The sequence below is a fragment of the Poeciliopsis prolifica genome, unplaced genomic scaffold (genome assembly GCF_027474105.1).
Source record: "Poeciliopsis prolifica strain line A6 unplaced genomic scaffold, Auburn_PproV2 SCAFFOLD041, whole genome shotgun sequence".
Classification (NCBI taxonomy): Eukaryota; Metazoa; Chordata; class Actinopteri; order Cyprinodontiformes; family Poeciliidae; genus Poeciliopsis; species Poeciliopsis prolifica.
Window position 1 is genome coordinate 3,647,486 of NW_026562416.1, and position 54,625 is coordinate 3,702,110.

General features: G+C 39.1%; 2 protein-coding genes across 6 annotated transcripts; both read left to right on the plus strand.

The window, feature by feature from the left end:
* Positions 1-4,786: 4,786 nt before the first annotated feature.
* On the plus strand, positions 4,787-42,031 carry shisa7b (shisa family member 7). 2 transcript variants are annotated; one of them, XM_055055267.1, is made up of 9 exons: positions 4,787-5,127; positions 19,348-22,280; positions 23,865-24,107; positions 25,047-25,163; positions 25,967-26,112; positions 27,128-27,196; positions 31,127-31,354; positions 36,450-36,831; positions 37,575-42,031. In XM_055055267.1, exons 2-9 carry the CDS (start codon positions 21,883-21,885, stop codon positions 38,029-38,031), a joined length of 2,040 nt encoding a protein of 679 aa, XP_054911242.1. In that variant the 5' UTR covers positions 4,787-5,127; positions 19,348-21,882; the 3' UTR covers positions 38,032-42,031. The 2 variants fall into 2 exon arrangements, with proteins under 2 accessions (XP_054911242.1, XP_054911243.1); XM_055055268.1 differs by lacking the exon at positions 27,128-27,196.
* Positions 42,032-42,894: 863 nt separating this feature from the next.
* On the plus strand, positions 42,895-52,244 carry LOC129375903 (uncharacterized). 4 transcript variants are annotated; one of them, XM_055055269.1, is made up of 4 exons: positions 42,928-43,513; positions 43,852-43,954; positions 45,699-45,783; positions 46,505-52,244. In XM_055055269.1, exon 4 carries the CDS (start codon positions 46,933-46,935, stop codon positions 51,097-51,099), a length of 4,167 nt encoding a protein of 1,388 aa, XP_054911244.1. In that variant the 5' UTR covers positions 42,928-43,513; positions 43,852-43,954; positions 45,699-45,783; positions 46,505-46,932; the 3' UTR covers positions 51,100-52,244. The 4 variants fall into 4 exon arrangements, 3 of the variants coding, with proteins under 3 accessions (XP_054911244.1, XP_054911245.1, XP_054911246.1); XR_008607682.1 differs by lacking the exon at positions 46,505-52,244 and having other exon boundaries at positions 42,895-43,513; positions 45,699-46,083; XM_055055270.1 differs by lacking the exon at positions 45,699-45,783.
* The last annotated feature ends 2,381 nt before the right edge of the window (positions 52,245-54,625 follow it).

Below are 54,625 nucleotides of genomic sequence, written 5' to 3' on the forward strand. Positions count from 1 at the left end.
GTCGCCTTGAATTTAATTTGGTTAGCAAGATACTTTGAGTGTTTCTAACTGTCTTTTGCACAGTTTTATTCAATGCATAACAACCTATAACAAGATAGATATTTGATTTTTGAAAACAGTAATAACCATGCAGTTTTACAATCAAATCAATCTTAAATAGTTTATTTAAAAAATATTTACAAGCTATGAATGGTAAAAATGAGACATTTAAAATGTAATGTATAAAATATAATGTATAACATGTTCATGTTAAGTTCCCAGCCTTATAAAATCAAAAGTATAAAAGGATGATGTTTCTTTAAATGGGTGACTCATATAAATATGAAATTATGAACAGAAATACAGCTGTCTAAAACTTTTGCAAACGCAAATGTATTCAAGTATTCCTTTCTAAAATATTCATTACGTCCCGACTTCTTCCTTGGCTGCACTCACACAACCTGAGGAGAAGCTCTGAGGGACATATTATGGTTTGCCTTTAAATAATTATTCATTTGCATAAATATGAATAAATAATAACATTTAAAAAAACTCCTCTGTGGTTCTAATTTAATACAGTTTAAAGATTTAAAAAGAACAGCACAGCATGCTGGAACAAACATCAAAATGCAGTTAAATTAGATAAAATCATTGTTATGTGTGATGATGTATGTTACATCTAAAGGAAATGTCATTCCAATAAATGCCACAACTCAATCTTACAAAATAGATTTTTCTATTTGCATGTAAAGCAGGACACAAGCCTGATGTATGTGTTTATATGATATAATGAGGGAAATTTGTTTGCAAAGGGCAACTCATTCACTCCAAGCCTTGAAAGCGCAGAAACCCACTTAACACTGACATCTGAGCGCTGAAAAGGTTGACACGTTAACAGCCACCAACATAAAACACTCTGCTGCTTTGTTCACTGCCTGCTGACCTGCAGGTCACTTATTCAATCAGTAATTTTCCATCATCACGCCTGTGAGCTGGTTGCAAAACTGACCTACCTGCTGCTGGGAAGATTTAAAAAGCTCTGCGTCTTCTTTCATTCATACAAAATCGGCTCAAACCAATTAACTAGAAATATGCAAATGGAAAAAAAGATTTATTTGCTTTTGTCTTTCAAAAAGATTTGCTTTTTTCATGCTGTTTTCAGCGTTTGCATCCGGATTACTTCTCTTTGCCGAGAAATATAAGCCAGTGCTTGAGGCAGAGTGCTGTAGAGATTTGCATATTGTATCTCCTCTCTTGTTGTTGAAGTCAGCAGCGAGCAAATAAATAAATAAAGTCCTGAGCTAGAAAGGCCGGGCAGAGAACAGGGAACAAGACTTTTGCTTATTTCCTCAACCAAAAATTCATAATTAACATGTTCGACGCAGAGGCTGCAGTTGTCAAGGTAACTGATGACACCGCATTATCACTTGGCACTGCTGCACCCTCCATCCTCCCTGTTTCCTCCCATTCATCAAGCTGCCATTGAACAGATCGTAGCAGGGAGAAAAAGGGGGAGGCAGACCCTTCCCTAAAGAGCTCCTGCTTACTCAGAAAGACAAGTTTGCACCATTTTAATCTGGTATTAACTTTATAAAGTTGTTTACTGCAACACATTATTATAGAAAACATCGAGCCCAGAATTACAACAAGGAAGTACAACAAATCTTCTTGTTATTGAAAGGTATATATCAGTAAAAACATTATGCAGTCTCACCCTGAGCATTTTATTCTAGAGGAGCAGTATTAAGTACAATAGACTTTTTGGAGCTTTACATCATGTTATAATTTTATTCCCTCATCAATTACATACCTCTCTCATTCATTGTTGAAAAATCCTTTAATCTGTCCTGGCAACCATTCAGCTGTGCAAAATGCATGGATGGCCGTAGCCCCGCCTTCAAAACACAGCTCCTCCTCTATCACTCATGATATCTGGGAATGTTCACTTCATTGTTCTTCAAACTGCAGAAATGTAATCCTTTCAATTGATTGTGGAATTGTCAATCGAGGTGCAGAATCGTCTTAAAGCATACCTTGCTGTGTTTTCCTGATAATAGTAACATTTTATAGAAGTGGTGTCATTAGGAGCAGCTAAAACTATCAGTTCGTAACACAAGCTTGATACAAAATATAAAAAAATAAGGACAAAACAAAGTGAACAATCACACAAAAGCAAATAGTATTTTAATTTTTGGTAAACTGATTTATTTTTGAAACCATGAGCCACCTGCTGGTGATTAATTTAGATGTGAGGGCTGATGACGTCTTTTTATTTTGTTTTTCCAAGTTGCAAAATGAAATCTAGCACTTTTCATACAATTAGAAAAACTCAAAGGCCTGTATTTTAACTCCTGGCTCCTCCTGCCAGAATGGTCTGGTCTGCTATGAATTGACAAAAATGACAAAGTGTGAGAGAAACGCTCATATGAGAGTGTGCAACTAAAAAGTCCCAAACAGAACAATGTGTTTCATGGCGATGCTGCCAAGTCCAGGAGGAAAAGCCTGGACTACAAATGAGACACTGCAGGCAGTACAGAGGCAGACTGCTCTGTGGGAGATAACTCCTTTGTTTATCTAGGCTTTGATTCATTCTGAAATATCCACACAAATTAAAGTCTGCTGTACTGTGGGAAAGTCCCGTCTAATTTCTTAATATTTTGCTTTAAATGAGCCAGCCATCCGGCGTTCCTTCAGTACCAAGTACTTCTTTTAGCTTCTAAATTTTTAAAAGTTTGCAAAATGAAAATTGCAGACTTCTGAAATGTTAGATTTGATGTCATTGATGTACGGAGTTGCATTGAAGGTACACCTACTGACTTGTTTTGAGTCAAGCCGAGCAATAGAGGTTTGACGAGGATGTTTAATTACTCCCCTGGAATGAATCATCACTCTTTCAAAAGACGCATCCAAATCACAAGGAACTTCCTGCTCCGCTTTCATGTCGGTATTCAGCAGGGACTGTCATCCATGCAGCTGCGAGTGAAACCCCAAACCTCTATGGGCGGTGTTATTTTTGAGAGATTGCCTTCAGTGGGTCTAATTTCAGACATTTATTGCAAAGTTATGAATGGGTCTAGATTTAAAGCAAAACTACAAAGAAAGAAAAACTAAATTAGAAGGCAGGTAAGATTGTTCTGTATATTAATCCTCGTGTCTCAAGTGAGAAACTTTAGCAGACATTGATAAAAATTACAGAATAAATTTAGTGGTTATTGATAAAAACTACATGCAGATCCACAAAATTCAAGTTGAAAGCAAAAAATAATTACTATCAAAGAAGTCAGCACATTTTCTCAGGTTAAAATACATTAGACAACATACAAATATGTTGACAGGGGGGAAGTCATTGCTCACACTAAACATTTTGATTAGAAATATGACAGAAATAAATGGTGCATAATGTCAAAAACCTCAATACTTTTTTTCTCTGTGCTACAAGGCCACAACTTTTGCAAATTCAAAGGAAACTGTTGATACAAATGAAACAGGCTGGCCATGAGCAATATGAAAAGAAATTCTGATCGGCTCTGTTGCATTCCTGGAAATGAAACTCCACTTTGCTGAATAAGAAACAGCTTCAGTGTTAATGGCAGGCAGCACTAGAGGATGATAAGAGTCTTTGAAGACCTTTTTACAAGCCGTCCTTTTCCCAGGAGTTTAAAAAACCCAATTTTAACTTGACTGTATCTGAAATACAAATATAAGTGAGTTGAGTGGATGATGGAAATGAAACAAGCTGGCCATGAGCAATATAAAAGAGAATTGGGTACATTCCTGGAACTCATGGATGTATTGCTTCATTAACAGTAACTAAATCATGTAATGATCCATTTGTCTGAGAATTAACATTTACATCCTACTAGCAAGACAGAAAGCATAGTATTTGTTAACTGTTGTGCAAACTACTGCAAGAGTGTATTCTCAACTAGATGTGCACAAATATGTGACCAGTATATTACAGTTTCAAATAAACTGTTAATATTTGATGCATGTAATGAATATTGAGAATGGAAAAGTTGAAGAAGGCGTAGTTTTTCCATGATGTTTCAGCTTAAGGGAATGTTCTACTTGATTCCTCCACCTTCAATACAATCCTACTTCCACAATAAAACAGCCCAAATGTTGACCAAAAGTAACCCAATATCTGTGTGCAGCAGTTGTTTGGACATCTAGGCCTATTAATAAAAACGATGCGCAAAAGAACAGTTTCCTTGCAGTTCATGGGTCTTTCTGCATATTCTCCCTGCTGATGCTTGGGTTCTCTCTGGGTACTCTGGCTTCTTGCCACAGTTCAAAAACATGACAATGATGTTAATTGGTCCCTCTAAATTGGTGTGAGTGTGTGAGCAAATGTTCTGACTATCTTTGTGTTTCCCGTCCTGGACCTGCCTCTCATCCAATGACCGCTGGAGATGCATCAACTTCCCCGAAGTGGACGGCTGACAGTTCGGACATAAAGTCGTCATTAACTGTAAGTGGAGGCTCTGCATGCAGCTTGTACCGGGATTTGCTTATCCAGGACTGGCTGCGCACTCATACCAGTATAGTCTATTAATAACTTAGTCCATAAGTTAATGAATACGGCTGAGCATTTCTGATCAGCACATTAGTATTTATAAAACCTGTCACAAGCGCGAGTTTACCGGGAACTTGCGCTTTCAAATACGACAGCCAATCAGATCTGATTATCGGAACTTCCCGCTTTAGGATTGGTCATTCATTCCCAGCAGTTTGGGAACGCGAACGTAGTCAAACGCCACATTAACCAATCAATGAGTTGTCCACGGAGCACAGCGGCGCTCAGAGAGAGTAACATGTTTCAGTGAGGCGGACCAGACCAGCGGCAGCAGCGACAGCAGCGACCGCGGAGCCTCGGTGCGGGTCAGACGTTCACCGCAGCGCCCCGCACTCAACTAACGTGACAGGATTACTGCGCAGACACGTCCTCCACGCTGATGTTATGCGCTTCTAACTCTGCTTTGTTTTTGTTTTCCTTGATTTGTGTTGATGCTGGAGGAGAAACGTCACTGCGGCTAACCGATTCCCTTCGCTCCAGAACCGGGAATTTACAATGAAACATGTGAGGTGACACGTTTTATTTCACCACCACGCTGGGATCACAGAGGGAACCGAGCGAAGATAACTGCGGTAAAAACAAACACATTCCCTGTTTGTCTTATTAGTTTAAGGAAATGTTATATCAGAGAAGACATCGGAGTGGAAAGTCTCAAATGTTGACTGCTTTTCAGGTGGCAAATGTCATTAAAACACTGCAGGGATAACAGTTCATTCACGGGTAAATGAATCGCAGAGGTTTTAAGTGATGGCACATTTGAACCTGTTAAGGCGCATGTGTGGCGCTGCAATGTCTGTGCGCTTCACTGCTGAGCTTCTGTTTATTAACTGAGACGATAAAAAAAAATCCCCTCCGCATTGTGGATCAGTTCTACAGAGAGCTATTGTCTCCCACTCCGCCTCTTTAAAGGGGGAAAATGGTGACTGGTGCCGCATCTCTGGGATCAGCATCCTCTGCGTAAAACGGCGGGGAGGGGGTCCGGGGGGAAGAAGCATTTCATTGCTTTCATTGTATCGATGTTTGTGCTGCAGTGTGGTAGACTGTGGTTATCACGGGGGTGTTCGCTCTCATCTGCTGCCATGCATGCATACAATACAACACTGTATCCCTCAACATAATGCATCAAAAACCCTCCCATTTTATGTCTTCTGTGATGCTCTGAATGCAGCAGCAGCAGCTTCCATACATTGACTCATCTGGCTGCTTAAAATTAGGAGCTTGTATTTTCCTTCCCCTAAAAATGTGTTTTCTGCAGTGTGGAGTTTTAGGGAAATAAAGATTAATGGAATATTTGCACAAACACTGGCACACACACTCATGACCAGCTCAAAGGGGAGCATAATTGCCTCATGAATGTTAATGCATCGTCCTGATGCAGAAACACTGCAAACTAACCCGCCCCCTACTTTACTCTCTCCTGGGCCTGACAGGAGCTGGCTAGCCTTACCTGACTTATTCTGTGCCTGTGTGAATTTGTAGGCGTGCGAATGTGTGTTTGGGTATTCATCCGTGTAGGTGTGTGTGTGTAGGTGCATGTTTGTGGATGATATCACCCTGCATATTGTTGCGGGGCCATGTGTGGTTGCGGATGTGTTTTAACTAGGATCATTAGAGCAGCACACCTACACCTGTCTCATCCAGTCACTGAAGTGAGGGTGCATTAGGAAAGTGCTTCCCATCCTCTGTAATTTAGGCTCTTAAGAGTTCACTTGTTAGGCTGCATAAACTAGTTGGTGTGAAAACTGCAGAACAGTAATAAATGGAAAATTTGTTGAAATTCACCTATGATCTCCTTTAAAAAATTACAGACATACTTTCCTATTTTTTTTTACAATGAAGCTCGCACTAATGAAAACATCCACCAATATTTGCTGAATTGTTTTTAGTGTTCCTGTTCAGGATTATACATAAACAGGCCAAAAGTCTATTAAAGGACAGACACATGAAAAAAACAACCATGAACAACAGTTCATGATCAGCAGTTAGTCTAACACGCTCTGGATGATGGGAGAAAGACAGAGCACGTAAAAATAGAAAGAATATTCAAATTCCACAGTTTGATTGTAATGCAGGAAGCAGGCAAAAAAATTGCAAGTCCCAAAAGCTAAATGGATAGTTACAAATTGTTTATTTTATTCATGTTTTTAATTGTAGCAGAACCACACAGAAAGCTAAATGAGTATTTTGGATGACATGTGAAAGTATTGATCACATCAGTAATTAAACACAGCTGGCAGTGCGTATAAACAGGCTGCGGGTCGATTTGCACCTTGACTAATTTGCAGCCCCATTTACTCATCCCGACGCTGTTTCATTTTGTACATGCAAACTAATCATTTTGTGCCCTGAATATTATGTTATTTACCTTGATAATTAAGCATTTGATTAAAATACTTTCATAGTAAAGGTTCCCAGGCTGTTGCAATAAGATCACTTTTCAAGGCTTTTATCAATGCGTTCATTGAGTAGAAGCTGATATTTAATGGCAGATCTTGAGCCAAAAGTAAGTCACTATTGATATTTTATTCTGAACAACAGATGTTTCTTTTTCTTCAAACAAAGCCAAATGAATAAAACTTGACCTAAGAAATCAAACAAAAATGGCCATGAAAAAGGTCCTCTTTGTCTAGAGGACACGCCCTTCATATGACAGCAGTTGTAAAGGACAACTATTGACATTTTTACCACCTTATTAAGAAATGTTAATGTTGTGAAATCTTCCATTAAAAATTTTAATCTGGCATCTCATTCATAACACATTCGTCTTTGCTGCCAGTTGGTGTGATGAAACAAATTAATAGCTCACTTTGTGAACTGATAAATCAGTTTCTTGATTGATCCTTAAGAGAAATAATAAAAGCAGCCATCAAATGTTCTTTCTGAGAGCCGCTGAGTCACACCAGCGTCCTGAATGAGGCCAGAGTGAAAAGCTCTGCTGGACCCAGGTGCCGCCAGAGGACATGTTCTGTTAGAGTGAGGGGTGTAGCTGCACGCGATTATGCGATTTGTGCAGCACTACAGCTGAATGATCACACTTTCAAGCTGTTTGTAAGCCTCTAGACGCCTACCTTTGGGTGAAATCAGCAAGTTCTCACCCACTCTGTGCAGGCTGCTTGGAAGGCATTCTTGGAAATGCAGGGAATCACTGACAGGAGAGTGAGCAGGTCAGAGAGTTTGTGTCGCTTATAAATTGGTGAACGATACGTTCTGCAGCTTATAAATTGGTGATATAACTATCAGACTATCAAAGTGAGATGTGCTTTAAAATGCAGTATGTTCTGGGTTCTGTTTTTCAGTTGCATTCTTTAATTTCCTAAAAAGCAGACTTGTCAGGGGTTTTAAATGGCCGTGCTTTCTTTTATGATGGGTGACTCCAGCTCTCCTATAGATTGTTTGGCCTGCAAGCTCATTCCCTGCAAGCAGGAGGAGGTGGATCGTCTGCAGCTTTCACCATTCATCATGGCTGTTTTGTGAGTCAGTGGTGATTAATCTGATTGGTGGTGTTCAGGCTCCGTGTGCCCCTGAGAGTACGCCAGGAACGGGCTTATGTGCCGAGCTAAATGGCCTCGACTGCGTTGATGCTTCCGACTTTCGGAGCGTCTCAGGTGTGCGCGTCACTGTCGGACATGTGGGAACATGGCTGGTGGTGTAGTCAGCGCAGGGCTTCCTTCAGGAACAAACATTACCATGTTGGTCAGTGACTATTCCACCTGATTCAACATCTGTGGGTGTAAGCTTCAGACTATGAATTTTAAAATAGGCAGTCTTAACCCTTCACTGTTAAACAGCAGAAGAATTTCCGGTAAAAAAAGGAACAAGATGTGACTTTGTAAAACTACATGGACAAATTATTGTCTCTTTTCATAATTCTATTTTAATCTAGTTTAAGAGTTAGTTAATTAGGTATTTTTTCCTTAAGATAAATTAGGATACTTTTTACCCAGAAATGGTAAACATCAAGAGTTTTTAATGGTTTCTAAAAAATTGGAATACATACACAGAAATGTTGACTATTGGGTGTCAGCGAGTCACTGAGCTTTCATTGTGAATATGATAGTACACTATTTATAAATCATAAAATGTTATTTTCAAGCTGTTAGAATGTCTTAGGAACCTAACAGGTAATGGTTTTATCTGGCTGGAACATTTTAGATCTGACTGACTAAATTCTGGCAGTTACTGGTACCAGCAGTCATTTTGGTGACAGTCTGGGTTTTCTAGGAATTTCTTTCTGGCAGGAGCTTTCAATATTTTAAAGTGCTTTGACAGATGTATGAGTATTTGTGAAATCTGTTTTGGGTCCATTGGTGACTCTATTGGCTTTCTTTGGGTTAAAGTTATTAGTTTGCGTTTGCTCATGATGAATAACAACCAGCTGAGAATAAATGCTTACTGAATGGGTTTTATGTTCTACATTAGGACCGGGAGTAAACGCATGCTCAACATGGGCAGCATTTGTTTTACTTGTAGGTGATGTTGAATGATGCTATTTTCTCAGGATTTACTACTCATAGTTGAGCTCTAATTACAATAAAAAAAATAAAAAATAAAATCATGACAAAATTACTGGTAAATAGTCCAACAGACAATATTAATGCATTTGAACTTTTGTGTCTAGGGATCCAAAATAATGCATCAGGTGTGAAGATCTTCAAACAGGCTAAATATCTTATCGGCATCCAAAGTGTGAATTCAATGTGCCTAAAATATAATGGACAAATAATATTGCATTAGAGTGATGAAGTTCTTGTTTGCTTTTTGGTCAAACTTAAATGTTTCAGAGCCTCAAACACATTTAGCAAACACAGTTGGACTTTTGATTTGATGATCAATTTCTCAAATGATTTGTTGTATAAGTGACTTTGTTTCTCATTTGTTCTTAAATGTCTGATGTTTGGGTCAAAACAATTTTTTTTCTGCCTTTATAGATTTTAGAGAGTTTGACCTGATCATGAAAAGAGTTTTTTTTCCTTAAATAAAATAAGTACAGACTATCTTTATCTGTTATGATATTTTTTCTGATCTGAAACACAACGAAGCAAGATGAGAAGAAATGTGATTTTTGTCTTTTATTAATGAATGCTACCACAGCAGTTGTAACAACAACCACTAATGAACAATTCTTTATGAACCCCTAGTTGCTTTTTCAAAGTTTTCCCAGCATCCTGCACGACTGTTTCTGGTCGAGACAGTTCTATGAAAGAAAATGGAGGTCAGCAGCTGATGCGTGAGGGCAAATAAATCATCCAAAATACCATCTAATTAAAAATGGCTTCAGCAGCTCGTGTCATGTAACCAGAAATTCACATCAGTCGTAAATAAGGACAGAAAGCGTATCGACACACTGGAAGTGATTTTCATGCCTTGATGCATTAGATGTAATTGGTAATAGTAAACCTTGCATGGCTGCACAAAAGTGACTCCAGTCTCAAGGTATCCAGTGTTTACTGTGTGAACTCTTCCACTCTTGACTGGTCTTTAATTTTGCAAGTCGAACGTCCCTTTCTGTGCACAATTAAGCCCTTTCATATTTCTAGAATACACATAAATGTTGACAGCAAAAGTGGGGTTCACACTCCCACTGAGGAATAGGATTATTTTTATCTACTTAACACCCTGAAACTGTAGCTCTTGAAATAAAAACAAAAACCTGGTGAAGTAGGAAAAAGGTTGAGTAAAGCAAGACTGCAGCAAATGCTGTGAGGTGAATCTGTGTCAAGAGTAACTATGCAATATGCAAATGTTTTAATTAATTACATCATTCCCGCTCAGCTTATTAATCCACATGCTCTCTTCATAACTGTGAAGCAGATCTTGGCAGCCACTATGAATGAGGACAATTGTGAGACATCTCACACACTGATTTTTTTTTTTTCACTCTTTGCTGTAAAGTCCCAAAGCTGCCACCCTGCAAAGCCACTATTTATTTAAAAAGACCATCGACTGAAAAATTAGTCAAACTAATGCGTGTGATAATTATTCCACTTTCCTAGGGAAAAAAAAGAGGTGCCATTTTTTTGGGAGACAGCTTTGGAGGGTGAAAACGAAACATCCTGTTTTGCAGTCATGTATGTGCAGCAGTGGGATGTTTGCCACACAATCCAATCTGTTGAAGATGGTGGATGAGCTTGGCAGAAAGACTGGCCTCACACATCTGCTCCTCCCTCACAGCCAACTGGGAGGCGCCGGTCCAGTGAGGAGCGTTTTCATTTTCTCATTCTGTTAGCAGTCCACAACTTCAGGCCCGAGTGCCATGACTAACCTCTTGGTAAATAATTAGAGTTGGAGCAGCAGCACTTGGTGGCCACTCAGCTTTGCTCGAGCTGCAGCACCACCAAGACAAGTCAATAAACGCTCTTAGCAAGAGCAGAGAAAGCTGCAAAGTCAGAATCTGCAGCTCAATAACAAAACATTGTTATTGGGAAAAAACAGGCTTTTGATTGGAGAAAATAATCAGGAAGAAAAATACCTGCCAATTTTTTTGTACCACAGAAGAAGCAACTCTTTGTGTTGTGTGAGAGATTATTCTCAGCTGCCTTCACACAGTTTATTTAATGCAAGTGTGTGAAACTTGACAAGTTTTTGTCAAAAAACTTTGTGAAAACATTTAAGGTTTTTACTGTGTACAGGACGGACTGTTTATTTTGCTAAATTAAATCCAGTCAAAGAGGAAATGAGAATAAATATCACAATGCTGCCACTTCCCTGCTTCATAGTTGAAATTCTGTTCTCAGGTTTTTTAGCTTCCTGAAATGTTAATAAGGTTATTAAGAGCAAAGGCTTCAGAAGTTTAGGAAGCCAAGGAAGCCAATAACTTCTTTATTTAAACGTCCTAAATAAAGATCTCTAAGGGAATAAATGCAATTTTCTATTACTTTATTCTTCTATTATCCTGGCATTTAGGGAATATAAATTATTTTGACACATCTAGATTACAATAAGCAGAAAATGCTTTTTATACAGCATAAAAACATGTGTAAAAACATGTATAATTAAAAATGTTTAATCTATTTTAATATTTAATTTATAAAATATCTTAATCATCTTCTCAAAAATGTTTATTCCTCAATTTGCTTCTAAACTTTGACATCCTGTTTGTATGAACAGTTATAAAGTGACTTGTTATATTTCTGTTTAGCTTTAAATCATTTTATAAATGAATAAATTCAGAGATTTGCCTGATTCAGATTTGTCTTCTGAAGCTATGACCTGTTCATGACATTTAATATTTACTCCTTTGTAACTGTAGTCATTCATTTTAGATTCAGTTGTTTAGATTCAAAACCACATTCAGTTTGTATCCTTGCACATTTTTTTAATGTCATATATTTGACAGAGGTTCCATTAAATTGCTGACCAGAAGTTTGAAGTGAATGAAATCATAACCTGTTTTCAGCTGCTGAGTAAGATTTCTGTAGTATCAGTTTAAGCAAATCCAAGGTTATCTTGTTTTGTGTAAATATGTATTTAGTTTGTAGAAACATTTCTACCTGCAGTTGTGTTTTGACAAATATCTGCACTTGCTTGCTCTTTCTCATGTAGAAATTAAAAATTGTGCCATTTTTTCCCATCCATTTTTTCTAAATAGCTCAGCCTCAGATTGGATGTGGAGCTCCAGTGAGCAGCTGTTTTTTTTAAACCTTTTCTTAAACCTCCCAACAAGATTAACATCTAGGTCTTCCACATGAACATTTTTTGATATCCTGCTGTGATTTATGATTATCACATCATCACTGTCTACAATATAAATAGGAGAATGTCACTCTATGCATAGAATCCTTTTGCTTTGTCCTTTTTATGAGTGGGTTTCCAAAGTAGGTTAACAGGCATCAAATAAATCTGGTGCTACCATTAATCTATTTGTCTAGGAATCCTAACTGATTCCTAGAAAAATAGATTATTTTCCTGTATAGTGTGCTGTTACTGTATTTAAAATGTGTATATTCATTCACTGTGATACCACCAGTCTTGTTATGTTTTCTTTATTTCCATTTGAACATAAACTGACTTCAGCTCAGTGCTGCATGGTGGAACAGTTTGTGGCGCTGAAGGTCTTGGATTTACATTTGTCTGCATGAAGTTTGACTTTTCTCCTTGTGCATGTGTGAGTTGTCTCCAGGTACTCTGGTTTCCTCCGACAGTCCAGACACGACTGTAATAACGGGTTATTCGTAAGAATAAGCAGGTATCGACGATGGATGGATGAGTTCAGCTCCATCATGACTCAAACAGGCAGTGAAGCGCCTTATGATGGAAAGCAACAAGTTACATTTACTCATGTAACTGTAATTAAATAAAAATGTTGCATATTTTAACATTAAAAAAAAAGTCTGAACTTTAGCTTTTACTTGACTGTATTATGTGTTCGATATTGCAGTCAGTTAGGTTTGGAATCTCATCCATGACTAAAAATGTTTTTATTGAAGAGGGAAATGTCACTTATTTCCATCCAAATATTCAGCCTGTAGTCGGTTTTGGATAATTATGCTGCAAATAGTGTCCCAATTGAATTAATACCTGATTAAAAGAACATGAACATAAGTAGTAGTTTAATAAATAATCACTTTGCAGCAATAGTAAGTAGCTATATAGATGATAAAATAAGACATTTTCAATTGTGGCTCTACGAGGTGCATTTGTTGATCTAATTGTACAAATTCCTGTTTACAGGAAGAAAACTCAGTGAAGGAATAGAAACAGATACGTCGAAATGTGTGACTGAGAATCAGTTAGGATTCCTAGAATATGTTTGTTTCTGTCTTCAGCAGCACTTTAACCACACGCTTTTATTGTGTTTTAAAGTGCCTTTTCATTATTCTTTTAATTAAATGTAGCTGGTGTTTAATTAAACTTTACTCCTTTAGCTACTGCTAACTCACTAGCTAAGCATTGCTCCAGTATCACACAGATTAAAACAAAAATTACTGAATTGTGACGACAAGAAGGAAGTGTAGTTAAACTGAGAGAAAAGCCAATTTAATGGTTTTCATATCCGCAGCCATGTTTTGTCATGTTGGAGATTGGCAACAGACCCCCGGCCCTGCAGGCAAACTGGATGAATCCATCTTGTGTTACTGGACACATTTTAGGGTTTGGCTTTCAATGTTGTGAGTGAAATCACATCCACTGTAACTCTAGTTTTACGCTCTTTTAATCCCTGTATTTTGATATATTGGACAATTATAATGCTTAGTGCACAATATGTACATTATTACAAATCCAAACAGGTAGTCTGAACAGTGCACAGACGGTTCAGGTTTGCAACAAGCAGATTGTTCTCCATGAAAAGCCGTTTTACATCACTGTGTGCAATAACAGACAGTTAATGGTGGCCTGGACCTCGTGGAATACTTCACTCTTTATGTAGTCATCTGAAAACCAGGGTACATTTATGGATTTTTATTTTGAAGCCCGTTTTGTTTCATCGTTGCATCAGTGGACAAAACAAGGGCAGTGCATTGACCTTTATGGACAGAGTTCACCGCGCTGAAGGTTCTGCAAGCTTCGCCCCACTCCATATTAGAATACAGAGCCACGCTGTTGCAAGTCCTACTGCTGCTGCTGCTGCTGCATGCCCTTATGCACTGGCTCTCTTCCCAGCATGCTTCATAGGGGGGAGGTGTCAGGAGGAGGGGGTGAATAGAGATGAGAGGAGGCAGAAAAAGGTTGAGATTGTGGGTTAAAAAAAAGCGGTCAGAGGAGGTGGCTGAAAGAAAGTGGTGTTAAAGGAGAAATTGAGTGGATGAGGACGATTCTTTAAAACGTGCTAGTTCTGAGACGATGGCTGACTGGACAGTGTTGATATGGATGTTAGACAGCACAACCACGTTGTTGTTTTTTCTTCAAATTTATGGCACATTTACAAATTAAACATAAACATAAAATGAGTAAATTCTTTCAACGTTACATTTTTTGTCCTCTGTTGTTGTTTTACATGATCTCTTTTCAGTGGTGCTAAGCTATTCCTAGTGAAACACTCCAACCCCCGCACAGGCAGGGAGGGAGGGAAGGAGTGAATGGATGGATGGAGTGAGGAAAGATAGTGTTTGTGCCATGATGGAGGGGGTCACCGCCTGTCAGGGAGCTTTTGTGTCTTTAAAACTCATGTGCAGTTGCCAGTGAAAGTCAGTCATGCATACAATATGGAGAGAGACCTACAGTGTACTGTAAACATGACACAGATGAACAACATCTATGCTTTAGTGCTTAAACTGTCCCCTAATGCACACACTGTTTTCTATTCTGGTGAATTAATTAACTCATCATTGATTGGGTAAATTTTGGGTCTGCATTTTTGTTTAAAAAAATAATCAGAGCCGTAAAACTGATTTGTACAGTAATTGTTACAATGCATTGCAAAATTGTTGATATTTGTTGAACTTTTTTGGCACTTATAATGTGACAAAACACACTATTAGTATGGTGACACCTGGTGGTGGCAGCATTATAGTGTGGGATTGTTTTTCTCTGAATGGTGTTTGGAGGATGAATGGAGCTAAATACAAAGAATCCTGGAAAAAAAACTTGAGAGGCTGCAGAACTGGGGCGTTTATTGCACCGTCATTATCTTAAAAATGTCATCATAAGACTTTTGATTAAATCTCTCAGCACTGAATTCCAATTAACAGTGTTTGAAATGTAATTATACAATTTTTTCTCATTTGTTCCATGAGTAATACTTTTCAGTAAATAATGCAGTTACTACATGCAGTTTAATGATAAAAAACACACTTCTATATGTGGTTGTTTCATGTGCTTGTCAAGAACAGTGTTTGTGTTTGTAGGGATATGATTTTCTTTTAGCTTCATAGTTGTCTACTACCTTCTGTTGGTCTATCACTTAAATTAATAATAAATAAAATGCCTCACATTTTGTGGCTTTATGTAAAAAAAGGAACAAGGTCCTGATTTACAAAAATGGCCTGTTTTACTTTAGCAACAAAAGCCTTAAAATAAAAGTAAGTCACTGACAGTAGCCATGTCCATATGCTTCGCGATCTACAAGTTGTCGTCCCTGTAAATGAGGCACAACATTACAGAGTCATCAATCTCTAAAAGCTTGCATCGCTCAGGGACGGATTACTCATACATTTAGGTTTTATAACACTCAGCGCTTAAAATAACTGCATTTTCAGCTAAACAATGACTGCAGTTTAGATAAATGAATAGAACGATATTGACATTTTGTTTGCTGATGCATTACTGGCAAATCATACAATGAACAAATTAAGAAAAATACCAAGACATTGTGTTTTTCAGAGATTTATTCTCTTAAATAAGGCAAATAGATTTGCAGCTTTGGCCACAAAAGAGGAATTAATTTATCTGAACAAAGTTATTACTGTTCAAAGTAGTGTAACAAAAGCATCTGTAAAATGCTTTATGATGTCAAGGTGTTCATTCTGTTCAGTGATTTCTAGTACACACAGCTAGGAGGGAGTCAGCAGGACAAATTCATGCATGTGTGTCACAAACACAGCAAGGCGAATGACCGAGATCAGCAGGGAGACAGGAGAAGCAGGAAGACAGAGGGATAACAGCACGGATTTACATGCAGCCACACGGGCATGTTCACCAGAAAATAGTGGAGGGAGACAGCGTGTTGGACAGACAGACTGCCAGATCAGCTGGCGGACAGAAAACAGGGTATAAATTCATCCGTGACATGAATGTGGTGCTTGATTTTTCTTTTCAGTGCTCTTTCTGTGTTAATTGTATCTTAATACCATACAGATGATGATCAATCTGTACATGATCATCATGTACAGATTCAACAGTCATAATGAACAGAAAGAAAAGGTACTTCAGCTCCATGCAGAGCATAAAAGTGTTAACTTCGATGTGTTAAATCCACACTTTTATACATGCGCTCACATATTTCCAGTTTTTATTGAATCATTTCACTTGCCGCCTAGAAAGCCAGTGGAAGTTCGGCTATTTGTCAGCGGGGGCTTCTTAATTACGACATCTGAGGAAGCGGGTCGGAAAAGCCCCTGGAGGGTCGAGACACACTGATGTGAAGCCAAGCTGTCAGGGCAGCAGAGCGCCCAGAACTTTCCAGCAGAGAGGAAGATCGGCCTATTTAGGTTATTGTGATTCAGGATATAGTTCATCTCCAACCGTAACCCCAGAACATGCTGTTCTTTTCTCTTCCCCCTTCATTTATATTTTACAACTGATCATTTATTGTCTAAGCTGTCCTTCTCTGCTGTCATGTTGAGGTTTTTCTTTTTTTGGAGCTGCCGCTCTGACTGCTACAGTATCAGCTGGAGGTATTGTTGTTGCTCCAGGAGATGAGTCTCGTCCTGATGGTGATCTCATTTTTGTTTGCTCTGAAATGTAACAGAAGGATCCAAGAGTCTTGGGCGAAAGTGAAGAAAAAAAATACTGTAAATTGTATCTGCAATTAGCAAATGACTGATACCATAAATTAAAGCTGCTTTTTTGTCAGTGTAACCTGAAAATGAATCATAAGTGAGTTAAAATTAACAGCACTCACTGCTCGGGTATGTTTTCATTTTGAGGCATGTGTTTGAGGCGGCGTATTATTCTGACTCTGGATCCAAGTATATGGGCTCTGAATTCTGTATTGGCTCTATCTGAGTTCATTAAGCTTTACAAAGTGTCACTTTTGTTCAGAGGCAAAAATCCAGCTCAATGACAGACATAAGAGTGGCGTTAATGAGAAATGTCTCTGCAGTTACGCTCAATCATTAGCAGAACCTGACACAAAAAATATGCTTGATATTTATTAGCGATGCACCAGTACAAACCTTTAGACAAATGTAAATATTAATACAGTCATGATCAAGAACAGATATTTAGAGATATACATTATATCTATTTTTTCACACTTTCAAAATAGTGAAAAAATGACAACGATGACATTGCTTCACTCTTTCACTAAAACACCCCACAGTTCTTTGGCAGAACAAAATGGATGGAAGAATGAATGAATGAATGGATGGATGGATGGATGAAGTAAGGAACAAAAACTCTAAATTCAAGTACTTTTTCCAAATTATCCAGATTCTGAAAATATACAATTCTAAGCTGCTGTAGACTATACAGGAACACCAAATCTACAAATTTATTTGCAGTATTACTTTCAAAGTATATCTATAAAGCAGCAGAATATTTAGCAGGGGCATAAAAATGTTTTTCTTAATAAGTATGTTGCAATGAAACTAGAGTTTCTTTTCTAATCCAGCAGCTGTGGCCAGATGCAAGTTTTTCAAGAGAGTTGTTTATGGAATATTAATTTAAATCCAAGGCATAAACAGTGCACTTATCTGTTTAATTATGTTACCGTAGATACATTTAACTATGTTTTCCCATCTCACATGCTATTCCGATATTCTGCATCCCTACTTTGCAGAAAGAGATTCTTTTCTTTCATAAACAGACTAATTTTAGTCAGTGTCACACTTGATGAATGTAATATTCTGACTCATTTCAAACATTTTGTAGTCACATCAATAGTATTATAAAATAATGAGATCTTTAGAGCGGTGTGATGCTGGACCACTCCCAGCCACTAAGGCCTCATTCTGTAAACAGAACACATTCACACATCTGTGATCCATTTCTTCCTCTGTCCCTCTGTCAGATGGGTCCATATGGCATCTCTCATGTCCCCTGCTACCTCTATCAAAGTCACATCTCTGCTGTCAGCTCCTGTTTTATGTGTGATGGTATGCTACATTCTGAAAAGCAGGCTGCATTTTGTATGAAGCACGCACTTGAATTATACATCTGATGATACCATCATAGCGTTGTAGTGGTATCATCATATCACTCTTTAAAGGTGGACTGCCATGTTTGCAGCCCGATGCTGACAATATTATATGAGTGTATTCTGTTAAACCGGTTTAAATAATTTGCTAAATTTAGAAAAGACAAGTTCTGATTGGTGCTTTTGATAAAATGGGTTTGACGGAGGTGATAAGTCACAGTGTGGAAATACAAGCAGAAGCAGAGCTGACTGTTTAGACAGGAGCATATATGTGGAGATGATGAGCAAAGCCAACAATCCATCTTTGAATCTGACTTTCAGCAGAAAAATATGTAATTATAATGGGAAATTTATGTAAGTCCATCCCTTAGTCTGTTACGAATCTGTGATGATGGTAGAGTAACTTATTTAATTCATGTTTGACAATTTATAAATAGAAAAGCCTTGAAAATGCTTCCCCTTTTTGTTTTTGAAAAATCAAACATTTCCCTGTGTTTGAATCTTCATCTTTTAGTGTTGATTCATGGACCCTGCGACACAATAGAGCTTTCTCTGTATTGTAGCTGCTTAAAATCAACTTCTTTTACGTGTTAGGACATTTATTTGACAGATGAAATGTCTTTTTAGTTTTTATTTTTTAGGAATGAAAAAAATAAGCCGGAACTGAAAATGACCATTAAATGAAAAAAGACTGACTGACCTTACTGTTACCGTACTTTGAGTCAACTCAACTGTCATTGTTATTTGTAAATATTTCATTGTTAATCAGTGGCTAAATATATTCCACATGTATTTATTCTGACAGTAATTTAGTTTATGCAGTCCAACAAAAAGCATAGAAATTATGTGAAAAATGTTCAGACTTCTCTGCTGAATTTGGGGATGTCATTAAAACTTGATGTATAAAGGAAATGTTTGCGAATATTGTGAATATTTATCACCGATGGATAATGACCTATTTTTCATATTTCTCCACAAGTTATTACAGACAAAATATACAAATGTAGATTTTTAAGTGTTCCCCTCCTAATCTGATGCATGTTTTCTTGTCTTGCAGTGTGAAAGCTGTGGAACCTGTGATCAAACCAGAGTGAACGACCAGATCGGGAACATCTCATTATCAAGTGGGGGAATTTTCCCAGCTCCCCTCCTCTTAACTTTCAAACTCCTGTTATACATTTCACTTTATTTTTTTCTATTTCTGCCCCTTTTTTCATGGCCAGGATGCAGGATTCAGAGCTTTTTCTTTACCTTCTTTTTCTTTTCCAACGAGACCAAAAGCAGATGCCAAACTGACTGTGTCAAAAAAAGCAAAAAAATAATATTTCATGAAACTGCATTTTCTACATAATCATACAGTATTTCGCCTCAGAAACTGATTTATTTGCCAACGTGAACCTTTAAGTCCACCATCATATTAACAACTTATTTACTCCTGACTACTTAATCTTTCAGTGTTTGCTGCTCTTAATGTGAAAACTGCGTGATTTTCCTGCCAAGACCATAATCAGTGCATTATTGGTTCAAAGTGCTTTATAAAAAGTTTGCAGAGTGACAGAGGAAGCATGTGGTGAGGAGTGATAATTCTCTGACGGAGTCTGAAGGTTTTATTTTAAATCGGAGCGCCGTTTTGACTGACGGGTAACACAAGCCACGTTTGACCAGATAAATCCAAGCCCGCCATCATCACCGCCGCTGCTATCTCAAAGGCTTAGACGCATACTGTCCTCTCAGTCTGCGCTGTGAAACACTGTTGACACTTTGCCTATCTCCTTCTTCCAGTCGCTTACATTAGAAAGGCTTCTCAGTCATTGTCGTCTCGTTTCTTCCATATGTTGAGCTTGATTACTGACGTGAAATCCCCCTTTATCAAGTCCCACTGAACTCTTCAGCATTCCTCTTTTTGTTCCTGAAAAAGCATGCAATTTAAAACCTTTCACTGTACTCATGTTTGTACGTGAAGGAAAAATAATTTTATAAGAAGGAACAAAAGGATCATAACGTGAAGCCATACCGAACACCAGCCATACAAATGAACTTTTACATTTGCAAAGCTTCTCACAGTATTTTAGATTTTTGTTTTCTAACAAAGTGATCTTCGTCATATTGGTGCACGCACACATTCAGGGAATCCATGAGGCAACAGCTCATGAAAAACACCCAAATTCTGATGTTTGGAGGAAAGAGGATCCTGTAAGTTTGTAGTTTTTGCAACTGCTTTTTCGAGAATTGTTTCAATCGGATCGTCCGCGGCATTAAATCGTGGCAGCCACAGCGACCACGCCGAGTTCCCCGTCTGCGTCCCAGTTTCCTCTGTGTTGACGGATGAATCCAGAAAGTTTCATGTCTGTTCTGTGGGCAGAACCTCGCTGCCCTGCTAGAACCGGGCCCAAGCCCTCCTTTGTTCTCTTCTGTTGGGCCAAGCTAAACTCAGAGCAGAGACACTCGAGCAAGGGAATCCAACGCACATAAATCTGCGGCTTCTTTTTTTTTTTTTTTAAAGAAAAGTCTTCAGTTTTAAGTTCTCACCAGCTTCCATTGACATTCCAGTTTAATGGACTGACCGTTTCCTTCCAGTAGCTGCTGGAAAAAACTTAATTTCTTGAAAGTCCTGATGCTGCTCAATGCTGTTCATCTGCAGTAAATTCATTCAACAACATCATAGCTCACAGTTTTTAAATCCCAGTCGTTAGACCAAACTCCTAAGCATACAGACCTTTACTGATCCATCTAAGTTACTTAATAGAGCTAATTATGGAAATTGATAGTGTCCTGTAAAAGATGTACAAACTGAAGAAACTTGTGCCAAATTCAAACTGATTTTCTTTCAGCTTTTCAAACAAAGCTGAGAACTTTGAAGCTGCCATCACTGTTGTTTACAGACACATAGCCTGGAAGAAAATTATTTTCTTTCCATGTCAAATTATTATTATTATTTTTTTATTTACAACGGACAGTAGAAGTGCCAAACTCCCGAAAGAATAGATCCAACATCAGTTCGAGCGATCTGAAGTTTACATACAGCACTAAATGTTTACAATCCACCGTTTCCATTGCAATTTGTCACGTGCCAAACCGAGCGTTCCCATTGGTCGTTTTGTTAAGAGTTTAAAGTTTTCCTCAAACTCTGCTCTTTTGTTTACAGTAAATGTGTAAATACTGCCATTTTGAAAAGTTTTGAGTTTTGGCCAAGGGGGAAAAAATGCCACTCTGTCAGCTGACAGACCGATACTAATTATTCAGAACCCAGTGCCATTCAACACAGTCATATAGTGAAGTTAAAGTTGGCTGGTTTATTAAACTGTTATATAGGCAGTTTGTACAGGGCCTAAAATCTCTGAAAACCTCAATGTTTACACAAGCTGCTTTTGGGAGGAATTTCTATCCAGAGAAATGTTTACATTCAGACGAACGAGTGAAATGCCAAACACATTCATAAAACAGCTGCTGAACTGCATCTGAACTAAAAACTGAAGTTCAAACATTTTCATCACAAAGGTTTTTATATTTCAGCCAGACGCCATCTTGGAGTTGAACTCTGACAGCTGATTTTCTTTTCTAAATCACGACTGAAGAACTTTACCCCAGAACAATGAAGTCCACGCTTTCGAAGAGGATGCTTTCCCTTTTTGTCATTCTGTTGCTTTTCTCCTGCCTGCCTGTTTCCTCCCTGACCATTACCGTGGAGCGCCGAGATGCCAACGGCGACGCCAGGACGCTTGGCAGCAGCAGTGGCACCTCTGCTGGAAAAACAGGCAGCACCTTGTTCCTCCTGACCGGCTACAAGTCAAACCCCCGTGGTGGATCCAAAGTGCCACCGAAAGAGGCTGAGATGAAGGACGATGATGATCCAGCGGCGATGGCTGAGCTCCCCCCGAAGCCCCTCCCACAGAGGATGTTTCCACGGAACGCCACGGAAAACCCACTGAAGCCTCCGCTCAGTGGGGCCCAGGTGGCCCCGCCACTGGTGGATAATGGAGAAGTTTGCAGGTATGAAAGTTATGTGATGCAGTTCTTTTTGTTAAAGTCAAATTTTACTTATGAAACCTAAATCCAAAAGATAATAAAAAGTTTAGTTTCCTGCCAAGCAAATCTAAAAGAAAAGAAAAAGCACTACAAAAGTAGTAAAATAACTACAGGATAATAGTTCCACAATTTGAAGCTGGTATTCCTTTAACTGAAAAGTCAATTGGTATCAAAAAAGGTTGTATAATAAATTGTTTTCTTACGGAAAATAAACTATAATCCCTACTTCTATTAAAATAATATTAGTTTACTATTATGTTAATATCACATTTGATTCTAATTAGTTCAATTCTGACACAGAATTGAGCAGAATTGTAGAATAAATTCTTGCTGAATTTAGCAGTAGTTTCCAATTAGCCCTAAATTCAGTCCGCTGCTTTAAATACATGCCTCTTGTTACTTGGTAACAGTTAAAATGAAATCGCAGTGTCACTTTAATAAAGCGGATGGGAATCTACGTGACAAACGTTTTTCTCAACTGGAAATACATTCAAACATTTTTTTTTTTGTAAGCATAAAAAAATTGTTTAGAAATTGTTTAGCCATCTGGCAAACAGTGCACAGGTGTGGGTGGAGCAGTTCCTTAATACTCCACAAAGTCAAACTAAGCTCTGGTCACTGTGGGACTTTGCCTGGTATATTTTTAAGATGACTTTAAGATTTAAGCTGTCTATTAAACTATGTTTTATTAAAAATAACCTGGAAGTACCTCGGTACCCTAGATTCATCTGTGAATACATGGTCGACTGTAACATACATTTAGTGCTAAATGTCTTAATCTCCAGATTTCATAAAAAGTTACACATGAATGAAAATACAGCCGGAGAGACTAAAAGCATGTTAGAAACAGACAAGAGACAAAAAACTGAGCTGTTTGCATGAAATTTCACCTGATGGATGTGTTCATGTTGTCAGCCAAATCTGAGCTCATCCCTGTTTAACAAGGTCAAAAAGGGAAAATAAAATAAAAATGAGAGAAATTGACAGGAGCAAGAAAATTAAAATCTGAAAAGTGCATTTGTTACTTTAGGTTAAGTTCAAGAAAAAGGATTATTTTATATTGCCATTTGCAGAAGTGAGGCTGCTGTTTGAGCGACTGCAGCTTCCACCGGCTCGTTTAATGTGTTCTTCTTACTGAATGCCATAAAAGCAAAGAACATCATGATTCTCCTGCAGCTCTCATCTTGATCCCACCAAAGCTCATGTTCTGCACTGAGAGGCGTCTTGCTGTTGCTACGCAACAGATAATCAGCTCTAAATCAGTTGTCTGTTGGCGAGCCGCACACTGCGACCGCATCCAGGCAGCCAGAAGCAGAACGAGCAGGAAAATATCAGACAAGATCCAAAACATACATAAGCTTTCAACTTTTCATCTGTATTGATTTGTTATTCATGACTTCTGTTATTTCCTATCTTGCCTTTTGTTCTAGTGTTGCTTTTTATTTTTTAATACACTCCAGATTTCTAGACTTAGTGAAATGCCTTCCTCTGTGATGAAACACACTCATTACAAAAGTTCAGATTTCCGTTTTATGCTTTGCTCCCCAGGGGTTACTATGACGTCATGGGGCACTTTGACAACACGTTCAACTGCTCCAAGGGCACGTATCGCTACTGCTGTGGTACCTGCCAATACCGGTTCTGCTGCGAGCACCGGAGGAGCCGACTGGACCAGGATTCCTGCAAAAACTACATTTCCCCTGTGTGGGCTGACCCTCAGGCCCCCGTCAGCGTGCCTGCCGCCAACAAGCCCGATCCCGACTTCGAGACGCTGCAGCAGCAGAGCAGCAGGTCAGGGTTGGAGTTGAAAAAAAATCCCATGATGCATGTAAATAATTAGTTAAATCAATGTACACATTTTTTTTAAAACCACCTCTAATTTCTTTGTACTTTTGTCACAACAAGACCTTCAGAAATCTAAAGATCACCTATCAATCTTTCAGATTAAGTTTTGGTAATATGAAAGATTACTTCAGCCTTTTTGAAAACCAAATATAAATATAATTTCACATTATGATTTCAACTTTCATTGCACAGTTTTTGTAATAGGTGAAAAAGTAAATAATTTGAGTCCCAAAGAGTGAGCACAGCATGATGCTCAATTTTGATATTTTTGCTGAAATTCATATTTTTGTTTGTTTTTTCCCATTATTTTTTTTGCATGGTCCTACATACAACCAAAACAACCACAATGAAACTTAAGGGTGAACCATTTCCTAACCTAAAGCGACCTTCAAGTGCAGAAAATCATTGACGTCACCCAACAGCACATTCTTTATGGGAGTAATAATGGATATAGAACTGTTTATGGACTGGTTTTAAAGTTGTTCAGCAATGAGAAACGACAGATTTGTCACAAGAACATGAAAGATCTGCTTTGGATGCACAGTCAGAGCCACATCTGGTCTGATTGTGATATTATAATCGGATATGGATCAAAATTTTAGTACAACGTCGGGAAGTGGAACAGATTGGATTGCTACTGCAATGTGAAAGCAAACTATGGCAATCCAAATATCAAGTTGAATTCAGTACTTTGATCTGTCAGCCCTTATTGTTTCTGAATGCAGAGGTTCAAACTTACTGAAATACTTTAACTGAACCTTTTCTGGGTGGAACTGCTTTGTTCAAGCCACTAAGAGCAGAATACTAGAACTCATACAATTTTCTCTTTTTCTGCCTGTGTCTCTGTACCTTTCTGCATGACTTTATGTTGGTTTTTTTCTCCAGTACGGGTTACGTGATCGGAGGGGTGATATCCTTCACGCTGGTGGTGGCTGTGGGCGTCAGGGTCGCCTTCAGCAAGGTGGCGCGTCGACCCCGCAACAGAGATGTCAACATGCCCAGGTGAGACCAACTAAAGAGCTGTCTCATAGAGACCGAAATAAAATGTGATTCATTATTTTCCAGTAACAGAATTTAAAGTAAACAGTTGCCAAACTGAACCTTTATTTTTTTTCTTCAAATTAAAAAAAGAGATTTGAATTTCAGTCTCATTCTGGGCTCATTTTGCTCTTCGACACCCACCAGAGTTAACACAGGCTGGGTGATTTGTGGTAGCAATTACTGAGGCGATGGATCAGGGAATTGTTGTTTACTATTATCGCGTTTCATTTAATTAAAGTCTGCCCTAAAGGAAAGTTAACAGTGAGGAAGAAATGGCTATAAATTGCTATGGACAAAAAATGCACTCTGTTTATCAAGCTGCTGACCTCCAGCAGTCGGGGGGTTTCCTCTTAATGTTCTTATAGTTTTCATTCAGTTTTCTGGGACTGGGTCATGTGTTACTGCTCTCTTAGTCTCACCATCAAATATCCACTTGGGGGTCTTTAAGGTTTAGATAATTTTGTGCTCCTTCATCAGCATCTCCAGACAGGCATGCTGCTCCTTACATATAGAGTTTAATTATTATTCAAGTTTATGTTTGATATCTGAACTTTTGACTTAATTTTAATGTTAATGTACAAAGTGAAAGAGAACTGACACTTTTACTCCCACAATTTAATAGTTTCAAGTGATACTTTATGTGCTTAACATCATCAATTTTTTTTTTAAAACAAGACATTAAAGATAAAAATGTATTTTTTGAATGATGGCATCTTTTCACCTTTTTCTACACCGATCCACTCATCTTTCCTGCACTGAGTCAGATCCTTGGTGGACATTTTGCGTCACCAATCGAGCCCCGTGCAGCAGGGAGACAGGAACAACGCCGCTGTGCTGACCGCCACCACATCCGACGGCCGCACATCTAAAAGCCTGTACACCCCCGTCCTGCAGTTGAAAGACAACCGCAGTAAGTGACAGAGCGGCTCGAGTCGAAGCCAACGCATTCGCATGTTTGTGGAGGTGAAAACATAAAGTGACATTGTCACATTCAGGTTACACGAGCCTTTGGATCCGGCTTGCTCACTGTGTCCCGAGTGATAGGGAGGGTAATTATCACTGCTGTTCTCCTGGTTTTCAAATCTCACTTCAAACTCAGTAGCAGTAACACAATTCGCACTTGAGGTGGAAAACATTTTGCTGGGACTGAGATGCTGTCAGACGCCGCAATTTTACAGAAAAGGAAATGGATAAATTAGCTTTTCATCCAAAATGACACAGATAAGGGAGTTACTGAAATATTTTTAGCTACAAATGGTTTTTAATTATCTTTGTATTTTACTATTGTACAATATTTGCAATTACAAGAACTTTGCAAAGAACTGTATACATTTCTGAGCTACACATTTCTTACAGAAGAAATCGACATATTATTTGAACTATAACCATGAAAATCCTATCTTATTCACATTTTGACTCTGTCATTTTCTGTGACGATTAATAAAATGTTGAGAAAAATGCACAACTTATAGAATTGAATAGAGTGGAGGAAAGAGAAAGCTCAAAGTTGCTGAGAAAATTAATGAATTAACCAATATTCTCCCTTTGCTTTTCATTTTCTTCCTCTGATTTTCTTTCATTCTCTCCACGATTTGGATTGTTCTGCAGAAAATACTGATGAGATAATTGTCAAACCTTCTGTTAGAAGCTAAACTAAGCTCCTAAGTAATTTTGTAGGTATATTTTGCTAACTTAGCAGTTGAATTAAGTTTGGTGCAAAATTCCAACCTTAAAACAATTGAAACAGACAGAAATATAATTCCTGGCGGGAATGCTGTTTTCTCCTTCCTGTCCATTTCTCCTCTCTCTGCTGTCTCTACCGCTGTCCCTCTCTGTCTCTTTACTGACACAAATGCTTACGCGACACACGCTCTCTGTCTCTCAAGTGGTCGTCCATCAGTTTGTTGGCTCTGCTCTCTCTGCAGCTGGGAACTTGCACCACCCTTTTAACCAGCAGGGGTCTGCCTCCAGCCCCAAACACTCTGCTACCATTGGTAAGCCTCGAGGTTAGCAGCGCGTGTCCAGCGCAGGCGGCGGCGAGCTGCCGGCCGGACCCACGGCCTCCCCACCACCCTGTTCGTCTGTCTCTGTTAGCCTGCCGGAGCGCGCTCTTCAAACAGCTGCGCCAGTCTCAACACTGTGTCTGTGTGTGGCTTCTCTGTGTGGAAGCTGTGTTGAAATTGGCACGTTGTTCATAAGAGCGAAAGCTTAAAGTTGTCTGGCCTGCCCTGGCTTTACTGCAAGTCTGTCTGCCCACCTCTCGTCACCCACTACCACCACAAGCCTGCTTCCAAATGTGCTTGTTCTTCTCTCTTTTGTTTATCTCTCTGTGCCACAGTGACGTGTGAGTGCGCTTACAGCTGACACCGAACATGAGAGGAGGGTTTGCTGTGAACAGAGCGGCTCTGTTTCTCCCAGCTTTGCACCAAGAAAACAAAAAGCAATGCTAGTCGTATCTAAAAAAAAAAGAAATAAAACCGATGTAAGTTACGTCCATGAAAGGAAATGAGCTACTCCTGAATGTAAAGTAACGCTGATGAAGGATCTGTAGGATGTGGTTACCATGGCGATCGGATGGTAAAGGGATCAGTGTGATTTCCACTGAACTTTTTAAGTTTTAGTGCGAGTTATTCTGAGCGTCTACACCTACATGCGTTTCTTCTGGAATGAATTACACAAGAAGGCATCTGCAGTGATTAGAGCCAGCTTTGCCTGCAGATGTTACATTGATGGCGTTCATTAGTAAAAGGAAACTAAAAGTAATTGATGTTTTAGGTTCCATTTAGAATCAAAGCTTGGGAGCATCTATCATTTGTTGCGCTGGCTTTAATTTGGGTTAATGGATATCAGGAAGAGACATTGAATTTAACAGAAAAATCGGATTTTAGCTCATTAATGTCCTCTAATGATCAGGCATTTGTGGTTTTAGAGCTTTTAAACCTTGATTGGATCGTTTGTCCTCTTGGAGTCATGTTCCATTACATGACCTCTTCTCTCTTTGGCTTGTTTCTTTTTTGATGGATTCTTCTCGTTTTTCCATTTTAACAGCCACTTTATGAGACTCACATATTAAATTTTTTCCCAATTTCTGAGGATACCAGCCTGATACTTAAACCCCCTGAAAAATGTGATGCATCTTATCTTCTGAAGGTAGAAGTTCTTATACAAGTTGCACATCATTGCAAAATGACGTAATAGTGTAAGAAAAGGACACAGAAGTTGTACAGTTCTGGCCAAATAAACATACATTTATCATAGGTTTTTATTATAAACATCAATTTTCCAAGGTGATATGACCTGAAAATGATAAACCTAAGTGACATTTCAAAACAAGAACTGGCCCTGACCCAGCTTATAATAACAATCCACAAGTTTTGAATGATATCAGATCTTGACTTGACTGACATTTTTTGAGTATTGCCTTGTTATGTGCACCAGCCCAGTACCACTGTCTACACTATCTACATACTTCACTGCTGCTTCTTACTTGTCTTTCTGTCTTTTTGGCTTGGATCTCAAAACTATTCCCAAGATTTTTCTAATCTCTGCCAAGCTTGAAGGTTTTCTGTCAGCATCATTTTTATTGCTCAGGGCCTTTTCAGTCCACACATTTAAACAATTCTTCTTTATAAAACTAAGTAAAGTGTTATAATTGAATTAATGACATGTATTCCCATGATTATAAATGAAAAAAACTTTTAATGGCAATTCTAGAGTTGCTTAAAAAAATAAAAATAGCTCATTTAATATGTTTTTTCTCTCACCCAAAAGTGGTTAAACTGATTCTGTTAGTATTTAGTGAATAACATCTGGAGTTGGAAAGGCGGCAGTGCAGAGGGGAGTTCAGTGAATTGGTTCCCTGCATCATATAAAATGAACAAATCTGAGAAGATTTCCATAAAGTTTCTCTGTACATATTACAAACACACAATAACACACATGGTCACCTTTGCGTTAAGTTGTGTGCTGGTACATAAACACAGTATGTTATGTTCTTTACTTGAAGCTTTCTGCTTGTTTTCTCTATCAGCCTTCATCATGTTCACTTCCAGCTTTAAACTAAAACAATCACAGAACTAGCATTGCTTTTTTTACACAATGTGTGTGCGTGTGTATGTGTGTAACGGGTACAGAGGTCGATGTGGTGTGTGTTCCCTGGGTGGCACTTAACAGAGACATCATTGGCCATTACAGCCCATTACTGTCAATGGTCAATGACCAGTATATGTCCTGCAGTTATCTTAACAAGATCGCAGCCCATAACCGTTCCCACCCTGAATGAACTCTGCTAGTGTCTGTATTGAAGACAGGAAACAGTAAATGGCCACGTTATGCAACCTTTAATTGTTGTTCTCCAGTTTTTCTGGCTCTCACTCCCAGAGGTAGTTTCTCTTTGTCTCTCCTCATAGAGCCAACATTTCTGATCCCTGTTTGGATGATCGTGACTGATCGGCATGTTTCTGATTGAAGATCTGAGCGTTTGTCTCTGTTTGAATCCACATGTGAGGTCCCTGCTGAGTGCACCCACATGTTGGCTCATTTACAGCTCTGACTCTCTGCTGTTTGCAGCATATATGAATGTGTTTGTATACTTTATGACATAACTGATATCAGTGTACATGCTGCAAAACAGGCGTCTATGCTCCCCTCTCCTCCTCCATGTTGCTAACATAAGACAAGTCATTTCTGTGTTTACTGATCTATGTGCTGCTTTTGCACTTTGCATTAATGTGACTGTATGTGCACTAAGATTCCTCCTGAAGCCATCAGTGTGTTTCTGTGTATTTATATGTGGCTGATATGTTGGTGTTGCAATCTTAGATGAGCAGTACAGAGTTGTATTTATAGATGGTCGCCATGGAGCTAAGAGACACTTCCTGTGTTCACTGATAGTTACCCTGCTTGTAGAATCTTCCTTTGTTCAGTCTTCCCTTTCTTTTGTTCATTTACTGTTTTCTTTGCTTCTTGTTAATATTATATTAATTTTTTCAATTTTTTTCTTTTCTCTACTTTTTAAACATATTCATTTCATTACCTCTTAGAGTTCCTTTTAAAAATCTTTACTCCTTAGTTATTTAAAAATGTAACTATGTTACAAACCAAAAACTTGAATTAATTTCATTGGGATTTTGCAACAGACACAAAGTAGTAACAGTGAATAAGAGAAATAAATGTGTATCTCTGTTGAGCCATTACTTTGTAGTCTTTTGTGATGCGTCTTTGCCAGCTTTGCATGTCTTGCGATTGAAATTAATACTTTTTGGTCTGTTTTTCTTTATAATTCAAGCTCAGTCAGACTGGATAGAGAGCATTCATTAGCATCAATTTTCATTTGTCATATTTAATTCTGGACTTTGACTGGGCCATAATAACACATGCTTTGACCTAAATCATTCTATTGTAGCTATTGTTGTACATATTGAAGCGTTGACCTCCAGGTTTCACGGTGTGTATATCTACCCCTCTCCCACAGCATGATGCTGCCACCATGTTTCTGGTTGTGCGTGGAGTTTTGTTCCACAAAAAGTTTAGATGAGAACTTTCATTCACGTATTTACTGACACACATACATGTTTTTTTGTTCTTTCTTTTTTTGTCTAAGGTTGGCCATGTCTTTGAGAGATTGATGTTTTAAAATGTTTTTAATAACTTGTATGTTGAAAATTGTTTTCCTTTTGCTTTATAGTTATGCACTACTTTGTGTTTCTGTCATGTAAGAACCCAAAAAATTACATTGATGTTTCCATTTGTAACATGGTAAAAACCTAAGAGGTTTTTCTCTTCCTGAATTCTCACCTCATTGTTTTCCTTCTATTCTCCTTCCATCCATTATATTTTTCATATTCATATCCAATCTTTTTTAATCTCTAACTTGCTTCTCTTTTGTTTCTTCCTCCTGTCCATTTCTTCCTGTCTTTCCTCAGAGCGCGGTCCTCGTTTGAACAACACCTCCCAGCTGTCGTCTGGGCCCAGCCTGATTTCAGGAAGCGGTAAAGGTCCGGGTGGGGTCGGCATCCTCACCGGGAGCATGAGACACAACAGCAGCCACCCGTCTTTCTCCCACTCCTTCCACAACCTGGCGCAGCTGCCCCCGTCCTACGAGGCGGTGATGAAACCAGAACTCAGCCGCTACAGCTCCCTGAAAAAACTGGGTGAGTTATTATTTGTTTCTCATATGAAATGCTAATTAAAAGTACAGCTTCTGTTTTGGACATTTCACACACTTCAGAATGATTATTTCATATGATCATTTCTGATAAGGAACCATTATCTAAACCCAACTAGGCTTATGTGGAAATATAATTAGCCCCCTTAACTAATAAATTCAGTTTATTTTCACCAGATCTTTGCATCAGCTTCACTAGAGAAACTCAGGCTTTTTTACTGGTTGACCTCGAGAGTGAAGAAATCACTTTAACGTGACACTTTAACAAATCTCTTTAATGTCTGGTAATGTGAAGTAGGGATAAGGATCTCAAAAGGCAACACAGAATCTGAAGAAATAAAGTCATTAATATCTGTCAGTCTGGAAAAGAGTTCAAAGCCATTTCACCACAGTGTGAGATTTTATCCACAAATGTAGAAAAAGAGAATAGTGATAAATGAGGAGTCTCATTATTACTTTCTCATACAAGATCACTTTGGTTTGGTTTTTGTTCCCTCTATGAAGAAAATCAGCATTTAATAAGATGATATTTTGTGGTTACTAATTCTGCCTCTTTCATTTCTGCTATTAAAATGAATTCAGAAACATTTCAATATTTATATTTTCATGCAGAGCAACTTAGCCAAAGCCAGTATGTTAACTGTGTTTTATTAAGACTCTGTTAATTTTGCTTGCAACATTTAAATGCCGTTCCCTTAAAATTGTGTTTTTTGCTCATGTTGCACCACCTGTTGGTTAAACGGTTTGAAATTTTTTTAAATATGCAAGTCAATTTCAGCAGATGGATCAAAATTGGGAATAAAAAAATAGGAAAAAAAAATACGGTTTTGTGACAAAAAATAAATAAATTTTGATGTCAACAAAAACTTCTTAAAAAGCTATTGTATTTATTTTCAAGATCTCTCTGAAGCAATGACATTTATAATTGATAATGCTTTTCGTGATTCATCAATTAGGACAAAATGGAAACAGTCCAACTATACAGTTGTCTACTCTAGGGGAGATTTTTGATTGGGTAAAACCATTGACATAGAATTGATGAAAAATCAAAATAAAACAAGTGGTTATTATTTGTGGTCACCAGAGTATACAAGTGTGTTTTTGATGATGAAAAAATGCCCTCCTCCCATATGAGCTTTTCTTTCCCATCATCATTATTCACTATGCTGCAAGATTAGTAACAAAAAGTGCAAAGTCGTAGAATTTCCTTCTAGAATTCAGACAGCAGCAAAAATGTACACAAAGGTTGTTCTGAGATTTTTGAGACATGCAGAGGATTTGAATGTGGGAGCACAAATGTCAGAATCAGTCAGACCGATCGTAATGCTGAGTTTAACCTGTCAGAACAAGTGGAAAAGAGCAACGTGGGCGCTTTTGCTTCGTTTTACTCGTTCTTGCTTGCTGGTATAATGCTCTCCATTATTTGCCAGTGTTGGGAGAACATCTCGGCGTGGTATAAATGTACTGATTTATGGATGCAAAACAGGTTATATAAAAGTCCCATTTACTGTAGGTCAGCAGCTTTGTTGATCATCCTGCTTTGAAATTTACTGCATTCTTTGTGGATCATTTCAGGAAGATTTATGTCAAGAAATGACATAAAGCTTGACAGGAAGTGGTAAAGAAAAGCTGCAGTATAAATCAAACAGGGAGTGGCACAGATGAGGAAGACGTCAGTGAAAAGGATGAATGAGTGAATTTGAGAGAAGGGTTGATCAGAAGAGAGAGAGTAGAGGGGAATTTTAGAGGCAGTGTCATGGTGAGTGACGATACAGCATGAAGGTAGAAGATAAAGGAAGATGCTGATGCAGAGGTCATTCGGGAAAAAAAAGGAAAGTGGAAGAAGGCACTTGTGGAAAGAGATGGGGGAGGGGGATCTGCAGAGGTCTGGCTGCTTTCGATGAGGAGGAAACGATTTTCGAGGCAGTTGCTTCCTTTACTTCACTCACTCTGTGATGGCCGAGGACTGCAGGGGGAGGGGAGTCGCCCTGCAGGCTTGTGACGGATGGTTACTTCATGAGGGATGACCCTTATGAGTCTGTGTTCAACGAGCATGGCGCTACATGGATGGAATGATGTGAAGGCGTAATTGAGAGGAGGCTCTTTATTATTTCGATTCAGTCAAAAGGGGAAACGCTCCATAAATACAGAAGGGAAAAAAGGTTTCTTCGTATTCAACAACCGATGATCTGACTCCTGGCAAAAATAAAACTCCAGTCAGTAATTCGCATCTTAGTTTTTTTCTTCTTTTTTTTTCTCTGCCTCTCCTCTCCCATTTTTAGTTTAATAGTTATACACTTATGCCGACTTATAGGCAGTTACAGTGTAGTTTATATTTGCTTACAATTAAAAATAATGCTTGAAATGTTTTATATATTACATATGTTTATAACAGAGGTTTGCGTGGAATAGATATTATTAGTCAGAGTTTTTCCCACAATTAACCATCAGATAGACTCCATATTTTCTCTTTTAGAAACCTTTGCATAAATTTTTCTTTCACTGTCATTATTTTTCTATTTGCCTGTTTATGGTTATACTCTCTAAACAATGAAGGATCTCAGCAAAAGCCACAAATAACTGCAGATAGTTGGGAAAAAATAATTGCATGTTAAAATGTTGCCACAAAGCTTAATGGAGGGTAGATCAAATTGTGGACACGTTTAAATATACATGTATGCTTTACATAAATATTATTAGCTTACCTGGTGAGTAAAAGATATAATTTCAGAGTTTAGTCATGGAACTGGTTTCATTTAAACAAAACTGTACTTATCCAAAACAGTATTGTTCTTAGAAGTAAATTTTTATAAACAAACAACTAAAATGCATTGCATGCAGTGCTCAGGGCTGTAAATCACACAAAATTGCTAAATTATACCAAGCAGGGTTCTGAGAGGTATTTTTGTTGTTTGAACTCCTTGTAATGAGTCTAAAGCATCACTCTTTCACAGCTTGAAACAATCACATAGTGGTTAATATGTGTGTACATTTAGATTTTATGAGCATATAGAAACAAACAAGTAAAATATTTATTATGTAAATGTTTCTTTCACAAAAAATCTGACTATATTCCCTGTGTGATTTTAGGTTATAAAGTCCTTAAAGAATTACGGTAGCTAAGAATTTGTCAGATTTTGCACTGTCCATATTATCCACTTCTGTTTACATTATTTCTTTCATCAGGCAAATCTTGGAAAGAAAAGAAAAGAGGTTTTATTTTTAAAAATCTTCATAAAGTGTCAGTGTACTCTTTTGCCTGCTTAGTTCTGATGGACATGAGGTATAAAATTTTAGTAAAATTGAGTTTTACTCCCTGCATGTTCATTTTCTATTTAGAAAGGCCCAACATGGACATCAAAATCTAGTTTTAGACATCTACAAATAAAATAAAAAAAAACATTTAACAGAAAATGTAGCAGTCCCATAAAGCTAAATGTTTTTAAAATAATATATTACTAAATATTTTTCATCTTCAATTATTGCTTGGAAAGTGTTTTTTATGCTACTAGAGATCAAGATGGATTCCGTCCATTATTATAGATAAGAATCATATCCCCTACTCCAACGTCTCTCTGCTCATTTTTCTAAGCTTACGAACAGAGATTTAAAAAGGAGAGATAAAAACAAATGAGGTGCACTAGCAGTGCTAGCTAACAACTGGTTGTGCCATTCAAGACTGTAAAATATTTGAAGATACTTAATGTAGATGATGTGAATTGAGTGTTTAATTTATTGTGAGTTAATTGTGAGTAAAGATCTCATGAACTGACTGATCCACGGTGTTAGCTGGCATAGCACCTCTTCAGACAGTGTGAATCATTGTCACATTGAATTAAAGCATTGCTTTTGGTTTTCTGCAAAATCAACTCTCATATTTTCATCAAACAGTTTTTGGGGAACAATTTTTTTCAGGAGGGGAGTGAAATGTCAGGATGACACAGAGCAGATGAAAAACGGCCACTCAGCTGCTGCTGAATGAAACCTGCTGCTTTTGATGTGCTTCCCTGCAGAAATGACATCGATAAAGGCTTCTTTGTCCGCGGCCAGGCATAAAAAAAAACCCTCGAGATAATTTGGCCTTAAACAGAGCGAGCAAAGAGAGAAGAGGGAGGCCAGGGTGAGGACATGAGATCATCAGGGAGAATAGAAAACAGGGAAATGAGGCAAAAGAAAGGTAGACAGAAAACCTCCACATTTGGCGGAAATTATGAGAAGATGGAGGCAGAGGAACAAATAGAAAGAAAGGAAGAGGCCTGAGAAGGTGAGAGAAAAAAAGACAGGAGAGGAAGAGGTAGAGAGCTAGCTGGTTAAAGGTCAGGTTTTAAATTGGCTCTTGCAGAGCTGCTTCCATGGAAATACTTTGAAGATTAAAGCAGACTCGGGGTATGGAGCAGAAAGCACAGAAACACTGTTATTTCTCTATTAATGAAGACTTTCGTCTCTGTTGACTTTGTTTCTCTTTGCTGTCCTTTCTCATTCAACCTCTGTTACTTTGTGCTTTTTTTTACACTGTCCTTTCTCATGTATTATTCTCTTATGCCTTGTTGTAATTTCTTTTATCTACGTTTCATCTCCTTGTTTGCTGCCGGTACTCCTCTCTCAAAGAATTTCACTCCCCTCTGTTGCCACACTCCATGCATTTCTTTCCCCGTTGTTTTTACATCATATTCTTTGTTCTAAAGGTTTGCCACTTTTGTCTCTAATTTCTTTTCTTCTGTACTTTTTTGCTGCTGTTCCTTTTTCAACTTTCTATTTTTTCCATCTTTCTTGTCAGTGTCACTGGAGACCAAAATAGTGTAAAGGGAACATCCCTTTAGTCGCTTTGCTTATAGCAAGCAGTCAGTTATTTTCCATGGTGTAAAGTTTTTCTCACTTTTGCATATTTCAGACCAACAATTAGAACATTAGAAGATTTGAGGATGAGGTCTGACTAAATGCTTAAGGCAAACCTAAAGTATTTCAATCATGTTTTATTGCGGATGTGATGTTTAAATTAAGACTCATCAGGATGCTCACATTTACGAATGGTTTGTTTACATTTAACAAATTTTCTTTCTTTCCCTTTTTTTATGCAACAGAGAAAGAACTTGATGAATACTCGGGTTATTACACCAACAAACGTCGTTCCAACAACGCCCCACCCTCCTTCCACTCCTCGCAGCACCACCTTCCCTGGGGTGGCGACTACACACTGGGATCCAGGGGCACCCTGCCCCTCCATGGATCCCGTCCACACCTCCACATCCCCACCTCCACCCCGAACCCGTACCCGCTTCCCTCCCAGGCGCCCTACACCAGCTCCACCTTCGACAGGCCGCCTCGCCGCGTCCGCTCCCAGGACCAGCTGCTGGCCTTCGGGGAGGGAAACACCCTGTCCCGCCTGAACAAGAACCAGCAGCACCAGTACTGCAAAGCCATGATGAGTACCAGTAGGAGCTCCACTTCACAGACGCTCCGCAGGTGAGCTTAGAGCCAGGAGACGATCAGATCTGACAACTTGGAGAGTGAAATGAAATCAGGAAAGATGGAAATGAAAACAGATCATAATGAGATGTGATCCAGAAAGGATGGAGGAAGGAAAGCAAAGGGAAATATGGGACAGGAGTTAGACGATTTCATTAAAGTTTCAGAAGTCTGACAATGTGAAGATGCACACCGGTGAACTTCCAAGACAGAGAATTTTTGGCCTGTCAGTTAAGATGATAAAATGAACAAATCTGTTTGAGGAAAAAAAAGAAATCAGATGAAATAATCTGGTATATAAGTGTGTTTACTTCTAAATCAATGCTTTTATAAAGAACATTTCAAAATGTAGTATTTTCTTTTCGACGCTAGTCAGAAAAGTAAAACCTTGAAAAAAAAAGTATATCTTAATCATCATCAGTTATCTGTCTGATAACCAATATTAAATATATAAAGGATAGGATTGGAACTTTATCTCATTATTTCTGATTAATTAATTACATGTATTTTAACATCTACATTGTTATGCATTAAACTCAATAATTCAGTTTATTGAGAAATTGTTGCACCTATAAGTGTGATGCATTTCATTTAATATAAACATCCATGTGATTAAAAGAAACTGATTCACTCATCAAATTTCCAATTTCTTTCCTTCATGGAAAGAAACTGTCTCCACTGTTACAGAGTCTGTGTCCTGACCATCTTTACAGTCAAATTAAATGGCCGTCTGCTTTCAGGTCTCATGAGCGTCTGCTCGTCTCTCCGGACCGTCTGGAGGATCGCCTGATGACGATGGGTCTGCCGATGGGAACGATGGAGAGGGGAGGGGGGAGCGGGATGGTTCCCACCATGGGCCGACTGAGCCACCACCAAAAGGCCCAGTCGCAGCAGAACATCTGTGCCACGCCGTCCATGGACCGCCACCACATGATCAAGATGAACTCCCACCCGACATCAGGCCACGACCACGAGCGCGGCTCCACAGCTGTGCCCGTGATGGGGATGCATGGCGGCTGGGACTCCCACGGGGGCCATAGCGGAGGAGGAGCGGGGATAATCGGAGGCCAACCCAGCGCGCGGCGCATGGCTTTTGCCAACAAAAGGCAAAACACCATCGAACAGCTGCACTTCATCCCTGGAGGCGGAGGAGGGCAGGGACTGCGGACTGGAAGTAAGAATGAGGTGACGGTGTGAGAGGAGAAGAAGAGGAGAAGGACAGGTGAAGAATGAGGAGAGGAACCAATCAGTGGAAGAATAAAGAAGAGAGATGAAGAATAAACAGAAATGAGTTTAACCCCAGCTGGCTGCTCAACCTTTAAAACAAATTCTCCCCAAAAAACAATGGTTGATGACACCATTCATGTTAGTAAAGCCAACCGATATTCCTCTTGTCACTTTATGTTTTGAAAAAGAGAATATTCAGCCATTCTTTGCAAAAGGAAGAAAAAAAATCCTCATAAAAAGAGCAAAAAAAAAAAATGCAGCTCAGAGGCTGCTGGGTATTCGCTGTGACTTTTATTGAAGGATATCCGCCAAGTTGTCGAGTCGTCCTTGAGTTTTATTGCACTGTCCTCTGAGTCCTCGAGTGCTCTGACAGAAATTCATCTGTCGTTGAATCCACTGTGGATGGTGAAGAGCACCGAGCCTGGAGAGAGACAGGTTTGCTTGTTGTTGTCTTTATAACAATATTTAGAACCAAACAAGTTACTTTTGTATGAAAATAACTCGATATTGATTACATTAACATGACTGAGCCCTGTAGGATTTTGTGTATACTTAGTTGAACACGTATTTATCCTTAAAGCCAGCCGGTTTGTAACTTAAAGGCTGGATTAGACGATCATCGCTTTCTGTAGTTGTGATTGGACTATTAATGTAAAACTGCTGAATCACTCGAGCCAAGTGCAGCTAACAGTCATCTGATGACTTTACAGCTTCAATAATTCAAGACTAGAAATTTAGAAATAAAAACAACACCGTCGACTCATGCTGCTGCCACAAAGGCCCAGTCACACCAGCACTTCACAACAAAACAACAAAATCAAGCCGGTGCTCCAAATAAATACTTCACATTTTTAATAAATCAAGTCTCACGTCAAAAAGAAAAAGAAAAATATCAGTTTTCTGAAAAATTTGAATAGGTTTTTCCATCATGTTTATTTTATGTTAGTTTCATTCTCTTCTTGTTTCCAATAAATCTCAGTCATATGATTAAGATGCACGGATCATGATTTGACCAGATAGTGCCAATTCTCAGTTTTTGTGTCATTCTGACCTGATAGTTTGTTCAATGACAATAAAAGGGGCAACTTTGATCACTGCTGAATTCACCAAGTCAAACAAGACAGGCTTGTATAATTTGAGAATATCTTTGTCTCTAATTTGTGCCCCTGCTTTGCACTCATGTATTTAAAACAATGCATACAACAACTGTTATTGATGTTGATAATTTATGGTGATACATAGTCAAAAATTGTTCTAAAAGACTCATGTACAATTATTTTTTTTGCACATTTTGAGATTGTTTACAATTAATTACAAGATATTTCTACTGATTTTGATTCTGATCCCCATTTAAGTCATTTGACTATGAAATATTTTTTTTAAATTGTGATCCCTGATCAAATCAGAATTGCTGTGAGAAAGCTCTGGTTGCTATTCAGGATATCATGACAACTTTTTTCGTCTTTTAGACTAAAAGTAAATTATAGAAAATTTCTTTAACTCACCACTGGTCAAAGCAGGTATGCATCAACCCCTAAAAGACATACGAAATCACGCAAACAAATCATCTGTTGGACATGTTTTCTTTTAACTGTGAAAAGTCGGATGTAAAGTGAGCTGTAAAAGTTACATAAGTGTAAAATGACCAATATCCAGCTCACATTGTTCTTCCTTTTGTATTGTTTTTTAAAATGTAAACAATACTGGCACCTATTGGTCCAGGGTGGGATTATTTTCCTTTTTTTTTTTTTTTGATAAGATAAAATTCTTATTTGGACTGAGAATTTAAAAAAGCTCTTTACATTTTTTTTCCCCAACATATCAAGTGAAACGCTTGTAGAAGTATAGTTGGAGTCTGAAATTATTACAGGGACTTAAACAAATTCAGTGATGCCTGTGTGACTGGGCCCTAAAATTACCATTCAGTATGTAACCATGTTTTAAGCTAACTTAAAGCCTTGTACAGTGGATTCTAGTGAGTGTACGACATTTATGAAACGTAATATTGAGAATGTCTTGAATTAGACCTCTCATTAAAAGGAACCGATCTGTGAATAAACATCCCCTGGCCATGTTTCAAACTTTTCACAAGTAACTTGTAAAGTCGAGGGCTTCTTTTTGCAGCGCACTGGCATAGAACAGATCCTCCCGTTCGTCCAAGATGCCACATGCTTCCTGCAAGTTCAGCTGCTCACCTCGCACCAAGGGAAGGAAGGCTGACGGGTTTGAAGCGGGGGAACAATGGACACTTCACACTAAGGGCTAAACTGAATTTATCTTTGTGTGTCTGTGCTCTAAACAGTGTCTGCTTCTCATTTTCATCTCTTGTATCTGTTGGGAGGCATGCTTGTGCTTATTTTCACAGATTTCTTCACATGTAGAGAGAAAAGAAATGCAGGGGATTTCTGCAAAAGAAGCTTTGTGTAAAAATATAATTTTGTTGATTATTGTTACAGGGGAGGAAGCTTTCCATAAAGATGTCATATTTTTGGATTTTTGTTTGTTTCTCTGCCGATAAGATGGACCTTCTGGCTGTACTGGCTGGGTTTCTTTTTCATAGTGAAGCTATACTTTGATAAAGACTGATGCCACTGATTGAGTGATGCTTCCTGCCGGCCATTTGTAGTTTTCTATGTTATGTACTCATGTGTCAGTGGTTTGATTTAAAAAGAAAAACAGAAAAACCCCAACCTCCCCAAATGAGAAAGTGAGCACTCTTATCATGATCTCTTCTTTTATTTTTTTAATCTCTGTAAATTTTAATGTATATGCCTGAAATTTCAATTTTACAACTTTCTAGTGGAGTTGGAAAAAAACAAAACAACATAAAAACAAAAGGAAAGCCGTTGTAATCACGGGAACAAAAAAGAGCAAATGCAATCAAGGAGAAAAGACCGGCTGCATGATGATGTCAGCAGCCAGTGTTAGAGATGTCACACTGCTGACTTACGATGTCATGGCGTCTATGTATCTAATTGTACATGCGTCTGTTTAAAATTTACATACCCGTGTGTTAGAATCCCTGTCATTTTTGTTATAGGAATGCTGACACTGATTTTGTCTAAAATTGATCATGAAGATGATACTTTGATCCAAAATACAACTGTTGTTCATATCAGCCTGTTTGTGCTTTTTTTGGTCTTCCATTATTGTCTCTTTATTGTCACTTTTGTTTGGAAGAGGGACATTGATCACTCCCTCCCCTTCAATTTGAGCTGTGTTCACCAAAGCAATGACTTTTTAAACATTTTAAAATGTGAATTTTCAAAGACTTATATGGTGATAAATTATAGCAGTTATAGGGACCTGTAATAGCTGAGTGGATTAATTTATCGCATGGTTCATCAGTTTGTGTTGCTGATGTTTGACAGATTAGATTTCTAATGCAGCTTCTTCCTACGTGCTCATTTTTACAGAATTTTAAGGGCATAGAAGTTTGAAAAAAAAAGTCACTGTTCTTGCAGGGGGCTCAACCCTAATTTAAATGTTTTTAAGCAACAACTGCTGTCACTGAAAAGAATATGTTGTGGCCTGCCTTAGTTGCTTTTAAAGAACTGAGAGTAAAAACCAATGAGAAAATGTTGAATATGAATTCAATCTTTTGACGTCTCACTCATTTCTCCTCATAATTTCAGAGGTCGTTTACTGTTGTATTCCATGATGAGTTAACAGTTCCCTTGATGAAGCTGTGTGCCTGTATTTATGTGTGAGTGTGTTAACCACGTGGGGGGAGGGGAGGCATGGGCATATTTGTATTCTCAAAGCTACTCTGCATACCTCAAGCTGTATGATAAATTATTTATAACATTCCCTCATATGTCTATTTCCAAGAATATCCCAACAACAGTCTCACAGATGTGCAACCCTTTTGTTATTGGTGATCAATTCTTGCATTTGTAGAAATCATACTGTTTAAATGATAATAAAAAAATATCCAACCAAATCTAATTTGTCTTTTTATTTACCTTGGTTTAAGGCTCCATGTAAATTTGTTACTTTGGAAAATGGCTTGTTCAACTAAAATTAAAAAAAATAATAATTAAAAGATTGACTTGCATTTTTGTTTCAGCATGAAACAATATTGTTGGCCTACATAAAAAATTAAAAACAATGTTTGAATACTCAGCTTTTTTCTTACTGCTTTTTCCCATCTTTTCAGTGCTGAATTATACTCCATCCTTGCAATGTATTTTTTTTATCTTTCTGGGAAATGTACAGTAATATTTCTGCAGAAGTGTGGAAATCCCATAGAAATAGATCCAAGCTCAGACTTCCAGCAGAAATCTAATGCAACAATACAGATGACAGTCACTACATATTGGGTTGTTCAATTCAGTTTCAGTTCTGTTCATTAATTAGCATAAAACATACAATGCCAATGCACTTTATGAGGAACAAGTTAATTTGTATACAGAAAATATGTGTTTCGACTTGGATTCTGACTTTGGAGGCATTCTATATTTCTAAATGGGAATGTAACATTTTCAACAACAAAAGGCTAAAAGTTTTCGACTTTTATTTATTTTTTTACCTCACATTTAGAAAATCTTCTGAGAAAAATAAAGGAATAATTCTCTCTGTCGTCTACGGAGAGAAAAATGTATTTTTCTCCCATTATTTTAATATTCATTCAACAAGTTATTTTTATGAGTGCTCAATAAGAGTACACCTCATTGAAATGCAAATAAGATACCAACCACACAAATATGTTTGACACACACCAAACATGCTCTTTGGCATGCGCCGTGTTGGCGTCTTCAATAGACTAATTAACATTTTGCACTCTAGGTGTGAAAGCACACACACAGGAACTTGATGACACAGAGTGTCAGAATGCACACAATTATTTTTTTTATTGCATGATGCATGAACCCGTACAGCCTCTCTCTCACACACAGCTTCATTAATTCATGAGCATCATCCTGGATCGGATTTGATAGCTGTAAGCACTCCAGCCGGACAGAATTACCTTTGCTTGGCTCTACCCGGAACCATTATGCAGACAGGAAACTACCATTTTGCCGCTAGCAGCAGCAGCATCGGGGGAACCGTCGTCTACGGAGGGGGACACCTAAAGCAGCTGAGGCGGGGAGGGAAACTGGAAGCCAAGGAGAAAAGCAGAAAAACCGCAACCGAGACAAAATAAAGAGGAAGAGTTGGGGTTGAGCGGCAGTGAGCCAGTCGAGCTGTAGGACTTTGGACTCAAACAATGGTCAAAACGGGAGCAGGCCAGCGATTTTGTTAGCGAGAGAAAAGAAGCAGCAGCAGCAGCCCTCCTGGGCAGATGGAGATCCCGGGCCTTTCACGGTGCTTTTCCACGGATGGAGAAAAAGGCCCCAGTGACGGGCATTAGGGACCCCGCTTTCAGAGCGCACGTCCTCCCCCATGCCCTCATACTTTTACCGCCGTGTTTCCCAGCGGCGTTTTCCAACCAGGATTCGTATTTTGGAAGGTAAAAACATAAACAAAAGCAGCTTCCAGCAGGACTGACATTAGCATAGAGAAGCTAACGGCTCTGCTAAGTTGTTAGCTTCTGACTATAAAACGTTTTCTTGCTCTGTATAGTTTTTGCTTATTTGCTTTATATAGCGCTTAAATATAATTCTGAACAAAGTAGAGTTGAGTTTTGCACTTAATAGAAAGGCACTACAGTTTGATTTTACGTCTTTTTTTGCGGTAGAGTAGCGTTTGTTGCAGTCAACGTTAGCTAGCCGAGGTTATTGACAGATGCTAGAAGGATTTGCTGACTTATTTGTCCGACCTAACCCCTGATTTGATTATGTTTTTAAGGTTGTCGAGCTGTGATATCCCGTTTGGACAGAGTGGGATGTGTTCAAATGCTCCAGCTCTCTTCTTAACACCCAGCTGGAGTTTCGGATCTGTGGATTAGCCGGTGAGATGCAAACAACACTCATGTAAACAGTCCCATTGCTGCAGACCTAGAGAGAAATCTTTGCATCTGTTGTTGTCAGTGTATCACTGAAATTTTTTTAGGTTTAATATGTGAATGGGTAGCAAATTCAACACGTAAATCAAAGCATATCGCAAGTATCTGAATGGTTGTTTGTTTTGAAAAGAGTGGCGCTTAATCTGCAGCTCAGCAAGATGAAAACCCTACAGAGAAATAGAGGCTGGAGTCTCTGACAAGACCCTAATATACCCTCTTAACACCAATCAGGTTCAGTTGTGCTTGTCTTTTTTTTATCTTGAAGTGACAGAAGTGTAATTTGTTTTGACAGATTAAAGAACTCATCTTTCTTTATGTGATTAATATCCACTAGACTCTATAAACAAGGCGAAACAATGTGGTCAGTGACTGTTGGCACAGTTTGGGTGATGCTATGAAACTGCATTGACTTTGCAGGAAGGAATAAAAAGGTTTACTTGATAATATTTTGGGAGATTTTTGTTTTAGATCAATGCATAAGCTGTTGCAGTTACATGAAGATCATTGAGTCACATTCAGCATACTACCATGTTAAACTGGAATTCAGGTTTTAAACTAACTACAAAATTAGCCACTTTTTTTTAGCTGTATCAAATGTTTTTGTGTCTCAGCAACAGTTTGATCTTCTCTTTCTTCTGTTCTGAACTTCTATAGTGTGTCACTTTTCAGGGAGACCACTTCATTACACACATTACATTATTAATCTTAATTTCTCTCAAGAATTTTTTTATTCTTCACAATTTTTATTGTTTTTGGTGAGCACTGTTTACAGTCCAGATTGGGCGTCTTCTGATCGGATTTCACAAACAGCACTGCATATTGGAGATGCACATCCTGTCTTAATGTGGCCTCAGCTACACAACTGACATTTGCAATTCATTAGTATTGTATAAAAATATGTTTTTGTGTAAAAAGCCTAATGTGATAATTAATATGAATCCATTAGCTTTTGTTTGATCAGCATGCTCTGCCTCATCTAGACCATTATTATCAATCTATCATCTGAAAACAGATTAGAACCAGACTGAATGTTTTTGCGTATTTATATTTGAATTATTTTCTGTCATTATATGTCCAATGATTTTTTAGCTGTGTCCTGTACTTGAGTTGTACTTCTTATATTAAGTTGACCACACTAATTACATATCTAGGTAAAACATTTTTATTGAATGTTTTAAAAACATTTGTTTGTGGTTTTAAAAAATTAAAATCAGACAAAAAAAATCCTAATTTCAGGATTACACCTGGAGCTCCATAAAATACAAGAATTAGCTCAGTTTCCTCATTCGTAGTACCATTTGCTCCATATTTTGTTCCCCACTGTTTCTCTACTCCTACAGTCATTACTGCCTCCTTTAATTTCAAATTTTATATGATTCCTTTATTATGTTCCTGGTGGGTTCTGGCAGCATTTTTTTTTCTTTGCTGTTTCAGCACAAAGTTCATGCTGTATTGTCACAAAATTCTTCAAAATGTAGAGTAACTGTGCTCGGTGAGCCTCTGCTGTCATTCTGCCAAGCTTCAAACCGAACACAGATGTGACGGCACGCACACGACTGTTTGGCCTCTGCGCTTTTTGTCTTAAGGGAGACGTTTCCATGCCGAGTGCTTTGCAGAAAGCTAAAGAAAGGTCAGAAATAAGCACTGATTTAACCCTCACATGATGGATGGTTTTTTGTGTGTCATCTAGAGGAAAAGTCACGACTAATAGGCACGAGCAGATGACTTAAAAGATTTACATCAAAGACACTGCTGTGGTGAAAGAAGAAGAAGGGGTATGGTGTGACAGTTACAATGAAAATAATTACTTTTTCTAACTTTCAGCCAGTTATGATTTGTCAGTAATGTATTGCATTACAGTTATCACCATATCAAAAACATGCAAAGGATTCAATCAACATTTGAGTCCTGGGTGCTGTATATTGCTAGTGGCTCTTAAAGATAATTGTCATTTACGCTGTAAGTCATTTAAATGAGGCTCAATTTTTTAGACTGGTCAGATGGTTTAATAGTTTAGTTCATTTCCAGTTGGTTATACATGTATGTATGTATTCATAAATAATTTTTCAATTGCTTAAAATATGTTTGGAGTTGCCTTAAAATATGTTTGGAGTTGCCTTTTTTTTCATTTCTTTTTTTCTATAAATTGACATAAAAAATATCTCACATGTATACTTGCATAAAACCTAATCTATCTTGAAATATTTAAAGCTTTTCTATTTACAAGGTGGTTTCCCTAAGACAAAAACATTCTGGTCTAAATTAGGTGTCAAAACTACACAGTAAGTTTCTTGTTATTTAAATAAAATACCTGCAAAAATGCTTGTTTAATTTGAAACTGGTGGGATTCTATCGGTACAAACTTTAACTGATTTATTATAGTCATTATGCTTCAAGCTTTAGTCACTAATTTCATTCTGTGTGTTGTTCATTTGATCAGAATCAAAGCACAGAATGACTAATGATTACATGTTTTTTTTTCTTTTTTTTCTTCAGGCTACCCAGAGGTTTACATATGATGACAGAAAACTGTTGAAGAGATTATTATTCCTCCTCTAGAAAAATGAACACACTCCACTCTGTGGGACCGCCTGGCCTGACTTCAACTTAAAAAAATGGAACACTTTAAAAACACACTACAGACTTTTATGTAATTTAGTAAATTTTCTATTTATGATCCTTTATATAACCTCCCTCCTGAAGCACCTGAAGGCTTCACTCCATAATAAAAAGAAACTTAGTGAAACATTTATGAGAACTAATGACGCATTAGTTGCTGTTGGACTAAAGTGGCTCCTTCAAAGCTTGGGGCTGAAACAAAAGTTGGACTATCCCAGAGGTTACTAAAGGCTCTGCTGGTTTTATAGAATTAGTGGAAAGGATAGTTCTGCCCTCTGGACATTTTGTCACAGCCATATTTGGAGATGTTTCAGTTCAGCAAGTACCCCATGGACATCTTAGAGATGCTAAGTGGACACCAAGCCCACCAGTTTAAAGGGCTTGGGTTGGAACGACAACTGAGCCACCAACAAGTCCAACTGCAGCATCAGCAACAGCTCCAGCAGCAGCACCAACCCTCTGCTGATACCTCTGGAAGTCTGCTGACCGGTCTTGGGCTCGGATCCCTCCAGAGCTCTCGAAGCAATGCCTTCGCTGACTCCTCATCATTATTCGCCAAAATGAGCGCCCCTCCTCCATCTATCTCCCACCAAAGCCAGTCGTCCTCATCGTCCCACAGCTCCAGGAAGTCCAGTAAGATTAGCAGCAGTAGCAGTAGTGGCAGTGGGAGTTCCTCATCCGGATATCCCCAGTTTCTGCGGCCTTTTCATCCAGCTGAGGCGGCTCTTGCTCAGGAGCAGCTCCACTCTGGAATGGGGCGTTTCGACTTCACTGGAAGCAGCAGTGGAGGGGCTGCTGGAGTTATTGGGGTCACGTCTGCACCACCCCCTCCTCCGCTGCATCCGGGTCTTTCTGTACCTCAACCCTCACCTGGTCCGTCTTCGTCTTCACCTTCTCCCTCCACCTCAGCTTCAGCTTCTAATAACCCCTCTGGCAGCACTGCGGTTCCCCTGGTTGGCCAGTCCGATCCCCGCAGCCTCCACCAACAGTTCAGCTGCATGCTTGCTGCCAACCAGTACTTTCTGTCTGGTGTCCCAACAAATAGTAGCCTTGAGCAGTTCCTTGTCCAGCAGGGAACTCACAACCACCTTAGTTTAGGTCTTGGCCAGGGGGCGACTGAATCCAACTCAGCCCTGGCCCCTCCTCCTGCCCTCCACTCCTCTCACAGCCACAGTGCTCCCCAGACCCAACAGCAGCAACAACAGCTGACCCCTCATGCCTTATCTCATCCACACAGCCACACTCACCACCCGCACCCCTTGCATCCAGCCCCTCAGCCTGCCCCGCTGAGTGGCTTTGATTTCCAAAGCATTCCAGTACTTTCCTCAAACCAGATAGCATCATTAATGCAGCAGGAGGCGGGCCTTCCCCTCCCCCTGCCCTTGCACCTGTCTCTGTCTAAAGAAGACACAACAAAATCAGGAGACAACTCGTCTGCATCTGCTTCAAGTGGGGGTAGCAGGAGGAAGAAGGCAATGGCAGGTTATCTGCCCCAGAGAAAAGCTGAAAGTAGCAGCCACAGTCAGAGCAGTCACAGCCACACCAGCAGCAGTGTAACTACTTGCCATAACAACAGCTCAAGTGGGCACACTCAGAGCTCCTCTTCAGGCCTTGTGGGAGGGAGATCTGGGGGTGTTGGGCTAAGTGGCATTGGAAGTGAGACACAGCACTCCTCTCTCCTCTCGTCTTCCTCTCAGCAGCAGTCATCTTCCACTGTCTCATCATCCTCATCAGCCTCCGCATCCTCTAGCTCCACTTCTGTGCTTGTAGCCAATGGCAACCAACAATTGCCCAAACCACAAGAACGTCATAGCAGCTCGTCTGGGCAGCCTGAACCAGAACCCCTGTACCACTGTGGTGAATGTGGTAAAACCTTCACTCACCTTTCCAGCCTACGAAGGCATCTCCGAAGCCATGGCTTGACACCAGAAAGCCAAAGTAGGAAGTCGGACTGTAACTCTCCAAGCCCAGAGCGGATATTCTGCTGTGGTGAGTGTGGGAAGAGGTTCAAAAAGAGAGGTCACCTTATCCAGCACAGTGTCACCCACTCAGAAAACCGGCCTTTTGTTTGCAGCATTTGCCAAAAGTCATTCAACCGTCGGGAGTCACTGACAAGACACGAGAAGATTCATGATGAGAAGCCATTTCGTTGTCCGGCGTGTGGGCGTTGTTTCCGTGAAAGTACCTCTCTGCTCAACCACGCTGCTTCGGGTGCTTGTGGCAAACCTCCCCGCAGCTCAAAAAATCGGTCCAGCGGTGGGGGGAATACAACATCCAACCCAAGCAGCAGTAAAATGGGAAATAGTGCAGAGAGTAGGGTAGGAATTTCAACTGATGGGGCTGGCATGACAGATGACAAGTATGCAACAGATTATTCCAGAAATCGATACCAGAACCAGCCACCTTACAATAGTGGGGTAGGCGATTACAGGCGTCCACAGTCTTCCACGCTCTATTCCTCAGAGAATACATTAGGCAACGAAATGACTAGCCAAACTCTACGGAAGGCCCCGTTAGCTCCAACTCTTCATCCCCATCCTCAGAGCCAGCAGCAACATCACCACCACCAACAACAGCAGCAGCAGCCCCACCTTCCCTTGTCCTCGTTGTTGGATGATTCAGAGGATGAGGTCACTAGCAGTGCAATGTCAGCCATTGCTGCCGCCGCCGCCGCCTCCTGTGACATCAACTCGGAAAGTCGAGAAGGAGAAAGGAGAGACATCATTGGGGGTCTGCTGGGAGGTTTGGGGTTTGGAAACATGGGCGGACCATCGTCAACTAGCCTAAATGGTTCCACCATGCCTTTGACTCACCCCAGTCTACCCCACACAAAGCCCCGGAGGCCTCGAAAGCCCAGAGAAAAAAGGGATCCAAACACAATCGTGAGGAGGAGGAGGAGTCCAGCACCTCCAGGGGATGGCTCAGAGAGGCCATATGGCTGTCAGATTTGTGGCAAACGCTTTAGAAGGGCGGAGACACTGAGGCGCCACAACCGGGTTCATACCGGAGAGAAACCTCATGCCTGTGAAGTGTGTGGAAAAATGTTCAGAGAACCTTTTCACCTCACTAAGCATCTGACCGTACACTCCGGTCAAAAGAACTACAAATGCAACCTTTGTGGGAAGTTGTTTGCCTATGCACAGAGCCTTGTTCGGCATGGAAAGCTTCACAGAAAAGGGGAAATTGACAATACAGGTCGGAGAATAAAAGGTGGAGCTGCTGCTGCTGCAATCAGTCAAGTTGCCAACTCTGGAAACTCAGATTACTTCTCATCATGCTCCCAAGAAGAGAAGTCTCCAACATCTGGCACACCCTCTCAGCGGCTTTACACCTGCACAGTATGTTGGAAGTCTTTCCGACACTATTTCCACCTGACAGCACATCAACAGACTGTCCACGGCGGTGGGGTGGGCCTGGAGAAGTCCTTTCGCTGTGAAGTTTGCGGCAAAGCCTTTGCCTACTCCAACAGCTTAGTGCGGCACAAGTTATCACAACATGGCATTGACCGCAACGGTCAACGTGTCAACCAGTCTCAACCCTCTGGATACTCCCCACTGTTTTATGATTCTGGTCCAGGTTCCAACTATGCTGGATCATCCCACATACCACAGGGAGTTGCTGAGCAGCAGCAACAGCAACAACAGCAGCAACAGCAACAACAGCAACAGCAGCAGCAGCAGCAGCAACAACAGCAGCAGCAGCAGCAGCAACAACAACAGCAGCAGCAACAACCACAACAACAGTTGCAACACCCTTTTCACTACCGCTCAAAAAACTTCCAAAAGCGCCATGGACAGACAAGAAAGCACCGAAAGAAAAAACGGCGCATTGTAATCCATAGCATCATGAGAGACGGGAAGCTAGTGGGAGTCCCTTTGAGTAAAGACACTCGCAAGAAGTTGATGATTCTGAGGAGGAAAAAGGGAAGACTACAGGCGCACATCAATAGGAAAAAGCTCTTGGCCCAGCTGAGGATGAAGGGGGGAGTGATGAAAGTAAAGTCATGGTGCGGGGGTGCGGTCAGAGTCACAGGGCTCACCTCTATGGACGTCCCCCTCAAACGCTTTCTTTGTCCCATCTGCCCTAGTGCCACATACGCCAAACAGGGCTCCCTGCTGGTGCACCACGCCGTCAGACATCCACCGAGAAACTCAGGGCGTCATGCCCGCCTGCGGTGCCAGGTGTGTGGGCGACGCACCACTTCATTACACAAAGCCTTGAAACACAGGAGTCGCCATCTCAAGCAGGCTGCATTCCAGTGCCACAAATGCCAACATCGCTTCTGGAACCCATGTCTCCTGGCCCGCCACAGGTTCTCCTGCCGGGGGGCGAGCACTGGCAGTGTTGCTCAAAACTGGGAGCTGACAAAGATGAGATCAGTGTCAGTTAGTGACCACTCTCCAGTCCCGTTGACGGTTCCGGGTCTGGCCCAGCCTGAGAGATCAACAGTTCTGACTGAGTACAGTCAGTAAACACAAACTCTCTTTTTTAGACTAGATTGTTTTTTGATGTTTATATTTTATTAAATAATCCAAGATCTTAGCACGTTTTTAACAAAATAGGGTGGGGAATGAAGGGAAATATTTAGTTCAACTCCCAGACTGTCCCCACCCCCTTATCTGGACAAGCCTTTAAACAATCCCAGTACAACAGCAGAGGTGGTTGATAAAATGACTTGGACTTCTAAAGACCTAAAATCAAAACCGCCCAAACTATCTGCCTCCTGTTCCTCAAAGGTAAAGGAACTAAAGATCATGTTTTTTTTTTTTTTTGTTTTGTAGCATTTGTTTGAAAATTGTCAGTACTTTCCATCGTGTTTGTCTCGTTCTAAATCCCTTTTGCCGTGTTTGTGCATCAACAAAAATCGGATGTTTTTCATAGGGCTGATTGATGTACCAGTTTATTCTTTATCACATTATTCATAGTTATACTGTGTAGTCCTCATTTAATGCTCTGTTTATTACACTGAACAGATTCACTTTTTATGCTGAAATATTTCCCCTTAATATAAATTAATCTTTAGGATCTAATACCAAGTAGCTCACAAAAGTGGCACAGCTTGATGCTAGGTGATTTACGGAAAAGAAGCTGAAACACAAAAGCTTAGTCGACCGTTTTTATACTGTACACTACTTTTGTTACTTTTTTTAAAAAAAAATGTGTGAATGAAACACAAAGATGACTAAAGCTGTTAACTCTTTCAGGATATGAAAAGGACAACAGAAATAATGAGTGTACTGTACAATTAGTATTATATTTTATTATATATAAATATTATTTGCTGTTTTTTACTCCCAGTTTTCATTTATCGTATCGTTGCTATTCTAAATGTGGGAGGAGACGAATTGAGACATTGTTTGTAAAATCTTAATTATATGTATCAATGTGATCATCCCTCCCTTCCTTTTAACAGAAACTCCGTTTACCTGCTCATACACAGTTTGGCTCCATTTTTGTAACAGAAGTGTGTACACAGTTCTTATTTAGGTCCTGTCCAGAAGTGCTTATCCGTTTTTTTTTTTTTTCCTGTAAATCTAAACCATGTAATATGACTAAATTACTATCCTTTGCCTAAAAGTGAGTTGTTGAAAAACCTTGAATAAACACCTAAAATGTCTTTTCCTAAGTTTTATTCTGGTAAATCTAATTGTCTCTGTCAAAGAACAATTGTTTTCACTTTTTATAGTTTTTCTACATTTATAATTTACACAGTGTATGAATTAGGTTGTTGCTTTATTTAGGATTTGCTAGTGCCATTTCAGAATAGGTGCCCATTTCCAGTGGTCATTTTACAAGTCACTAGCCTCACAGGAGAACAAGGAGACTCCAAGGTACAATTTAAAGAGAACAGTTAATCTAAGGTCATGTTTTTTCTGAATGGAGAAACCCTGAGCACCTGGAAAGAACCCATGCATGCATGGGGAGAACATACATGCTCCAAAATGTTGGAACTCAATTCCAGGACCTCCATCCTGATGAGCTATAACTGCAAACGTTTGCACCATCATGCAGCCTAAAGCAAGTTTTTTTTTGTGCTGCATTACCAATAATGAGCCACTAGATGGTGCTGTTTACAATGCCAGTCGTGGCTCCGTCAAAGAAATCCATAGAATTTTAATTTGAAACTTCTTTTTAAAGTCAGACCAAACAAAGCTGCTGATGTAAAACATTTCAACGTACATACACCGGTGTTTGTGTAAAGCAGACTATTTCGGCCTTGTTATTCATTTTATGTGCCCTTATGCATATAGTGTGTCGCAGAAATATAATTTGACACCGAAACCCATAAAACAGGTGCAACAGCTGCTGTGTTGGTCTGGAAATTCTGAGGGCTTCAGGTTTTCCAGTCATATTTTCTCAGGGATGGTGTCTAAAAACTTTGACGTAAACATTATTTAAGCACTTTAAAATAGAATCGAAATATTCTTTATTGTTTAAATTCAGGTGTAACAGCATCTGTTATTTATGTTCATACAAAAAGATCCATAATAAATATGTAAAAAACAAGATTAATAATAACAGCAATGATAATTTACTGTGCTTCATCAAATTATGTGACTTAACAGCAAAAATGCAACAGGTAAATTATCAATTATAAATCATACACAAGACTAAATATTTATTTTCCTTTACAGTATCTAAAAACATCACAATTGCAACTACTTTTTATTTCACCGTAAAGTCTTATTTGAATATTAAATCGTTTTAAACTGTTTAGTTTAAGGAAGTCGACAAGCGTGTAAATGTGATCTTTAATTGAGCCTCCAAAGAAAAAAAAAAACTAAACAAACCTCACGTGGCTCGAGCAAGGGGAGACCTTTGGGCGGGGACTCTGACCTATTTTCAACCAATGGGAAGCTAAGAGCGGCTGCGAGTGACCCAGATTCAGCCAATGGCCGTGCGACGCTGCAGCGGGTAGGCAATGCTGAGGCGCGTGCGGAGAACATGTGATTGTTCGGAGTTGAGAGCGCGAGGAGCGCAGACCGCCGCGCAAACGGTCTTTTTCAACGAGATTAAAGGGCGTTTCACTGAGTTTTATTGAGACGCTGTAAAAAATAACCTTAAAAAAAACACATCGGAGTTTTTGTAGTGATCCTCGACAGCGTTAAACGGGTCAGATCATGTTGTTCCACTTACGCGAAGTGGCTGCATCTGTTTTCTATTACAGATATTCAGTTAAAGGCACTGATTAAAAGCAAACGTGAAAGAGTCGTCGTGCTTCTGGTTCATAATATATTCTCAGTCCGCGGTGTTTGCTGTTTACTTGACAGCGTGAGAAAAGAGCAGAGGGGTGGAGTGAAAAATCAGCTCAGGGGCCCAACAAACACTCGCTATTGGCTGGAACTTCAAGGAGGCGCCATGCTTATGTTAATTATGTTGCATTCAAGGAAAACTGGAGGAAAAAAATCTTTGCTGTTAAAAAGAAACGGCTGAAAAGAACCCTGGAAAGATGACATATTTTATAATGTTGTAAACTAAGAATTCCCAAACTTAATAATGAAGTCAGACATGTTAAAATGATTTTTCTTTGTAAACTTTTTAAAAATATTTTTTTAGACTGCTATATTAAGCTCATAATATTTAAAAATGTATTTAATTAATTTAAATTAGATGCATTTCAATTCAGTTTGCAAACAAGAGTCTGGAGCAAAAGAGATATAACTCTTGAAAATATTCTGCTTGATGTTTGCTACTACTACGATCTAAACTTAGCATTTTTGAAAAAAAAAATTCAAATGAGATTTGAACACAGAAGAGAAATGAAACAATTACAAAGCACCTAAACATATACAAACATATTTTGACTTTAGTTGCTGTTTTGTTGTCTCCTCATCCCGAGAAAATGCAATCGAGAAACGGCACACAGCATGTTAACTTAGTAATAATCCAAAACTTTAGGTTTCATAAAGAAAAATATTCCAAAGTCTACTGAGCTTCATTAATGAATAAATATGAATATGCAAGTCTCACTTTCTGCTTCATAAACATTTGAGAAAA

Excerpts from the sequence above, each read along its gene's own strand:
- shisa7b (XM_055055267.1), top strand. The coding sequence starts at position 21,883 with ATGAAGTCCACGCTTTCGAAGAGGATGCTTTCCCTTTTTGTCATTCTG. Across the intron at positions 25,164-25,966 it reads AGAGATGTCAACATGCCCAG|ATCCTTGGTGGACATTTTGC; the intron begins GTGAGACCAACT and ends GCACTGAGTCAG. Across the intron at positions 26,113-27,127 it reads GCAGTTGAAAGACAACCGCA|CTGGGAACTTGCACCACCCT; the intron begins GTAAGTGACAGA and ends CTCTCTCTGCAG.
- LOC129375903 (XM_055055269.1), top strand. The coding sequence starts at position 46,933 with ATGTTTCAGTTCAGCAAGTACCCCATGGACATCTTAGAGATGCTAAGT.